The sequence below is a fragment of the Physella acuta genome, unplaced genomic scaffold (assembly GCF_028476545.2).
Source record: "Physella acuta isolate Inbredline_101_S28 unplaced genomic scaffold, ASM2847654v3 ptg000118l, whole genome shotgun sequence".
NCBI classification, from domain to species: Eukaryota; Metazoa; Mollusca; class Gastropoda; family Physidae; genus Physella; species Physella acuta.
In genome coordinates, this window is record NW_026731638.1 from 3,244 (window position 1) to 75,332 (window position 72,089).

At 37.7% G+C, this 72,089-nt stretch overlaps 2 protein-coding genes across 5 annotated transcripts; one reads left to right on the forward strand and one right to left on the reverse strand.

The window, feature by feature from the left end:
- Window positions 1-11,053: 11,053 nt before the first annotated feature.
- Window positions 11,054-31,687, reverse strand: LOC131934808 (protein mono-ADP-ribosyltransferase PARP14). Its single transcript, XM_059290935.1, has 26 exons — window positions 31,610-31,687; window positions 29,804-29,999; window positions 28,142-29,326; window positions 27,648-27,896; window positions 26,859-27,095; window positions 24,849-25,830; window positions 23,775-24,103; window positions 23,411-23,635; window positions 21,305-21,508; window positions 20,321-20,478; window positions 19,379-19,491; window positions 19,121-19,232; window positions 18,927-19,029; window positions 18,535-18,647; window positions 18,246-18,294; window positions 17,798-17,860; window positions 16,198-16,320; window positions 15,997-16,062; window positions 15,718-15,897; window positions 14,793-14,954; window positions 14,455-14,642; window positions 13,873-14,108; window positions 13,583-13,758; window positions 12,780-12,913; window positions 12,458-12,635; window positions 11,054-12,214 (listed from the first exon to the last, which is right to left on the reverse strand). The coding sequence occupies exons 2-26, from the start codon at window positions 29,973-29,975 to the stop codon at window positions 11,946-11,948; spliced, it is 6,006 nt and encodes a 2,001-aa protein (XP_059146918.1). The 5' UTR covers window positions 29,976-29,999; window positions 31,610-31,687; the 3' UTR covers window positions 11,054-11,945.
- A 76-nt stretch (window positions 31,688-31,763) lies between these two features.
- LOC131934838 (uncharacterized) lies at window positions 31,764-40,832 on the forward strand. 4 transcript variants are annotated; one of them, XM_059290973.1, is made up of 7 exons: window positions 31,764-31,820; window positions 32,989-33,034; window positions 33,499-33,625; window positions 34,041-34,280; window positions 34,908-38,291; window positions 39,872-39,985; window positions 40,327-40,832. In XM_059290973.1, the coding sequence occupies exons 2-7, from the start codon at window positions 33,011-33,013 to the stop codon at window positions 40,518-40,520; spliced, it is 4,083 nt and encodes a 1,360-aa protein (XP_059146956.1). In that variant the 5' UTR covers window positions 31,764-31,820; window positions 32,989-33,010; the 3' UTR covers window positions 40,521-40,832. The 4 variants fall into 4 exon arrangements, with proteins under 4 accessions (XP_059146956.1, XP_059146953.1, XP_059146954.1 ...); XM_059290970.1 differs by having other exon boundaries at window positions 34,806-38,291; window positions 40,327-40,831; XM_059290971.1 differs by having other exon boundaries at window positions 31,791-31,816; window positions 34,806-38,291; window positions 40,327-40,831.
- Window positions 40,833-72,089: the final 31,257 nt, after the last annotated feature.

Genomic DNA, 72,089 nt, shown 5'->3' on the forward strand with positions numbered 1-72,089 from the left:
TCAGGCCAAAGATATAAACTAGTATAAATCCTTCAGGAAACTAAGAAAGTACTAGATCTTTTTGGCACATTCAATTAAAAGAGACGAAAAATGACTTTTTTGAAAAGCTCTTCTACAGAATATAAAAAAATATATCTCAAACCACCTTACGTGGAAGAATCATGAATATTTACAGGATATTTAAATACTAGCGCCATATCGCGTTGACTAACATAAGCTAATTTAGTCTTGCGCCCTTAGGTGCAAGTGTGTTTAAAATTGTTTTTAATAAAAATAAATTTATCAGTATTAAGTTCCGAAACATACAGGAGAATAATATTCAGTTACTACTTCTATTACATGAGGAGTTTAAATACAGGATAAATGTGTTAAACTCTGATATTACAACTACAGTACTTATAAAATCGTGCTTGATTATAGCTTATCTTTTAAAAATCATAACTATGCGAAATTTGATTCACATAACAAAATTTGAAAACATCTCTCCATACCTTTTTAATAGGCCTACTGTTGTAAACATGTTAAATTTATAGTGCTGTTTGTCTAGATCCAATGTAAGACACAATATGATTATAAAAAAAGATATATCACTTTATATTATTTTAGTGTGTGTGTGTGTGATCAGTCCACTATACATTCGCAGATCTGAAAAATAAGCTAGCCTGATTTAAAATATACTTAGTGGTCGTATTTTATAGGCTAAGCAAGATCAATCAGAAATACATTTATTATTTTAAGGAGAGTTCACGTTAAATAAAAACATTGTTTGACATGAAATATATAATAATTTAGGGAACATCGCATTATGTCAGTGGTTCCCAAACTTTTTCGAGTGGCGACTACCTTTTATAAAAATTAAGTGACCCGCGACCCCCATAGAACTAAAAAGTCGAAATTAGTAAGGAAATTAATGAGTACTTAAATAAGATTTTCTAGTAGACTTTCAATATGAATTATTCTTGATGACTGTTTTAATACGATGAGTACAACTGCATGCTATCAACTAGCCTCAACATTCATGAAGTTTTGTCATTCTGAGCATTTAATTTATTTCTTTGTTTTACTTTTAATTAGAGAAGTGTTGAAAATCTGTTCTCGCAAAGATATGTAGACACAAAAAGAACTAAAACTCAATCAATTTCACGTTTGGTTATGAATGGTGCATAGGCCTACTACACCAAAATTGTGTGAGCAGTTTTTCATCTGACGCGGAATCATTCCGCAGATTTAAGATTCCATCTTGTAATTCACTGAGAATGCTCTCAAAATCAAGGTAAGCAAAGAAGGGGTAACGTGTCAATGCAGATTCTTCTTTCAGCTCAGGGATAACGCCGCATTTCGATGCCAAGAGATTCAAGATGCCAAGAAAACTCCTATTTCCAATTTTTATTTACCTCACAATCATACTCATCAAGCATGGCAATATTTCCTAGATTTATTGTTCTTCGCCAATTTTGCAGCTTTGATAATCATGAAAAGAGATAATATTCGTTCATTTTCCCCGAAGCTTCAGGCTAAGCTTATGTTGATGTTCGAATATATCTGCTCGGTATGATACTCTCTCAAAACCACTCTTTGTCGTTAAAGTATACCAAAAGGTCTTGTTTCCCTTGCACTTCCTTCTTCTTCTTCTTCTTCGTTCTTAATTATTATCCAACACAATTAAGCGTTACGTGTCAACTGGTTATACGCCATTGAGGCCATTGACTCCGATTTCAGCCTTTCTTTTTTGGATTTGCTTCCATAGCCTTTTGTCCAACCAAGAACAAACTACAAGGCAGTTGTTTAATTTTGGAGTTGTCTCTCCTAGAAGAGTGGCTGTCCCCAGCTAACGAGCCTCATCTGCCCGAGGGTTCGAACTCGAGACTTTTCGGTTTAGCAACCATGAGCTTTACCGACTCGACCACGCCTCCAACACAATTAAGCGTTACGTGTCAACTGGTTATACGCCATTGAGGCCATTGACTCCGATTTCAGCCTGCTTTTCTTTTTTGGATTTGCTTCCATAGCCTTTTGTCCAACCAAGAACAAACTACAAGGCAGTTGTTTAATTTTGGAGTTGTCTCTCCTAGAAGAGTGGCTGTCCCCAGCTAACGAGCCTCATCTGCCCGAGGGTTCGAACTCGAGACTTTTCGGTTTAGCAACCATGAGCTTTACCGACTCGACCACGCCGACCCCTCCGTGCACTTCCAAGACCGACTTGATTTCATCTTTCAATTGAAAAACACGAAAAACACCTTTTCATTTGACAGCCAGAGTACTGTACTGTAGAAAAGCAGACACTCGTGATCTTTATTCATATCTTTGCACAGTTATTTAATCAGACGGGTGTTTAGGGCTCCAGATTTAATATAATTTAACACTTTTACTAGCATTAGCAATGGATTCGGAAGAGTCTTGCTGGCAAGGACATACCGGTAAAGCATGCAGTAGATTCCCCTTGGTTAGGGACCTAAATCGTTTACTGTTTCCTGAAAGCCCGATCTTGACCCAAACATAGATGGCGCACCATCCGTATAAAAAACCCACATCCGTTTTCCCATTTTTAATCATCCAGTTTTTTAAAAAAAAACGTATTTATTTTCTCCGTGATATCTTCACATAATAGCAACTCTTCTTTGCTATCATCTGAATGAATATATTTCACAAAGACAAGCAACTGCGAACACGAAATAATGTCTGTTAATTCATCACTTGAAAAGCAAACAATGGTGAAAGCTTGATTTCATTTAAAATGTGTCCTTTAACATCTACGGACATGTCTGCTATAAGCCGCCGAATAGAATTATTAGACAGAAATATGTGTTGCAGCTTTACTGCACTGAAATCCTCAAAAATTAATTTCACCATCTTCAGCATTGAGGGTTTGATGAGATGTTCTCCTATTGTGTAAGAGGTTTTTTGCATGGCAATTTCTAGAAAGGACGTCACGCTTGTTTGGCCATTTTTTTTACCCCACCCCTACGTCACACATCGTCACAAAAAGTCAGACCCCCCTAAAATGACGTCACACTTCACCCCCCCCCCTAATTTACAATTTATCCTATGTTTTACATTTGCTGTGTTTTTATCCCTTTAAAATTACCCCTCGTTGACACAGCATTAACAATAAGCGTTCAGGTCCCATTCGTGGCACCAGCAGGTAAACAGTAATACAGTGAGGTGATGTTAAAGCTGATAAGATTAATTTTTTTAAAATACTTAATGTAAATGTAGGTATTTCTTGCAGACATGACGACACACGTGAGAATAACAATATATTCAGTATAATATGCAAACTATTAAACTGTTAGCAGTATGCCCAGACCTTTAATTTTCCTAGTATATTTCATTGCAGCCTATATGATGGATTTAAAGGATGTCATCTCTCACAAAGCAATATAAATGTCATAGATTTTTAATAGTAAAGACTCACCACTAGAGTATTAAATTTTGCTGTTGGCGAAGAGGATGTTGAAATAGGACAAGAAATACTCTCACACTGACTTAAATCTAAGCAAATTTTATAGAAATTTTAATAATAACGATTAAATAATAATATCAGTAACAAGTTATACTTATAACTTAACCGACCATATCTATATACATTCAAATTTCTAAATCTTAGCAAGATCATTAACCGAAGTATTAAAAAAAACTACTTACAACAGTATTAACTTGGCAACCCTCGATTAAAAGTTGTGATTTTTAAGCTTATTCATTCTCCCATGGAGAATTAAAATGTTCCTTCATTGAATACACAGGGACGGAATTGATTTTTCCCCCGTATGGAATGGAAATTCCCTTTACATCAAGGTCTTCTTCTTTTATCCAATCTACACTCTCACTATTAATTTCATTGGCAATTATCACCATCAGTTCACGTTGGCGACGTGCAGCAACTCTCAGATGCCTGATGCGCTGTAATGGCACAATTGATGATTCCTGTTTGTGAGTTAAGGAATGACGCAGCATAACCAAATGAAGAGAAGTATGAATGACACTTCTGACAAACCCTGTCGCTGATCACGGATTGAACAGACGGACAATACAAATCATAAGGGATTGTGCGATAAGGATTTGAAGAGCGGGAGAGGATTTCATCCACTTTTATACATTGAGCAGCAAAAAGAGATGGAAATTTATGTGAAGAGCCATCTGTTGAACGCTCAGGTATTGTTAGTCCACAGCTTGTTTAGGCGACTGGTAAAGGTGAAGGAAGAAATCTATCAGTTATTAAGCTGAAATACGAGCTTCTTGACTTTGAGCAACATTTACCATCCATGCATTTAAAGATCTGAGTCAAATACTGGCTAGCTCTCACATGAATATCGTGCCAACGCTGATCATTTGAGAGCAGAAAAGTTTCAAGGAGTTCAGACTCTTCTGGATCTATGTATGCTGCCACTGTAGGAAATGTATCCACTGTTAAGTGTGACCATATTTCTGCCAAAGTGTTTCCGGCAAATTGAAAATTCTTCTTCTCTAAATCTGTGTCTATTGTGACTCCTCTTTCATCCAAATGACTGCCGTAGTGGTCATGGGGTAAAACTAATCATGTGAGCTCATTGCTAAGTGGCGCAATTTTCCTTTCAACCCTATTAAATGCATTTCTTCCTGGTGCATTGGTAGAAATGAACAAACCATCATAGTTCTGATTGAGAAAGTGGTGCACCGCAACTTTGATCACCTTTTGATACCTAGCGTTTTCGTCTGTGCCACCATCAACCGTCAACACTAATATTGGTTTAACAATTTGATCCTCACCACTCTTTGTGATATCATCAAATTCATGTAAAGTAAGTAATTTTTCAAAATGAAGTCCACGACTAAGTGCTGTGGATGAGGAATGTTTACCAGATCTGATTGATATGTATGATGGGCCGGAGTATCCAACAGCTTCTCGATTTCCCAAGGCGTTGGGTTGATTTTATATTCCGGCATAAACTGAAGGGATCAGCTTATGTCCAGCAGCCACAACCCAGTCATGGTCAGACAAGCTCACCCTGTATTCCATGTGCATGAGCGGAACGCGGGCCTTGTCGTCTTGACTTATAAAGCATACCTCATTCGGTCCAAGCATTGAAGCTAACTCTTCTAGGTGATGCAGTGTTGCCGCTGTAAACAAGCGATCAATGTGATTTGCATGGCAATCGTTTTGCGCTCTTATCAGTTTTACTGGGACTGTCGATACATGTCGTTGCCCTTCATGAGAAGAAGTACGTCTTGACAACAGTCGAAGGTACAGCCCACTTCTACTAATTATAAACCCGTCCTGCTTTAACTGATCAGTTAGCTGATCTAATGTTTTAATAGTCCTGTATACTTCGTTCTGCCTCCTCTCGTGTGATGCTGATCCATACATAGCAATGTTAATGATAGTTTCCAATAAAGAAGATTGATCTGCTTCAATCCTTGGCCTGCCAGAGTTAGATCTAACATTCAAAGTGGCGCGTAGCCCCGGATTCTTTTCAAACAAAGCATTCAGTTTTCTTTTCAATTCGAGCTTTCTGAGATCTTATTTGATCAGATATCTTCCTCTTTAGCTTTTTTTCCAAATCACTCTTTTTCTGTTTCTTTTCTTTAAGCTCCATGTTCTGTTTTTGCGTTAACATTTTAACATTCCGCGAGTTTGTCACTCATACAAGCCGAATAGATCAGAATTCAGAATCTCAATCTCTGATTGTAAGTTTATCTGGACTGTAGCCTGCTTAGATGTTGATAGTTTGCTGGTAGAGGGTTTGAAATCACTGACTTCATGAGCATCGTTCACTTTTTCATCTGACTGCAGCCAGACCTCCGCTTTCAAGTGCAGATCTGCATCGCTTTTTAGTTGAATCCACTTTTCGACAACTTCTTCTTGGGAAATCTTTTTACTCTTTTTAGGATATGCCAGCACGTAGGCATAAAAAATACACGGAAACATTTTATTTCTATCCATGATTAACAGTCGATTTTTAAGCAAAATTTATCAGATTATTAGATCTACCTTTCAATTGAAAAGCCTCACACAGACAAAGTTGATTCAGCAAGACACGTGTAGGCCTATTGGGGTTGATCGAATAAACACGCATCACAAGCTGACCCTACACACATCCGCTTCTTTTTTAACCACATCTACAAAAATCACGTGATCTCGACCTTGAACCTGATTGTACAAGTTATTTTTCCTCTAGATCGTTCAACAAGCATGAGCTACCGGCACGAACACCACGATGTAAGGAAGACAAGGCGTGTCATCAAGGGCAAGAGTCGCAGCCCTAAGTGTGAACATAAGTTCTGTAAATAGTTTTTAATTGAAATATTCGGGAAACGGGGTTTAAAGTTTTATTATGGCTGCCCTACCTGTAAACTTCAAAGAATAGCAAGCATTACACTGATACCCCGCCTTACTCTCACTAGTTGACATGCTTCCGACCTTTAGTCAAATAGCACCATTTACAAATTTGCAAATACGACAGTCTACTACACAATATACATCGTCAAATTATAGGGCAATTTAATTAGAACAACGATATATTTCACAATCTTTTGACAACCCACCCCTACATGGTCTGGTGAGCTGTGGTTCACGCTAAATGTTTACATAGAGCGGGTTTAGTGACGGCTATTAGGGGCAGATAATTTAGTTTGAAACTATTTTAAACTTAGGGGAGGTAACTAAGAGGAGGCTGCTTTCACGGGGGGTGGGGGTGGGGTGTAGGGTAGGGGTTGGGGGAAAGGAGGGTGGTGGTAGGATCGTTCTTAACGACCTACTGATAGTGTTTTAAAGCAAATATTTTCAGTGGCAGCATTGGTACTGTCGAATTCACAAATTATGAATTACTGAAAAGTAGAAAATAAAACAACTAAATAGCGGCGTATGATATGCCGCTGGTCGGCTCGTAGTATATATTTTGTTAGAAGTATCGCAACCAATGTAAAAAATTATTTAGTATTTAGTAAGTTTATTTTTCTAAAAACTAAACAAAAATGCACGTCATGATTGTTAATCAATTCGTGGAATTAAGACAACGTGACGTCACACTGTCTCTACCTCCCCCTCGTCACACATCGTCACAAAGGTCTGAATCCCCCCCCCCTAGGCGTGTGACGTCATTTATGGAGGACCCATAAGCGATATCTGGTCCGGACTATGTTATTTTTAGTGAGCGTCGGCTTTATATAAACAATGTCTGGGTAGGAGGTGATGACATGTGGTATTTATACTTAAGTGTGTGCACGTGTTAGATATTTTGAAAACGAAATTGAAGCCTGTGATGCAAACATAGGCTTAAAACGTAAGTTTTTATAGTGAAAACCAACAATTAAGCATTAAATTTGGAAACCCTAAAAATCGGGAGCCCCGACTGCACCCCCCCCCCCGCTACTGCTCACAGACACACACTCATACTCACACTCATACAAACACACTTTCATACTTACACACACACACTCATACACACACGCACTTAAAAGTGTGCTTTCACTTAGACTAGTAAATGTTCATGATGAGATAAGTTTATTTTACAATTTGAGGTATAGTATAGAATAACCAGAATTACAATTTTCATCACTTTTATGTAATTTTATTGAGCGCCTGGATTCTTACATCATAAATTATTAACAGAGTGGTAAAGTCGAAGACAACTTTTTATCGGTATTTTTTGTGGAAAGGGGGGGGGGGAGGGACTGGGTTGGTATGTCTTATATTGGTGATTGATCTTTAAAAAGTGATATAATGTATATGTGGTTCGGGGTTGGGTAAATGATTACATATTTTCTTGAATAATTTGTCAATAAATTTCATTCTTTGCTGCAATGTTAGTTGACATTTGTTTAACTGTAATGAATCCTAGCATGAGAATAAAATGTTAATAAATATTGGTCTCTCTGCCGCTTGGTCTGGCGGTTCTTTTGGTCCGTCATATTTTATATAGAATGTTATGCAGACACGAGCCAAGCAGTGTTACTCACAAAGAAATCAACCGAGTAATTAAAACCCTATCACTCCGTAGCCTACATCGAGCATTGGCCAGGAAATCACAGCCAATCCGCGCATTGGCTTGAAATACGCTGTCACTTTTAAGCTTTTCGAACATTGGCCAAGACATCTTTGGCCGGCAAAATCGCACACTGGCCGGAATGTCAAAGCAGTGTCTGAAGAATTTTAAAATGGACAACGTAATTTCGTACATTGGCTGGCCAATGCATGATGAGTGTGCGTGTGTTTTGTGAGTGTGTCTGTGTGTTATACACACATGCACGTAACACACACCATATTCATCTTCTGTGTTACACGCATACGCACGCTCGCACACACACACACAAACCTATATAAGCATAAGCAACCCTATTTCCTGACCTCTTATATGAGCAACGCCCTCCCTTTGTCATGTTTACATACAAACCAATGAGGTAAAAAATCATCATCTGTTGTTTTTTTCAGGAAAGTAAAGGTATAGGCCTATTTAAATTGCTACTTTGAAAAATGAAACTCTTATCCATTAAAAATGAAAATGTTTAATACAGATATAACAACACAGAGAAGAAATGATTTTAGAGGTTTTCTAATTATTTGTTACTTTGTTAACCTTGATAGATCAAGACATCTTGACGGCTTGACGCCCACACTACTATCCCCTGCAGTAATGTAACTGATGCGCCCGAGACGGCACTGGTACCTTGGCGATCACCGAGGTGTGTTGTACCGCACAATTGCTGAGGGTGATCAACAGACACTCGGGCATTGTTTCTTCCAGGGGGGGGGGGTTGGCACTTGAAGTTTTCCGAAGAGATGCCTGGAAGAAACTCTGCTGCAATTGAGGTTTTCATACAGCACACCTTGAGGCGTCTCGGTCGCGTTACAACAATAATGATCCAGTGCCGAGTGCCAACATTGTTTAAATTTACATAACCTAGTTCAAAAAGATGTACGATTAATATAACACTCATAAAATGTTGAATTAGTTTTGCTTATAGGTCTACTAGTTTGTACATTTATCATTTTCCTCCCTAAAGGCCTTTTATTTCGCGCGTGGCGAGGCGCGACTTCGATTCTATAATGCTATTAATTATATTTTCGAATATTAAAAGTAGGCTATACCACAAATCTAGCTGCTTTTTTAAAATATAATTTAGCATATTTCTTCACGACAAATGTTTTTAAAATATTTGAACTGTTAAAATACGTACCATTTCATTTTGGCCATGCTACACAAGAAAATACGTCAGGTAAGCCTGATATCCACAGCATATTTTATTTTTAGTGTATTGCGCTACACTTCACTGGGTTTTTCTCTTTCTGGGAATTTGTTATATTTTAAGTGGTAACCAATCGGATATTTCCTATCTTTACAAATAACAGAATAATAATTTTTTTTAAATACTGAAAAAAATAATGTATGATTCATTGTCACGTTTATAAAATTACGGCTGTACAGTAGGCTTAATAATAGGTGTTTACTAGGCCTATCTCATAGTTGTATTGTAGTAGTAAAACACCAAAATTGAAACTGAAACTAATCGAGCACATCTTGTTTCAATTTTGGTTTTTAGGTCTTAAAATAATTATGAAAAAAGTATACACAGGGTAGGCCTATACTGTAGTATAGTTCTACGCTTCTTTTACTTTTCTTCTTTGGGGTCGTCCATAAATGACGTCACACTCGTAGGAGGGAGTGGGTCTGTAATTTGTGATGAGGAGCAGAGTTTCTTCCAGGCATCTCTTCGGGGGGGCGAAGCCACCCCGAAAAATTTTTACCGCCCCCCCGAACGGAATGAAATTTATATAATTTATATAGAAAATATATACTTTTAACAGTGTCCGCCCCCCCCCCCCCGAAGAAAGTTTACCGCCCCCCCGAAAATTTCAAGTGCCCCCCCGGAGAAAAAAGTCTGGAAGAAACACTGATGAGGAGGGGGGGGGGAAATCAAGATGGCGTGACGACCTGTGACGTCACACAGTTCAATTATAAAAAAGCAATGTTATAAAACGAATTTTAGCCGTTATTTCTCGTTTTAGCAAAATGTTTAAATACATTGTAATATAAATTGATTAAAATACTCTATAGGCCTATTGACAGAGTTGGAAAAATATCGATGTTGTTTTTAGGAAAATTCAACTGCAAATTTGAGGGGGGCGGGGTTGTAGGCTGAGGTGTGACGTCATTTTAGTCAACAACATGAGAGTTGAAAATAAAATATAGATCTGACAACTGCAACTAGCAGGGAATGTAATGATCAAAGCACGTAGGCCTTCGTTCCAGTCTTATACGACGAATAGACCTGCGTAACCAAATATTGGCCAGGCACACTACTTATCAAATAAGCCTACATAAAAATTCATCTCTGCATACTCGAACACGTCTTGCAAGTAACAGCAGCGCAACGACACGTTTTCTTTCCACCGCAACCAACTCCCTGTAACATAATATGAAACGCATCAGTGTTTGGGTTATCAGGGTCTTGCCTTAGAATTCCTACTACTATTCCATACAAATTGACTACATTACCAGTACGTCTTACTCGCTATTAAGTTTTCAAATCATGCTGAGCCTGAAAATAAATTAACTTTTTTTCTTTTTCTCGGTTACTGTTCATTATGAACCTACTGACAAAATATGTGGAGGAAAATCTAAACTACATCGTCAACTAAATCTACTTTCTATTTAATACATGGGACTATAGACTTTGTAGAATACACAAGAGACCTGATAAAACATGCATTGAATAAGAAATAGGAACTTGACAATAACAGTTAATAACGCTTCCATTTATTTCTTTAAACGGTTAGGAATTAGATGTAATATAGATAATTAGCTTAATTAAATTTGTTAAAACTTAATCTAGCTAGGTGAAATATAAAATTTATAAAACAAGTTGTATTGGTCTAAATCAGTTTATTTTCTCACAGCACTTTTGAAACAGTAATGAAACATGTGATTCATCAAATAATTCCACAATACATTTAGTAAAAGACAAAAAAAAACATACATTCACAGTTTCTTTAATAACAACTACCAAATTCAATGTAATCAATATTATTTAAGTTTCAGGAGAGAAATTTTTTATGATCCAAATAAGTTTTTTTTCTTTTTACTGTAAATAAAATTTCCAGAAAGGATAATAAATAACAATAAAATCAAACATCAGAGTTCAAATAGAAGATCTCTATTCCTGATGGAAAATGAAAGAAATTTTTAACCTAATGTCTATCTACAGAAAATAAATAACAAAACACTGATTAACATAAGCCCAAGAAATATATGTTATTGTAGAGTATGTTATTGCATTTAAGTTTCAACAAAACACTGATAAACATAAGCCCAAGATACATATGTTATTGTAGAGTATGTTATTGCATTTAAGTTTCAATACAAACCAGTATAGCCACCATTAAACAACAAGGAGTATAATACTTTCTGATCAAAAATATATTGCAAATTTTCTGTTTCAAACATAAATAAATGAAACACACAATTTAAAGCAAGTAAAATTAATGTTTATGGTTTTACAAAATGATTGGGAATACTAAGAAATTAATTGTAGTGGTAATTACAATTTAATTTACATTTATCATCCCTAAAATTTAACATTACTGCTTCATTCAGTGCCAGGTCATTGTAAATGTTTGAGCACATAGTTTAACACTTCAAATGGTGTTGTTGCACAGTAACTAACAACAATAATACTGCCTTTGTCATCTTTTTTTTTTAAAAAGCATTATATACATTGTTTTAATATTTGTAAGATACTAAAAGTAAAACAAGCTCACATACTCTTTTTTTAAAATTAAAAATAACAAGTACATTTAAAAATACATACAATTAACAGGCAGTATTATTGTTATTTCAGCAAAAATCAATAACAAGTATTAATCATTAAAAACTTAATTGTTTTATTTAAAGTAACATACCAAACACCATAGCCATTTTAATGTAATTATCAAATTAAAAAATTTAAAAGTTGAAAGTATTTAGAACCATCTAGGAAAATGTGATCATGTACTCAGGATAAGCTTGAGCATCATGAAAAATGATGTACATCACACCATTACCATCAGTGCCTGAATCGTAAGTGTAGATTTTTCCAGGTTTGTTTGGGGGATGTCGATCCCCCCGCTTGGTCACAGCTGATTCTCCTACAAGAACCCTGGCCTGGTACATTTTCTTAATACCATTACTGTCCGCGCCTGCATAATTCACTGAGTAGGTTGGGTCTGTAGCAAAATATACACCTTCACCGTAGACAGTTGCTGAAATAGAGTGAAAAATTTAGCTACATTTTTATAGTTTAGAGTTTAGTATAGTACTGGTAAATTATTAATCACAACAGCTGATTTAAAAAAAAAAAAAATATATATATATATATATATATATAGGCCTATATTATTACTACATTTGGTCATCATGAATAGAATTTTAGAAATATTTCATAAAAATATAAACAAAAAAGGGGGAGTGCAGAAGTTCCCAACATGCATGTAATACATAATTACCATTAGCTCCACTGTAGTTCCGACTGAAACCAGTTAGGTTTATTTGATCAACATTATTGTAATTGGTTCCATGATAAAGTCTTTTTTCATTTTCGTGTCCTTCTGGATTTCTGCCAGCAATTTCTCGTCTTTTTGCAGCATATTGTTGGTACAGTGTTTTATTTTGGACACGGTCAATCTGCGAAAATTATAGTTAGCCACAATATGGTTTGTGTTTGTTCATATAAAGTTTTGTTGATGTTTTGATTAATGTATATCATTTCCACTAAATCATTCATAAACTCTAATTGTATAATGTTTAAAAAAAAATAAAACAACTAACCTGAATAATTTTTTTACTTGTCTTTTTGAAACCATCCTCTACTTTTTTATATTCAGGACTTCCAGGTTTTAGAGGCACCAGTTTTAGATTTTCTGAGTCTTCCATTTCAGACCATCGTTTTGGAAGAGGTTCCTCTATCATAAAAAAAGTTCAAAATATTTGACCAAACATATTTTAAAATTATTGTTATGGATAATATAAATGATTTCTTCTTCTTAAGTAAGCCCTATGTGTCAACTTGTTATGCTCCATTTAGGCCCTTTGTCTACCCATCTCTGGAGGGTACCTGACTCACATTACAAGACATTACGAGAGTAAAGGAGACTGGGCATAGTGCTGACCATCTTATCCCTTAATATGCAAAGGTCAAAGAAACAAGTGAATTATATTTCCCCTGCCCCATGAACCTTCAGTTTTGAAAAGATACTTTAATTTTTACATGACATGTAGGCAAAATAAATAAAACATTTGATACAAAATTGATTGGCTAACATATTTATTTGTAGAATTTCAAAACTATTATTTAAAATTAATACCTTAGATTAATATATTTATTAATCTAGTGCATATACAACACATGTCTTAGTTTTGATTTTTGTGTGTGCATGATTTTCAAATTCTAAAGCATATTAGTCTATGGGCAGTGTGATAATTTTTTTTTTAACTTTGTATTATGCATATTGTTATATATTCAGCAATTGTTTTCTTTGGCCTCCTTCAGAATGTATGTATATAATTTAGAATGATAAAACATGTATAATATCAATAGGGTAGACTGTTATGAATTGAAATATAAATGATACCTTTTGTTTGATCTTGGCGTCTGATTTTAAGTTGCTTGTTCTGAGGGTTACCATGAGCATCAACAAGACATTCAGTCATATTTTGAAAATCAATTCTGTACGACCGACCTTTGGAGTCTTTAACATCAAGTGTGGGCTTCTTTTTTTTATATCCACTTTCTATTTCAGCATTTAAACTGTAAATATAATACTAATTTCTTAAACATCAGGTAAAATGTACATTATACATGCAATTGATTTTTTTAAAGTAATTTATTAGTTATATAAGAAATATAATTCTGTATACAAACATGGGCTCAAAATTTCTCCATTTATGACTGTCTTTGAACTGCCACTGAATGGCTACAGCCACAGCTTGATGAATGGTTGTATAGTGATGTTTGACAGCAGCCATTAATGCATCGTTGATCTTATCTTTTACTATTGACACATTTTCTTGTAACCCTTGTAAAAGTACTGAACATTCGCTGGTATCAATGTTTACTTTTACATAATGCTTTAGCCCAAAAGCTTCTAATTCTTTCACCTACAAATTGAAAAGTGGTTGTGAATATTGTATAATAATATTAGTGGTATTAATAATATTACTAAGCAACAGACTAAAAAAAAAGACATGGAGTTTCCCAAGAGAACAAATTAACAAATTTAAAGCTAATATAGGAATGTTTGTTAAAGAAGTGTGAATTTCATTTAAAGCTTCAACAGGACATGACCCCTTTCCTCCTTTCAAATTAATAAAATCTTTTTGTTTTCAAAAGTAGCCAATAGCTGTTTATTTTGTTTTAGATTAGCATTAAGAAACATGTTACTCCTGTCTATTAGCTACCCCACTCAAAACAATGGATTGTGGGAGTTATTTTAAAATTTAATACCTGTGAGCTGTCCAATTTCTTTAGATCTTCCTTTTTAACTGTGTCACTGATAAATTTCCTACTGCATTCACTGTTCAGTTTTTTAATAATTTCCTTAACATCTTTTGAACTTTCATAAAATATTGTTGATTCAGCATATTCTGACACTCCAGCTGAGGAACTAGCTTGATTTCTTGGTGCATAAGCTCCTACATAGTTAATGGAATACAAAAATATTGTTAATTTTGTATAAATCTGAAAAATAAAAATAAATCTGAAAATTATAGAAAATTCCCACAATCATTCCGCACTACCAAGAATAAAAAGTAAAGTGTACAATAAACTATGGTACAAATTACCTTTGTGAGTTGCCTGGTTTTGAGGTAAAAATGTATCCAGCAGTTCCTTATTAAAAATAACCAACCGCAAGTCTGTTAATGTACGTTTGCCATGAGTACCAAACTGCTCAATTGCACGGAAAAGTAGTTTTTTTATTTGGTGAACATCTGCTCTTCTCCCCGCTTAAAAAAACAATATTATAAAAATTGATAATTCTTGATAAACTTTATTTAGAAAGTTTTCCCTAGAGACAAATGTAAAGACTTTACATTCACTCTAATGCCAATAATTGTTGTCTACTCTTGTAATGAAGCATCTCATGTACTTAGTATAAAACTTGAATGGGCATTCTTCTAACAATTGCAGGACTTTGCTTGTCCAGAACAGAGTGTGAAGTGACTAATCTGCATACTCTAATGTCTGGCTGCTACCATTTTATATCTTAGACAAAACAGTAAAGACTTGCAATTTATTAAGTCAGAATATACCATTTTTAATGATTTTTTAAACTAAAATGAGTTTAATTAATTAATTTTAAAAAATTGAAAGCCAATTTTTTATTTTTATTCTAATATACACGAAAATGCCAAATTCTCACTGTAACAAGTGATTTCACAAGGATTTTTAAATGAAGCGACCACAAAAATATTGGAAAGATCAACAGCAGTGCTGCCCTTGGTACAAAATACCATAACTATGCCACAAAATGCGGGTCTTCTTATGGCAAACCCCTCACTTTCATCAACTCAGTTTATGTGCAGTACCCAACTTCTCTTCTCCATCACTCAATCTGCTTTGTGAAATCTATTTTTAAAGTTAACCACCTGAAATTTTCTCTGGTTGTGTTTACATAATAAGTTGTTTTAGCAGCTTATATTATGAGGTAGATTTTTACAAAGATGTGCAAGAAATTGGTGATCAAAGGATTAAAACAAAGCAACTTACAGCAGCCAAGGGCAGGAAAAGCTAAAGATTTAACTCCCTGTCTCTCAGCTTCTTCCAACACCAGCTTCAGGCCACTGTCCCAGTGTTGTCCAAACTTTTTCATGCTCAGATGGAAAATTTTATCACATGGTAAACTCCCTGATGATGTCACAGCTAAACCACTTTCTCGGATATCACTGACTACAGGGGAAAAATAATAGAATTTAAAAAAACACATTTCATTGTTGGATTTGTGATATTTAACACTAGAACCAAAGCAAGTGGACTTTATAGACCTACCTTTGCTTTCACATTCCTTTTGGAATTCATCCCCACACTTTTGAAGAATTGATTTACACACAGCTCCTGTCAGAGTTTCAAAAAAAAAATTATGTAAAAATTAAAAAAAAATGTTTCACACGCAAAGTTAAAAAAATTCTTGTTAAAATAGTTTAGATAGCATTGACTTTGTTTTTACAAATGAGTTTAAGGTTCTGTTACCTGAAGCTTGTAGATCCATAGCATTATTGATACCATTAACAATAGCATCACATTTTTCTTCTGTGATGTCACCACTTTTAATTTTTAATGTCACTGAACCAAAAGTTTGATTGTAGCCTGATCCTAACATTAAAAAAATAGTTTAAAACAAGGATATTGATTATTAGATAACAAGTAACAGTAATATTATATTATCATGTAAGTTATTTAAGTGATTAAGTCAGTGTCATTTCAATATTTCAACAAAAAAATGCATTTAATTTAAGTAAACATTTTTTTTTCATGGAGGAATTTCGTTATTTTATAGGCCTATATCAAATTAGCATATGAACACATAACATTTCTGTCTTGCTTGTTTTTTTTTTACATTAATCTATAAAGTCCTGTATTAAAGTTAATCTAAATAGGCTAAGACAAACAAAAACTAAAAAATGCCATGTTCAACCCTTTTTTGTCAAAAGTTATAATCAACTATAGGCTCAATAATTTATTCACAAAATGAATTAAGTATGATATGTTAAAATATATAATAACAACCAACTTGGTCTTATGTGCTTAAAAAACAATGAAAATACCCTCCTAACAAAATGATTTAAAAATTAAACTTTCTAAACTAGAAGCACTCCTGAAACAACTGCTAGCAATTCTTAATGGCACTTAAGTCTCAATGCAAAAGTGAAATGCTTTACATTTAGACCATTTGTAAAGTGAATTCAGCTGAAAAAAATGAGCACATTAGGGAAATAAAAGGATTGTCATTAGGTGAATATGTTTATGAACATGTATATATCTATAATATTGATAACAGAATTTAGATATACACTTTTTAACTGTCTATAATTTTGCTAACACATGTTAGTGAACACATACTTAAAACCCAAGTTTGTCATTTATATATTACACAAGTATATCTTCACTGAGACATATTTTAAGGTTAGTTGTAAAAGAATATTTAGAATTTACTAATGTTCAATTTTCAACTAAAAAACCATCTTCAATAAAAAATCTGCTAGTTTGGTAGGCTTATAATAATAAGCTTTTAAATATGTTGAGATTTTCAAAAATAAAAAAAAATGCATTCGCTTGAGGGAAAGCACTAGTTGCTAAATTTTTAAAGAGATTTAATGAGTTCTTATTGCATTTACTAAAGAAACCAAGTTTTTTGTTATATTTTTTTATATTTTCAGTGCATTTTAAAACTTTTTTTTACACCAAATACAATTACAAATATTACAAAATTTGGCTTCCATTCTATTAAAGACAATTATCTGCACTTTCTTAACATCCATACTTAACTTTCGGGTGTGAAAACAGTTCACAATTCACCTGGCTCATTGAGTGATTGCTTACTCATGTATCTCCCCTCTTTTTATTGCTTTGAGTGGTCTTAAATTAATTTTAATGGCTAACTTAGTGTCTGATTAGATTAAAAAATTAGACAAACTTGCGAAATCTTTATAGACAAATATTTTGGAAGGTTTGAAAAAAAAACTGGTTAAAATTAAGTTACAAGATTTGCCATAAACAAAAATGAATGATATATAGAAGGCCAGACATTGTAAACTAAATAAAAGCAACAGAAATGGTAAAACTGGCTTACCCAAAACATTTTTTAATGAATCATATGCACTTTTGGCACACCCTTTAACACTACTCCATATACCTAATTTTTTTTTTTTTAAATCAATCAAAAAGAAATATATTTAGATCAAATGTCTTTTATTTTTAGAATTACAATGAGACTGAATAATTCATTTAATGTAAAAGGTTCATAGTAACTATAGACTGAAATAAAAAAAATATATAGAGGAATAATAAAAATTACAAAAAGCACTACAAAATATTAACTAAATAATCCTCTAAGAATACAAATGAAAGGAAGAAAAAAATGTGTATCTGTTAAATATTCTATGAATCTTATTCATATCAACCAAAATTTAATTGAAAATAAAAATTATAGAGCAACAAAAAGAAACAAAGTGGTTTCCGTTACATATTTATCTACAGTAAAAATGTAGGTCTAATAACAACAAAAGGTTACTATTTACCTGATTCAGCTTCATCATTTTTGGAAGAGGAAAATACATCCTTGAAAACCTATTGCAATATTAAAAAAGTTTTTAGACTTTTATTTAGTTCTAACAAATGTAAAAGGATTGAAGAATATCCACTAAACTTTCAAAGATGACTGGGGAATTTAGTTTTATAAAAAAGTTTTATACTAATAAAAACAATTCTACAAAAGTTATCAACCAAAAAAGTAAATATATTTGAAATTTCAAATTTGTATAACATACTAGACTTTATTTAATTCTGTATTGAAAGAAAACTTCTTACCTGTTCAGATTCTGAGTCTTTGAAATAAATAATGATGTCAATTTTTCTCAAGGATTTTATTTTATCTTTAGCAAATAGCCCAATCGCTTTTGCTATTCCTTTTGCACTTTCTCCTGTAAAGATAATTTTGAGGAAAAGTAAATCAAATCCTTTTTTTGTAGAAATTTAATTGCAGAATTTTCCTAACATCAACTTAATATGAATTTTATACATTTTTTTTGAGCTGAGAGAAAAGATACACAATTATTATTAATGACAGTGAAATAGTATTTTTTTTTACTATTTGCCTTTTTAAATTGTGAAAAACAAATAAATAAAATATCTATAGTTATCGAAATATATTTATAGTCTGTTTTGATAAAGAAACTAGAAATAAACAGAATGATACTAACTTGCAGGGTATTTTAACCCCCCTGTCCCAAGGGTAGGGAATGCTATAGAAGTCATATTTTTTTTCTCAGCTGTCTCCAGAATTGTTTTCACTACCTCAGTCAACTACAGGAAATTATAAGAAAAATTCGGTACATTTAGCAGGCTATATTAATAATTTATATGAAGGTCATCATCGAAAGCATTGAGCACTAACCTGTTTATTGTTGCCTTTGTAGCTTTGAAGGTATGCGTACATAATGTGTTTGCACTTAAGATTCCCTCCACTAGATTCAGCAAATTCTCCAGGCTTTATTCCTGAGGGATAGCTGTAACCAATCAAAACATTGCAAATTTGAGCTAAGAATAAAATAAATTGTTAAATATTTGGCTACTTTATTACTGTATCCTCATTATTTATGAGTAATAGAAGTTGAGAAATAGAAAAAAAAAGAATGAACAGGAAATGATTTACTTGTTACGGAGTTCTTGTTGGATGTCGCTCCCACCATAGCGAAGGACATCTTTTGATATCATTCCATTATTTAAGTCCAGATTACCTCCAATGGTTGTTACAATAGCATCAGTCTAAGAAGGTTAACAAATAAATTACAATGAGATGTTTTAATGTTAATGTAAAAATATTATATTGTATATATATATATATATATATATATATATATATATATATATATATATATATATATATATATATATATATATATATATATATATATACATATATATATATATATATATATATATATACCGTAACATATATATATATATATATTTAATTTTATAATTATAAAGCATTATTTTGACAATACATAAGACAAGTTTCTGATTTCTTTGGTATCAACTAGATATGGTTCTTAACCTTTATGGTGGTATTAAACCCCACCAGCTTCATATGCACATTCACAGAACCCTTCTTAAAAACAAATATGATTGTTTTTTAAATTCAAAACATAGGTATATATCTTACTGGTGCACTAAATGAACATAATAAGTGTGACTTCTGCTGCTGCCTTTCAGACACCAGTTCAGAAATGTTCTACTTCACCTTAAATTCAGTGAACATTGTGTTCTTGTATTTTCTATGTCAAGTAGCTTAAGGAAATGTTTTCTTAGTTTTGCCAGTTCTAGGCTAAAATTTCTCAAATCGGCATTGTAAATCATGCAGTAAGGATGCTGAGTCCCTTCAAGTTTTGTTACACATGTGAATCCATACTGTACTAATTCGTCTGACCACTTTCTTTTTTTGCTCGACATAAAAGGATTAAAATATCCAGGTTTAGAACCACTGAATTAGAAATGCTTATTAATATTTAATTGCTTCTATGTTTATAACAATTTCCACAACTTCTATTTAAACAGAACCATGAGAAAACCTATATTGATAACTACATCGTACCCTAGATTTTGTGATGACACCTTTATGAATCTGGATCTCTATATTCCCAAACCTTGAGCTTTGTTTCTCATGACTCTGTTGGTCTGTGTGTTGATTTCTGTCTGGGTGATGGGACTTAGAGTTTTTGTCTTTGGAATGCTGTGAGCTAATGTCTTTGGCTGAAAGTAAATTTCAGTTATACAAATGAGGCAAGGAATTGAGGAAGAAGAATAACAGCATCATTTTAAATTAATTATAATTAAATATAATTTTAAATAAATTAATCAATTTTAAATAAATAAAGTAAATTAACAGTTTCTACTTTCTTGTATATATGAAGTATAGAGAAAGTCTTGTAATCGTGCAAAAAAAAAAAATCAAGATTTTTACAAATCTCGACGTTTTACACCTCACTGATATGGAAAAACATAATTTTGCAATCTTGTCTGTGTGTGTGTGTGTGTCTGTCTGTGTGTAAACATGATAACTTGAGTACCGTTACAGCTAGGTTGATGAAATTTCATATATAAGTATTTTATCAAAATCGTAGATCCGTATCAACTTTTGAGTGATTTCCGATAACCGGAAGTGGTACTTTTTCTCCTTTGAATTTTTCAAAAGCCTAAAACTTGAGTACTATTTCAGTTCGATAAATGAAATTTCACATGTAAGTAAAAGATCTATATCTCTACCTTCGGTCAAATTTTGAGTAATTTCTGTTGACCGGAAGTACTAATTTACGCTATTTCTATGAGATTCTATTCTATTTTTAAAAGTTTAAGTAATTAAAAATCATGTCTATACTCCAAGTTATTCAAGAATATTCAAGAAAGTTTAGGGGAGATCACTCCCGGTTTATTTAACAGAATAATGGTCAGCCCTACGTTTAATAGATGCAATAAATGTATAATTGGAACAATCAAATAATTTTATAAAGGTAACATGGTAAAATTAAGCAAGCAAAAAAAAATTAATATAAAGTTATTATTAAACAGCATAGCTTACATTTACTGGCATCTTCATTAATGTCATTAACATTTATGGGATCTTCACCCAATTCTGGGCTGCATCTGTCTATCAGATCCTCAATAATTTCACCACTGGCGTCACAGATTATTATTTGCTGAAGGTGTGGACTATGCTGCACATGTTCTTTAATGGTTCGCAAAATGGAATTACAGATTTTCAGTTTTGGAAAGGATACATTTTCTGAAAAAAGAAAAGAAAAAAAAAGTTTTAATACATGATACATTTTCTGAAATTTTTTTTTTTAATGTTTTAATAACCAGCTTTAAAATAATTATGCACTACAAAGTAGAAAATAAATTATTTTCTTATAACATATAGTAATGCACCACTGTTTAAATAACTATAAAGAACAGTGTGGGTAGCTTCTTAGTATTCAATACATAATGTAGTGACACACACTTTTCTTGATTATTATTTAAATTACGATGCATTTTTATATATTAAAAGAATATAATTTATTTTCTACTTTGTTGTACATAATTATATGATTTAAAAGCTAGTTATCAAAACTTTAATACAAATTTACACAACAAATGAGCACAATGTGCGTATAATAGAGGGGTAAATAGTGCTTTATATAGGAAACTATAATTAATTCTTAAAAATTAATTTAAGCAACCAGTTAAAGTCAAATTCGATGTCACATTGCATTGTCATCAGATCTTGATCCATGTGCCAAGTTTGAAAGACATTGGTCTGTTAGAAGTGATCAAAATATTGCTCTCCCTTTTCAACCCATGATAAAAAAGACAAACACAAGCATGACAGACAGAGAAAGCAAGTTAAACAAAAGCTTGTAAAAATGTAAGAAATAGAAAACAATCTTACAGATTTTTCAAAAACGATAATCATATGTGTATTCTGACATGAAAATACCTTCTGTGCAGGTTTTTTAAATAAATACAAAAGCCACTAATTAAAGTTACCGTCTGTAATAGTGTATTCTAAATCAGTTTTACAGAGGTTAGTTTTTCATAGAAATCAGCCATGCCTGATTTACATTTAATCTATTGTAGGATATAAATGTTAAATGAGAAGGATTGAGCATATAAAAACTGAGATTCAACAAGTAATTTTAAAGAGCAGATCAATCCAAATATAAATGGCATTTTCAGAAATGAGTAGCACAACAAAAAATATCGTTTTAAAAAGTATGAAGGTATTTTATAATAGAAAAATAAACCGGGAGTGATCTCCCCTAAACTTTCTCAAATATTTTTATATAAAATTGCAGGGGATGGGAACTCGGGCTAAAGACATGATTTTTAATCCATTTTAATTTTAAATACTTAAAGTTTTAAAAATAGAATAAAATTTCGTAGACAAAAGAATTGCACACCAAGTGAACGCTAAATAAAAAAGTGCATAATAGTGCGAAATATTATTAGTACTTTAAAAATTTACATTAGTTTTTTGAGAAATCGGAAGTAGCGTAAATTACTACTTCCGTTCAACGGAAATTACTCAAAATTTGACAGAAGGTAGAGAATTAGATCTTTTACTTACATGTGAAATTTCGTTTATCTATCTGAAATAGTACTCAAGTTATAGGCTTTTGAAAATTTCAAAGTAGGAAAAGTACCACTTCCGGTTATCGGAAATCGCTCAAAAGTTGAAACGGATCTACGATTTTGATAAAATACTTATATATGAAATTTCATCAACCTAGCTGTAACGGTACTCAAGTTATCGTGTTTACACACACACAGACAGACAGACAGACAGACAGACACACAGACATACGGACAAGATTGCAAAATTATGTTTTTCCGTATCAGTGAGATGTAAAACGTCGAGATTTGTAAAAATCTCGATTTTTTTTTTTTGCACGATTACAATACTTTCTCTATACTTCGTATATACGAGAAAGTAAAAATGAGTCTATCTACAAATTCTAAAACCTAAGTAATAAATGTAAAGCTTAAAAAAAAGTGTATTTGGACCTGTTTTTATAAACATATTTACTTTATGACTATGTGATGAAAATTTTTATTTCTACAGAATAAAATAATGCAGAATTAAAAACTGAGCTATTAAATAAAAATTATTTTTAAAAAGTACAAAAGAAACAGCCAAACTTACTGCCAATGCCCAAAACTGGCATAACAACAGATTTAATTCCTTGTTCTGCAATTTGTTTCAAGCATTCTTTCAGTAAAGCTGCTACTTCATCAAAATCAAAGCCCGGTTTCGGCCAGACTATATGGAAAACTGTTTGCACATTTTTTAGGTTACCAGCAGATGTTTTAACTACATCAGATGAGCTACTCATTTTATTTTCTAGGTCACTTTTGATCTGCATTCCTCCTAAAAATTACAAAAAAAAAAAACAATTTAAATTATAATAACAAATTTTTTAGTGCTAAATTAAAAAATATTTTTTCTATTTCACCTAATTCTGATCATAAAACTAATAAAAGAGACATATTTCAAAACTACTAATTACCTTTACTGATAACAGTCTTCCCTAGTGCACCTAAACATTTGCCAGTGGAATCAACTCGACTGATAAGTGCATCAGCCTGGATTGAGAAAATATCCCCTTGCATAAACTCTATTTTGCAGTCATTAACAGGTAAATAGGCTATTTTTATGGCCAAGCTTATACTGTGTTGTTGAGATCTGTCTGAAGAATTATCATGAGTAGACTTTTTCTTAATCAAACACTTGTTCCCTTTTTCTATTTCTTTCAGAAATTGTTTTCCTTCTTCAGTACACAAAAATTCCCTGATGCCAAAATATTTTAGACGCGTGTTCTCTTGCTTGATACTTAAACTGTGGAATATTAAACAAAAAAAAAAAAACAATAGTTAAATAATGAATTGTACAACACTTGGAAATTAACTAATTTCTATTGATTTTGTAAGATCGTGAACCATTTTTAGTTCAAAATGGTAATGTAGAACAAGTGGGACCACAGACCTTCTAATGTAGAACAAGTGGGACCACAGTCCTATTAATGTAGAACAAGTGGGACCACAAATCTATACCATATAGTACAAGTGGGATGACAGACCTATAAAATGTAGTACAAGTGGGACCATAGGCCTGGTAATGTAGTAAAAAGGGACCATAGACCTACATTATGTAATAAACGTCCCCCCAAACACTAGCCAGAAAGTCTGAAGTTCAGATCTCGGTCAGGACTTGTGACTGTATAGCTCTGATGGATAGGCCTACTCACATTGTTGAAAGTAAAGACGGCTGGGCATAGTGTTGACCACACCATCAATTCATATGCCTAAGTCAAGAAACATGTGAACTCTACTTCATCTACCCTATAGATCCTTTGGTCTGAAAGGGGAACTTTTATGTTGTATAAGTGGGTCCATAAACCTTTATACAATTAGTGCAAACAATGCATTTTATGTGGACATAGTTTTTCTCTAAAATTTATTAAACTTTATAGTTTATAGATAAACTGCAGTATATCAAAACAAAAGATATTAGATTTAAAAAATTGTTAAAATTTGAACAAATCATAAAGCATATTTTGATATTTACAAAGACAAACAATGACCTTATTTGTGAAAGCAATTTTTCTCCTTTACTGACATCATCTTCAGCACCTTTCAAGACAAACTTTGTTGGTTCTTCTACCAGTGAAACACCTAATTCACCAATTTTGTTCTTTACATCATTCATCTTGTCTGACAAAAACCTCTTTATGAATTCCTGTTTTTCTTTAGAGCAAAGTATTTCAGCTTTGTGAACTTTATTTTCCCTGATAAATCTTTTGACAGCTTCAAGTTTGTTGTTGAATTGTTCTTGGACAGAAACAACAGTAATGCACTTCTTCTGTTTTGGAATAATGACCAGTGATGTTTCATCATTTAGTGTATCAAAGAATTCCTCAGCTTGTTTGGTTTGGATAAATATCAGAGTGTCTTCATCTATGTTTATTTCATTTTCAAGGATCTCCCCATTGATAAAATCAATGCACGCATATTGTTTGTTTACAGATTGAAAATAGTACAGGAAAACATTTTCTCTACCATCAATGAAACAGATGTGCCCTTTGTCCTTACATTTTTCATTGATGTAGTTTTGAACTTTGCTGCGTTTTAAGAACTCCACTTTTGACATGCTAATGTTGGTGTCATTCAGATTTTGCTTTTTTATATCCACACATTTTTGCAAGATTTCTACTTTTACTTTCTGTCGAAGACTTTTGTCACCACTTATAATTATTTGTTTTGTTTCTTTATCTGGAAACACCACAATGGGACTGTGTTTTTTATTTATTTCATCAAAGTAAGAAATTTGTTCCAGTAAATATATGTCCGCGTCCTTAGAGTCCAATTTATCTTCCATGTCACTGTTTCTCTTTCTTTGGATTTCACTTGTGTTTGAGAATTCTGTCAGTGTATCCGCTGTTGGCTCAAAAGTAGGATCAAAACATTTATTGTAAACCTCTTCAGTCAGACTAGGAAAGTAATGTTGTACTGTAAGAGTTTTATTCTCCAAGGAATGTCCTTGTTTGTCAACAATCTTGCAGGCAGCTAAAAATGATAGGTGAAACGGTTGTGAAAATTATGTGTGCACTTATTATCTATATATAACTATATAAAATTGAATGTATGCTTGTTTGTTTGTCTGTCTTGTATGCTTTATTACATCATTAATTGCCATGAAACTTTGGGAAGTTGTTGAGTAAAATGTTTAAATTTAAATATCCTCCAGGGCCCATAATGTTCCCCAAGGACCCTAATAATGTTTTGAATAAGGAAATAAAGTAAATAACTTTTTTATGAAATTGTATCACAGTTCATAGGGTGGAAGGGGGCAGGAGGGTATGGGGAAAAAGTGTGACATCATTTTAACTAGATTTGATGCATTCAACTTTTATTGTGATTTTCTTATAAATTACAGAATTGCATAGCTTTTAGTGCCTATACTGTAATGTCTATGGGATTATTATAATAAATTTCAAGTCTATAATTATTTGGACTGGGCACACATTTTGTAAAACAGCTGATTTTAAAAATCTATATCATAAATTTTAATTTATTTCTTATCACTGTCCTCTTTAGACCTAGTGATCCACTGGGCAAATGAAGTAGAGTTCATGTTTCTTGACCTCGGCTTATGAAGGGAAGGTGTGGTCAGCATTTTGCCCAGGAGCTTTTACTTTCCCTAACATGAATTAGGTACCCATCAGAGCTAACTGGACTCGAGGACATTCTACTGAACTTGAATCAGGATTCAAAATTGAGATTTTTGGGTTAGCAGCCCAGCGATCTACTGCTTAGGCCATGCCATCCCCTATACATTGGCATCTGTATATTAGATCCTCAATATTTTCACCTATGACATCACAGATTATTATTTGCTTGGGATGCAAACTAAACCGCTCATGCTCTTTATAAGTTTCCAAAATAAAATTTGAATAACATTTCCTTGTACTGATTTAATAAGTAGATTGATATAGACACACATACTTTACATTCCATCAGTTCTTTAAAAAACAACCTATATTTCTAAAATGTTTAATATAAAATTACAATCAATAAATATTGTAAAATATTACCTTCAAAAGATTTTAAAGTTATGATTGAAGAGTTTGGATTTTTTCTTTCCAAGTTTTCAATAATTCCAGAGCGTCCTCCACTACGACTGTTGTTAAAGTACCTTTTAAGTGAATCATCTGAAATCTTCTCATCAATTCCTTCAACTAAGATCATCCTGCTCTTCTGTACTGGAGCACAGATGAGGTACTGATCCATAAAGTCACCAGCACATTTCCATGTCATTGCTGGGATGTTTTCTGTTAAAAATAACAACAAAGCAATATATAATTAATAATAGCAGTTTTCATAATAATAAAAAAGTGAGCGTATAAATAATACATTAAGTAATGACACTAAAGTGAATGTCTACTTTTGGTAATTATTAAATAACACATCTAAGTCAAGCTCATTAATTTAATAAATCCATTATAGTTTATTAAAAATTTGTATGCAAAATCATGTAGCAAAGGACTTAAGAAAAAAAAAAGAATTTACTCATTCATCTATATATGCCAGATGTTGAAGACCTACAAAATTCTATTATGCAGCTAAATATAAAAAATTGTGCTGATAGCATCACTGGAGATACAAATTTCTGGACAATTTTATTTCAGAGTAGATTGATTGTATGAAGCAGTAGCAAAACTTTATGAGCTACAGCTGATGAAGTATTAGCACGGTTTACTTTATTTCACATATTATCTTTAAGTAAATTTGGCCTAAATAATGAAAGTAAAAAATTTATTGCTGAAGAAAAAGATAATATAAACTAAATGTTAAGTGATAAAAAAATAAACTCAGAAAATCACCTCGGGGACAGCTGTCTGCAGAAAATTTTATAATAATTGATCTTTCTTCACTATACTGGAATGTGTTAACCACTTTAAGGCCAGTTTGTTTCCTGATGCGATGCTTTAGTTCACCCATGTCTGTAATAGGCTGTCTGCTATGGACTGAAATAAGGTTGCTGTAGATGTCTAAATCCTCTAGTGTGGCAATTGTAATGCCACTAAAATTGCTACTTCCATCATGTTGAATTTTTGTGAATTCTTTAGCATCTGAAATTTTGAAATAAGATTTTATAATCAAATTTTTTAGAAGAAAATAGTTGCATAATTTTAAAATTGGTTTACATGTTTAAAAAAACAGCAAGACTTTTGAAAAAGTTCCTTTTTTCTAAAGTGATTAACTAGCCTACATAATGTTATTAATGGCTTATCATTTACTATAATGGCTTGATGGCAATAACCATTTGTTTTGGTTATGCATGATTTGTGCACACTTTTAAAATTTGTTAATTTACCTTTACTGTTCTTGAATGTAACAAATAAAACTTTTCTCAACCCATCCAGCATCATAAGTCTGTTATAGTAAGGCCCAGCACCAGTTTCTTCATCTTCTAACAAAAGTTCATAAAAATCTTTAGATTTAGTTACATCTATGATTGAAATTTTCACAGTTCTTCTGACCATTTTAGTCAGATCTCCAGTCTCAGAAAACAGCTGTTTCTCTAGATCAGCTTCACTTCCTGGGTTACTAGTATCAGATATATCTTTGGTTAGTTTCTTGTCTCTCTTTGACTTGTTCTTAGAACCTTCTGCAGAGACTGGACTTTCTGTATCTGTTTTTTTCTGTTTAACTGCAGAAGATGGTGGCTGCTGTTTGGTGCGATTTCTTTTTTTATCTTTATCCTGGTCAATATCAGATGTTGAAGTATCTCGTGCAGAAGATGAATCACAGCTTTTTTTAACCTTGTTTTGTGGTGTATTGCCTGTATGTATCTGGCCAGAGCCTTTATCTTTGTTTTTTGGTGATTTAGAGAGTTCTGGATCTGTGGTTTTTGCTGTTTTTGAACGGTGCTGTTTGTTTGTTTTTGTTTCATCAGTACTCTGAACACTCTCTCCATCTGACGAACTGAAATCACTTTCAACATTTCTTTCATCAAAGTTTTTATCTAAAGTTGGTTTATGTCCAGAAACTTTTGCTTTGCTTTTCTCTAGTTTGGGGTTACTAGGGCTTACAGTTGTAGCTAGTTTTGATAAAGGCGGATGTTTTGCCTTGGTAGTTTCACCTCCATCCTCATCAGACAAAGATGATTCACTGCTTGTTGCCAAATTGATTTTGTCAGAACTATTCTTTGGTTTATCTGATTTCTTTGATAGGTTCCCTACACTGGCGCTGGTTTTATTTCCTTGTTCTTCCTTGATTCTTGGTTTGGACAAGGTTGACGTCTGCTTCTTCTGTGCCTGATGCTCATTAGTTTTACCTTGACCTTGACCACTATCACCACCAGAATCTGTGTCAGATGAGTCACTGCTGGTCTCTGATTCATCATTCTCTTCTACAGTTGATTTTTGGTCATTTTTTGCTGTTTGCAAATCTTGAGTCCCGGCTGCAGCTGTTTTTCTATTTTCATAATAAGGTTCAACCTGAACAACAACTTCGTCAATCTTGACTGTGCTTCCTCGTTGTAGAATTATTTTTACAGCTGTTGATCAGAAAAAAATATTTTAAATGTATTAAAAATCTTTTAACATCTATATTTCCTTTGACTAACATTTTTTTTACTCTTGTGGTTTCTTACAATATTGACAATTGTGTTCAAATATAGATTGGCTAACTTACAAAAACTTTAGTTTTGAAATAAACAATACTATATCACTAAATAAAAAGATCATTTCTTTATAATATTTAAAATATTAATAACTATTGTATTTTGGTAAATAACTATAACATTTTTAAATTTAAAAAAAAATCTCTTACATAATGATTATGCCTGTAATTAATGTTAAGTGACAATAACAGTTTTTTAGAACTTACAAATTACCAAAACAAGTCTTTATTCTATCAATTCAGGGAATGAACACATAATAAAGCATTTTATTTGTGATCTATGTAAAACAAAAAAAAATAATTTGATGTTGTGTATTTTTTTTGTGCATAAAAAAAATATTACAATATATACCTTCACTGTCTTGAAATATAATTTTAGCAGAAGAGTTTGAACTATCCAACTGAACATCATCAACAGGCCCACCTCCCTGGCCGCGCTTGTTCTTAAATAAAATCTTGAGTTTATCTGTTGTTATATCTGGTGGTAGCCTAGTGACTTTAAGAACTTTTGTATCATCAGCCATCTTACATTTGTCATATAATTAATTCTGAAATAAAATTTGAATCATCAGTAAATAGAATGCAGGATTTAAGCATAATGTGGTCTGTGGTGTGGCATATTAGCCAGCAATTAATGAGGGTGTTGTAGTAGAGGTTATAAAACAAACATTCAAATGCACTACATCACTTTTTGCATTGCATGATTATGACATTACTTTTGGATGCATGTAGGGGTGAGCTGTGAGATAAAAATAATTATTTTAAAATAAAATTTCTTGAGAATGCTCTTATCAATTTGTAAAATAAAAAAGTTTAAAATCCCATGGCATGGCATGCAACACAATACAATAGTCACATAATTACATTTAAAAATAAGTAATACATAGATTCTAGTAATACATAGATATAGATCTAGAGATCTACTAGTAATAGTTGACAACACACAACTAAAAGTAAAACTAAAAGTAATACTTATAAGGGTCAGTGGCGTAACGAGGTCGGGTGTCACCCGGTGCAGCACTTAATGGTGTGTCCCCCCAGAGGCGTAGCGACTATTCCCGAGGACAAACTTTCAATTTTCAATTTGCACCCCCCCCTTGAACTTTCTATTTGCAACCCCCCCCTCTAATTTTTCTCTATAATGTCTATATATTTTACTATTTTTTGCCTTAGTGTCACCCCCCTAAATGGTGTCACCTGGTGGGGTCCGCACCCCCCGCCCCCTCTCTACGCCTCTGCTTAGGGTATTTATTAGATCTAGTAAATCTAGACGTCTAGGCCTAAATAAATATTGTAAATATTATAATTAATAATTATAGTTCTATATCTAGGCCTATTATAGGCCTTAGATCTACATCTAGATCTTGTCTAGATCTAGTCAATTCTAGTCTAACTAAAGTTACACTAAAGTACTAATAATACTTAAGTCTAACAAAATGAAAATACTAGATCTAGAATCTAGATCTAGAATCTAGATCTAGATCTAGATTCTAGATCTACTGGTCCACTACTACTGGATTCTAATTAAATGGTGTAGGCCCTAATTGATAATTCTAGACCTAGAATCTAGATCTAGAAAGAATCTAGGCCTACTAGTCTAGATTCTAGATCTAGATTCTAGACTCTAGAGATCTAGAATCGTATAGATTCTAGTTAGTAAGTATAGTATAGATAGTTACGTATATATAGTAGTAGTATAATAATAATCATAATGAAGTATAATTTAGTATAATATTTTAATGTGCATATTTAATTATTATTTAATGTGCATCTTTATTCTAAAGTTAATTAATACTAGACTACTAACTACTACAGTACTAGTACTAGACTTAGGACTAGATCTAGAATCTAAGTAAGTATTTTAAAAAAGAGTTTTAGAGTAGGCTAGCCTGCAGTGCAGATTCTTAGAATAGTGACTGTTGTGTATTGCAGAGTGTAGATCCAGGATTGTGGAAATGATAAGTCAAAGTGTCAAGTGAGATTATTTTATTTTTAGACTTTTCGGAAATGAAACAAAAATTTAGGCCTAATATTTTTAATTCATGATAAGTTCCAAATGAAGATCTGTGGTCGTCACTGCATTAGATTTATATCTAGACTCTAGATCTAGATCTAGCATCCACATCTAGCCTAGAATCTGGATTCTAGAATAACTTACCTTAAGTTACAGACAGTGTCTTACAGTCCCCCTACTAAACTAGCCTATGCAGTCCTGATCAATTTGCGGTTGTTCTCAGCTACCAAAATAGTTCAACAAAATCCCGGTAAGTATAAATAGCTAATGTGAAATTCCCAATTTATTTCTTGGAAAACAAAACTAGCACCCCGTAAAACACACTGGGAAAATTTTTCATGAAATTAAGAAGTAGGTAGGTAGACTATGTCTCTCTAAACTCTAATAATGAGGTTTTTCAGTTAAAAATTTAATTACCTACTTCATAATTGACAAATAAATATTAAAAAGAATTAGATCTAGATCTAGACCTAGTTAAAGTAGTTAAGTAGGCCTAGTCTATATTTATATTGTATAATTTTGAAAGTAGATGAGTGGTAGAGTATAACTATAAACTAAAGTTTATACTCTACTTTCACATAAACAGTGTAAAAGTAAGTAGATTTCTAGCTAGATTAAGATCTTTCTTCTTTATTTATGTTATCATGTTAAAGTAGATCTAGTGTTAAAGACTTTAAGACATTAAACTATGTGTATGATGATGTTTTTAGTAGTAAGTAGTTACTAAGTAGTAAGTATATTATATAGATCAAGATCTAGAATGTACTAAAGGTACTGTCTAAGTACTACTATATTATAATACTATTATAAGCCTAGGATTCATAAATTCATACAACTTTCATAGATACTTTCCTTTGATCTGTAATTATCCTTTATTGTTTAATATTATTAGGTACTTGTCTGTCTATATGTATATATATATGTGTGTCTATCAAGCAATTATAAACAGTCTCTCGCTAGATCTATATATAATAAGCCTGGGGCCATCCATAAATGACGTCACGCTTTTTTTGACGATTTTTACCTTACCCCCCCCCCCCTCCCCTCCGTCACACGTCGTCACAAAAAGCCATATCCCCCTAAAATGACGTCACACCTCAACCTACAACCCCCCTCAAAATTGCAGTTGAATTTTTTTAAAACATTGATATTTTTCTAAAATCTTGTCTAAACTATTACAATTTATTAAAACAGTTATCTAAAATGCGAAATAACGTCTAAAATTCGTTTTCTAACATTGCTTTTTTATAATGCAAAAATGTGACGTCGCAACATCTGAACCCCCTCCCCCTACCCCTCATCAAACATCATCACAAAATTACGGACCCCCCTCCCCCCTACGAGTGTGACGTCATTTATGGATGACCCCTATGTAAGGCAAGGCCAAGGTACCAAAAATGGAGCCCATAGACCTATCTAAATAAATATTTAGTTCATAGGAATATAACCTATAACATACCTAATTCTTAATATAATGTAGGCATTGTCTAATAAAGCCTATGTTTTTTTTTGTGAATATGAAGACTGAAGACAAGGATCTAAAGGATGAAGGAGTACATTGTGTTGCAGGTAAATTAATTGCACTAGTAGTTAGGCCCTAAATGCATTAGTAAATAATTAGTAATTAGTGATTGTCCTTAAATGACATTCATTACATCCAGCATTCGCTACCACAAATTATCTTGCCCCTTGCTTTTTTGTTACTGGTTTTATGGACAAAAGTTTACTTAAGGAGCCAATATTTGTTCTAGATCTAGTGCAGTTTAAAAATTTTAATACTTTTAAGCCTATATTAGGTGAATTTTTTACAATGTTTGATTACATAGATTATCATTCTTAATTTTTAACTTTTCCTCCACTTATCATTGATTAATCAGTATAAGCAACTCGATAAATGCCTACTTTTAAAAAAATACAATATAGACTAAGAATTTGAAAGTTATAAATGATTTTATTTTTTTTTTAAATAATCTACCTATGCTATAAGAACCTAAACATTGGTATAGGTAAAAATATTAGGCCTTTATTTTCAGAATATTCCAAGTGGATACTCAGATCAGTTGGTTAAAGATTATGTAGAAGCAAATCTGGACATAGATGTAGATACAGTCTCTGTCATATCAGACTTAGCATGGGTCATGTTGAAAAGAAAAATCAAAGGTGAAGTACAAGTATCATATAGGAGTGTTAAATGCTCTGACTTGATGATTTATGCTTAAATTATGCTAATAAATCAGAAGAAGCACTGTGTATATGTGTGTGTGTGTGTGTGTGTGCTTTAGAAGGTGTCATCTTTTGCTTAAAAGATGAAGGCTATGTAAATTTAAAGCTATATTCTTTTAAAATTAGGATCCTTGAGACTGTAAGAGTGCAATTAATTCTATTACCATTAAATGATGCTAAATGATTAGTTAACATTAGCTAAATGTATCTTGAGAATGTTGCAGATTAGTGAAAGAAAGATCTTAATTTTCTATTAAAAATAAGTGCTTTGATCATTTATGTTTAGAATGCTAGGGATTATCTGAAAAGGCTGGGAAGAAAAATGTAGTATTCATTTATTTCTTTTCTCTAGACCATCAAGAAGCACAGCGTGTTGTGTCTACAGAGCCCATAGAGTCTCATCAGATAAGGCTGCATTTTTCTCAGGTTGTGACAACAGCCATTGTTGTATCCAACACAGACAAAGAGAAAGCTTCACAAGAACAGATTAAGAAGTTTTTGGAAAACAAGTTTAATGTAGAAGTCTTGAAAATCCAAATCTGGCGAGATAAAAAGATTGCATTTGTCCATTTTGAAGAGGGATCAGAAAAAGGTGAACATTAAGTATTTCTCTCTTCATTTAGAAATTATATAGGCTATATATATATATATATATATATATATATATATATATATATATATATATATATATATATATATATATATATACACACACACATATATATATATATATATATATATATATATATATATATATATATATATATATATATATATATATTTATATATGCATGTGTTTTTCTGAGTAAATTAAAATGATCTAAATATTATTGCTGATGTGAATTGTATGTAATTCTATTCCGCAAAATAGATATTACTAAAGAGGAAATGTGTTCAAAATTAAATTAAATTAAGCATCTCAATGTTCTTTGTTTTTTTCCATAACTTATTAACTAATGTACATCTCTCTGTCTTTCGCCTGTAATTAAGTCTTTGTTGTATCTTTAATATATTTAAAAGAGACTCATAATCAAAATATGTATATATTTGTTTTTATTAGAACAAATTTTTCACTGTTTACTTTAACTAAATGTTAACTTTTTATATCTATTTACAGCTGTTAAAAAGATGATTAAAAAACATGATCTTGTTATGCTAAAAGAAAAGAACTACCACATTTTTGTAGAACCATACTTTCAACATTTCCATGATGTTTTAGAATCAAAGTTTAAGATGGATTCTGGGACTAAAGTGACACTGAAAGCTAATCAGAAGGATCAGGATGAAAGCAGTGAATCCTCAAGTGAAGATACGGATGAAACTGATACATCTTCAGATGATGCTAGTGAGAACTACTCTTCCAATGAAAAGAAAAGTGTTAAGAAAAAAGAAAGTAAACCAGCATTGCAGAACTCAGATGATGAGTCAGACTCTGATGATGAACAAGTCAACAGTTTCAAGTTAAGAAAATCAGAAAATTTAAGCCAGAAAGAAAAGATTAAAAGAAAAGTAGAGAGTAGTGATGATAGTGACGATGAAGATAAACATTTAGATTTAAATGGAAGAAAATTAAGGAAATCAGAAAATTTAAGCCAGAAAGAAAAGATTAAAAGAAAAGTAGAGAGTAGTGATGATAGTGGCGATGAAAATAAACATTTAGATTTAAATGGAAGAAAGTTAAGAAAATCAGAAAATCTAAGTCATAATAAAAAGATAAAAACCATAGAGTCTAGTGATGATAGTGAAGATGAAGATAAACATTTAGAAGAGGATGATACAGAAAGTGATGACAGTAAATTTTCTGATAGGGATTCTAGTACAGAAAGTGAAACAGATGAGAAGCAAGCCTGTGAACCATTACCTGTTCACAAAGCTAAACGTTCCTATAACCATTATGATAGTTCAAGACAAAGTCAAGACCCAGATAATAAGAAAATTAGAAATCTTAAAAAAGAAAATATGACATTAAAATTAAAAATAAATGAACTAGAAAATACTGTTCAATGTTTATCAAATAAAATAAAAGAGTTAGAAGATTCAAAGCCCTATAAAAAAACACAGGAAATGAAGAAGCATGAATATGAACAGTTAGTTGATTTTTTTGGAGTTATTGATGGTGTTTGCGTTAGTTATAACAAGGAAAAGAAACTAGCCACATTAAAAGGCAAAGAAAATGAAGTCAATTTTCATCTATGTAAAATGCTGACGAAATTAACACAATTAGAAATTGAAAAGTTAGAAATTTCTCCAACAATGTTTTCAATTCTTTCTACAGAAAAGGGTGAGAAATTTCTAAAAGATTTTATGGACAGTAACTCCCAAGGAAAAAGAGTAACTTTTACAATAGATGACAAATGTATTTATCTTGCTGCAACAGATGACACATCTCTAAACAGTGTTAAAGATAAACTGCAGAGGAAACTAAATTATAAGGACATTACATTGTCAAATACTCCTGTTTCCGAAGGAAATCTTTACTTGTTAAAACATAATTTAGAAAAGAATTGGCTACTTTGTTTATCCTGGAAAGAAGATTTGAAAGAAATCTATACAGAGGGCATAGAAGATGATGTCATCTATTCCCAGAGAGACATAAATGAATTGATTGGTTCACATTTGATACATGAAAAAGTTTACACAGTGAATGATTTAAGGGCACAATTTATACAAAAACACCTGCAGCCAAAGGTAACATCAATTGTAAGTAAAGTGGAGTGCGAAACAAAAGATTATAAAACCTATACATTTAAAGGAGATAATAATTCAGTCCGTATTGTATATGGTGCTTTCAGGGATATTGTTGAAAATATTGTCACACAGACATGGGATCTCAGAAAGGTTTATTTAAATAGTGATATGGATCTTTGGCTTCTCTTTAATGGTTTGAATGAAGATATGGTCAAAGAAAAAATAGACCAAATTGAAATAAAAGAAAAGTGCCTTATTAGAATAAATCTTCCTGTTACAAATACTTTTACAAGAAATGTGGATAGTGCCAAAGCTAAGGCAAATAGTACCAGCACTAAAGCTATAAAAAAGAGTGGCCAAGTAAACATTAAGATAGGAAACATTGTGGAAGAAAGCTCAGATATCCTAGTATGTGTGTTAGACAACCATATCAAGCTATCAAGAACAGGTATAGGGAAAGCCTTTCTGAAGGCTTGTCCTGCATTGAAGGACAAACTAGAAACTACTAAACAACAAAATCCAAAGTCTACAGTCATTACAACAATGGGACCATTTGCAGCTGGTTTAACATGTAAAGCTGTTTGTAGCATTGTCGTCACTAGATGGGATAAAAGCCACTCAAAACATGAACTTAAAGAATGGGTGAATACAATTATGAAAAAGGCAATGGAAATAGGTGCCAAGTCCATTTCCTTCCCACCCATTGGCTGTGGTAAAGCGTTTAAATTTCCGATCACTAAATTAAGCAAGACAATGCTGGAAACAGTCAATACATTTTTGACATCCAACCCTGGAGCGCTTAAAGTAAATATTGTAGCTGAAAAGAAAGATGATTTTGATGTTTTGAACCAAACTGCTGAGCTCTATGCAAAACCATCAACTGATGTTGTAGAAAATAATGTAGATAACACTAATGATGAAGAGGAGAATAAAGTGCAATTAGTCAGAAGAGTTAAATTTGAGTTATCCATAACAGCTGAAAAAGAAACAGACAAGAATGTCATTTTTACAAAACTGTCTGAATATTTTAACAACCAGTGTTTACATACAGCTGAAGTGAAGGATAATACACTACCTGTCTGGCCAAGTACATTACAAAAGAGAATAGAAGAAAAGGCTGAAAATTCTTCAGTGCATGTTAGTTTTTCATCAGATGAAAATGAAATAAAATGTTGCCTGAAAGGCTTCAAGCAAAATGTTGAAGTTCTAGAAAAGTTTGCAATGAATGAAATTCATGAGGTAGTTAAAAACTTTCCAAGGAAATCAATTAAAGCAAGTAATACACCTGCAAGGGGTACAGTTGAATTTATCAAATACGCTTCTAAAATAAATGAAACCTGCCCAACCTATTGGAAGGTGTACTCAGACAAAAGATATTGGAAGAATGTTGTTGACAGAAATGAAGAAAGACCAGCTAGTGGACAAAGTAAAACATTCCTGATATCAGTGGATGATAAAACAAAGAAGGCTGTAATAGATTTAGTTCAGAAAACTTGGGAACCAGCTTTAGTTGGAGCTGGAGCAGATGCTAGAGGTCTGGTACCCAACACAACTATTGAAGTCTTAGATGTGCAAAGAGTTGAGAATATACATCTGTTTGATCGCTATGCTAATGAACGCAAAATGCTCTTTCAGAAAATGGTTGAAAATGATAAACCTTGTGATGATTTTGGTATTACTTTACCTAGCAAGCAGCTAAAGACAACTGAGTTTTTGGAAAGTTTTATGAAGGAAGAATTGTATTCAGAGATCAATGAACATTATTTATTTCATGGAACTAAATCTAATCTGATTGTACCTTTAACCAAACAAGGCCTTGACCCTAAACTTTGCACAAATGGAATGTTAGGTAAAGGTGTGTATTTGGCTGAAAAATCTACCAAATCTGATCAATACACAGATCCAAAGCCAAAAGGTAAGTAGAACTAAGGCTGATTTTTTTTTCTTCAGAGTATCATAACCTGTGATGATTCCCAACCAATAGTTCATGACTGCACCCCTTCCCCCACATTGGGCATTTAATCAGGTTGCTATTAATAAATTTGATCCTAGTTTAGAAGCGGTTTCCGAGATCACAATGTCAAGCCATTTCTGGTTAAGTACACATTTTAATGTAGTGATTTGTTTCTAATGGTACTAAAAGACAGAGGTGTTGTGAGGGGGGGGGGGGGGGGGCGCAAGGTTGCGGACCACACCAGGTGACACCATTTAGTGGGGTGACACCAAGCCAAAAAAAGCAAAATATATATATAGAAAAATAGTTAAATAAATGATTAATTAGAGTTAAATGTGTTTTTATTAAAAGCTTAATTGACAAATCCCAACAAGGATGGGGGAGGAGGGGCTGACACCATGATGTAAACCTGCTAATGTTATAGAAAACTATACTACATCCAACTGTATTTATAACCCACTATAGATAAACATTGTTAGTATTATCTGTGCACAGTTTAAAGCTATCACTGGCTGGAGGAGGGGGGGGGGGGGGTGTGAAACCCACTAAATGTTGTAAAATTTGCCTGAAGAAAAATGTTTTCTTGACAATTGTAATAACTGACATGTCAATCCAAGTCTGACGTGGGGTGGGAAAGGGGTGTGTAAAAATATGTATATGTATATATACACTCATATATATAGGCCCATACATAGTTTTTTTGCAGGGGGGAGGGGGCACACCATTAGATGCCTCACCTGGTAACACCCGACCTAGCGACGTCACTGCTAAAGGAATAACTAATTTTTAGTTTAATTAGACATTAAATGAATTATCAAAAAGGAATTTAATTATTTCAATATTCTGTAACAACATGAGAGAAAACAGTTCATTTTAAAGCTTGTTGTAAAAAGGTTTTCATATTTAGATTGTGTTTTATGTGATATTATTTTTCTGAAATATAAAATAAATTAAAAAATATAATTGAAGTTGGTAAAATATGAGTAGTTTACTGTAGTCAATTCAAAGTTTGAAAACAACCCCACACATGAAACAACAGCATAATTAATAGCCAGTTTTTTCCACTCCAAAAAAATAGATTTTTTTTCATTGACGAAAAAAACAACAACAGTGACTTTATTTAGTTAAAGCTATGAATATTAAAAAAAAAATCTTTAAGCCTATATGTATGATGAGAGGTTGGGTTCTTTTTCAGACATCTTTAAGAATTTTTTTTTTTTAAAAGTTGATAATAAAAACTTTGAGAAAATAAAATTGTTATCTGTAACTTAGCAACAGTACCTTATCTTTGAATGTATTTAACGGGCGAATTCGTACCTCAGTTTTGATGTACATATCACATGTATGAGTCATATTCTGTGATATTGTTTGTAGGTTTGTCACACCTTATTTCAAGTTAATTTTATAAACATGTTTCAGCATTTACTTTTTGTGAACTACTAAATATAGTCATGAACTACAAAGATGGCTGGTTTTAAAGTTCATATTCTACCTTAGCTATAAGAGATTGTTGTTAAAATATGATAATTCTTCATTTGCAGAAGCAGATCAGAAACGTAGTGCTCCAGGGACAAAGCTTTATCTGTTCCTCTTAAGATCATTGCTAGGCAACACTTATGTAGTTCAAAGAGACCACCCAAAAGTTGGTGGTAAGGGTAAGTTTAATTTCTTCTTCACTCCAGAAGGGGAATGGTTGACTGGAGGTGTCATTGTTGATTGGAGGTGACAAATAAGTTATGCATTGGAACCTGATGGTCAATATGGTAGATGAAGTAATTCACCTGCTTCTAAGACCATAGCATTTAAAGGAATTTTTTGGTTGATTCTATGCCCAGATGCTTTTACTTTCCCTAAAGTGAGTCAGGTACCATCAGAGCCTGGTGGATTTAGAACTTCCTGTGAACTTAAGTCCAGTATCCGAGCTTGAGTCGTTTTTAGGTTCATCATTTAATTCCGAAGAATTAAAAATTTTGAAATTCACTTTTTTATTTTGCAGAAGCAAGATTTGTTCGCCCTCCATGTTTGAATTGTAAGGATGATAAATGCAGTAAAGGTCATGAGTCTTATGATTCCATCACACTGGATGGTGGAAACTCCCCAAATTCACTATACAGAGAGTTTGTTGTATACTCTGATAGGTGCTGCTATCCCGAATATTTAATTACATACAAAAGAGTGCCACCTAAGTGAGGACTCATTTGAAAACCATTCACAAGTGGATGGAAAATGTTTGAAACTTTTGTTTTATTTACATAAATTCTAATGTTAAAACCAAAGATTTCACATATTAATGTAGATCTAGTTTCTTTCTAATAAATCAATTACTATTGAAAATTTCTTTTCATCCTACCAATTGCTCAATGTTATTTAAACAGGAAGATAAATCATATTTATTCTAAGCTCTGTATATTAATTAAAATTAAGTATAATGTTATTTATCCTTCTCAATGAATTTTTATTTCAAATGGCAAAGATGAAAAGTTTTTGTGATGAGGTTGTTTATTTTTAAAAAATATTTTGTGAACTTTACTAATACAACTATGTAAACAACACAAAATATGTTGTAATAGTAACAATAACTATGTGCAATAAAACATTATCATATATATATATTTATTTTATGTTTCTTTCTTCTTCACAATTAGTTGAGAAATATTTATGATTGTGTAGTCTTTCATTACTGTTAATAATTAGACTCTAAACATACATATCAGTCCATCTAAAAATATGCATTGATAATAAACACCCCATTTCCTTTTGCAATAAAGAGTGTTCATACATTTTGCATTGATCTTAGTTGATGTGTAAAATGTTTAGTATGTTTCACACAGCCGCAGAGAAATAGAACAAGTTAAAGAATACATAGACGTTTAAAAGCGCTTTCGTGAGTTTTTAGAGTTGTTTGTTTACATTTGTTTATATAATTTAACTTGAAGATAAACAGGCTAAAACTCATATAAAGGCAATTTTAAGAAAACTCTTCGAAAAAAATAGGCTTTATTAGTTGTAAAAAACGCGTTGATAAATCTTGAGTTTCGTTATTTTCTAATTCTGACCATTGGTGTGTACTATTTTGCCCAATCATCCAACGAAGGCCACACTCACACAACTCTGGATTGAGCAAAATGTAGATCATAATTAGGCCTGTAAGTATAAGTTGATGCTGAAATATGTACGTCTTAACTTCATTCATTGGCGAAAAAACTTAAAACACTCCCTTTTTTAAGTGAACACATTACCAATAGTAAAAAAGTTGATACTTTAAAAACTAAGCTGTATGCGAAATTTCAATATTCAGACTATATGTGACTATGTAAGGGGAGGGAACCGAATTGATGGTTGTCGTTATTGTTATGTGTTTTTCGCTTCATCTGTGCATAGCTACTCGTTGAAATAAAACCTGAGCAAACCAAAAAAATAACTAAAAATAAAACTTGTTCACAATCAGTTCAATACAGTAATTTGACGCCACAATTTTTTACATGTTTAAAAAGTAGGCTGACCTTAATTGGAGCTTAAGCGAAAATAACAAAATTAAGAAATTAGACATTGTCCAACCAATTCTTTGAAATTATACTACAGACCGAAAGACAAACAAATAAAACATTTCGACTGAGATATTCATTAAGACATATCACATTTAGGGGTCGTCCATAAATGACGTCACACTCGTAGGGGTGAGGGGGGTCCTGTGTGTGATGAGGGGAGGGGGGGTTCAGATGGTGTGACTCAGAGGCGTAGCGACCCTTCCCGGCGCCCGGAGACTAACTTTTCGATTTGCATCCCCCCTCATGATTTTGATTTGCAACCCTCCCCCTCAAACTTTCGATTTGCACCCCCCCCCCCCCTCAAGATTTCGATTTGCACCCCCCTCGACCATTCAATTTATTTTTCCAACCCATTATGGCGCCCCCTAAGGTCGACGCCCGGGGACATATGTTCCCCCGCCCGCCCCCCCCCCCTTGCTACGCTACTATAAAAAAAGCAATGTTAGAAAACAAGTTTTAGCCGTTATTTCGCGTTTTAGAAAACGGTTTTTAATAAATTGTAATAGGAATTGATCAAAATACTCTATGTTGACAGAGCTTTCACAAGATTTCAACAACAATTTTGAGGGGGGGGGGGAATAAGATTTCAGACCAACATGAGGAACAAGAAGTCAGGCCACCGGAATAAGACGTCAGACCAACATGAGGAACTAGAAATCAGGCCACAGGAATAAGACGTCAGACCAACATGAGGAACTAGAAGTCAGGCCACAGGAATAAGACGTCAGACCAACATGAGGAACTAGAAGTCAGGCCACAGGAATAAGACGTCAGACCAACATGAGGAACTAGAAGTCAGGCCACAGGAATAAGACGTCAGACCAACATGAGGAACTAGAAGTCAGGCCACAGGAATAAGACGTCAGACCAACATGAGGAACTAGAAGTCAGGCCACAGGAATAAGACGTCAGACCAACATGAGGAACTAGAAGTCAGGCCACAGGAATAAGACGTCAGACCAACATGAGAAACTAGAAGTCAGTCCACAGGAATAAGACGTCAGACCAACATGAGGAACTAGAAGTCAGGCCACAGGAATAAGACGTCAGACCAACATGAGGAACTAGAAGTCAGGCCACAGGAATAAGACGTCAGACCAACATGAGGAACTAGAAGTCAGGCCACAGGAATAAGACGTTAGACCAACATGAGGAACTAGAAGTCAGGCCACAGGAATAAGACGTCAAACCAACATGAGGAACTGTGGCCACAGGAATAAGACGTCATACCAACATGAGGAACTAGAAGTCAGGCCACAGGAATAAGACGTCAGACCAACATGAGGAACTAGAAGTCAGGCCACAGGAATAAGACGTCAGACCAACATGAGGAACTGTGGCCACAGGAATAAGACGTCATACCAACATGAGGAACTAGAAGTCAGGCCACAGGAATAAGACGTCAGACCAACATGAGGAACTAGAAGTCAGGCCACAGGAATAAGACGTCAAACCAACATGAGGAACTAGAAGTCAGACCACAGGAATAAGACGTCAGACCAACATGAGAAACTAGAAGTCAGGCCACAGGAATAAGACGTCAAACCAACATGAGGAACTAGAAGTCAGACCACAGGAATAAGACGTCAGATCAACATGAGGAACTAGAAGTCAGGCCACAGGAATAAGATGTTAGACCAACATGAGGAACTAGAAGTCAGGCCACAGGAATAAGACGTCAGACCAACATGAGGAACTAGAAGTCAGGCCACAGGAATAAGACGTCAGACCAAGATGATGAACTAGAAGCCAGGCCACAGGAATAAGACGTCAGACCAACATGAGGAACTAGAAGTCAGGCCACAGGAATAAGACGTCAAACCAACATGAGGAACTAGAAGTCAGACCACAGGAATAAGACGTCAGACCAACATGAGGAACTAGAAGTCAGGCCACAGGAATAAGACGTCAAACCAACATGAGGAACTAGAAGTCAGACCACAGGAATAAGACGTCAGATCAACATGAGGAACTAGAAGTCAGGCCACAGGAATAAGACGTTAGACCAACATGAGGAACTAGAAGTCAGGCCACAGGAATAAGACGTCAGACCAACATGAGGAACTAGAAGTCAGGCCACAGGAATAAGACGTCAGACCAAGATGATGAACTAGAAGCCAGGCCACAGGAATAAGACGTCAGACCAACATGAGGAACTAGAAGTCAGGCCACAGGAATAAGACGTCAGACTAACATGAGGAACTAGAAGTCAGGCCACAGGAATAAGACGTCAGACCAACATGAGGAACTAGAAGTCAGGCCACAGGAATAAGACGTCAGACCAACATGAGAAACTAGAAGTCAGTCCACAGGAATAAGACGTCAGACCAACATGAGGAACTAGAAGTCAGGCCACAGGAATAAGACGTCAGACCAACATGAGGAACTAGAAGTCAGGCCACAGGAATAAGACGTCAGACCAACATGAGGAACTAGAAGTCAGGCCACAGGAATAAGACGTTAGACCAACATGAGGAACTAGAAGTCAGGCCACAGGAATAAGACGTCAAACCAACATGAGGAACTGTGGCCACAGGAATAAGACGTCATACCAACATGAGGAACTAGAAGTCAGGCCACAGGAATAAGACGTCAGACCAACATGAGGAACTAGAAGTCAGGCCACAGGAATAAGACGTCACACCAACATGAGGAACTGTGGCCACAGGAATAAGACGTCATACCAACATGAGGAACTAGAAGTCAGGCCACAGGAATAAGACGTCAGACCAACATGAGGAACTAGAAGTCAGGCCACAGGAATAAGACGTCAAACCAACATGAGGAACTAGAAGTCAGACCACAGGAATAAGACGTCAGACCAACATGAGAAACTAGAAGTCAGGCCACAGGAATAAGACGTCAAACCAACATGAGGAACTAGAAGTCAGACCACAGGAATAAGACGTCAGATCAACATGAGGAACTAGAAGTCAGGCCACAGGAATAAGACGTTAGACCAACATGAGGAACTAGAAGTCAGGCCACAGGAATAAGACGTCAGACCAACATGAGGAACTAGAAGTCAGGCCACAGGAATAAGACGTCAGACCAAGATGATGAACTAGAAGCCAGGCCACAGGAATAAGACGTCAGACCAACATGAGGAACTAGAAGTCAGGCCACAGGAATAAGACGTCAGACCAACATGAGGAACTAGAAGTCAGGCCACAGGAATAAGACGTCAGACCAACATGAGGAACTAGAAGTCAGGCCACAGGAATAAGACGTCAGACCAACATGAGGAACTAGAAGTCAGGCCACAGGAATAAGACGTCAGACCAACATGAGGAACTAGAAGTCAGGCCACAGGAATAAGACGTCAGACCAACATGAGGAACTAGAAGTCAGGCCACAGGAATAAGACGTCAGACCAACATTTGGAACTAGAAGTCAGGCCACAGGAATAAGACGTCAGACCAACATGAGGAACTAGAAGTCAGGCCACAGGAATAAGACGTCAGACCAACATGAGGAACTGTGGCCACAGGAATAAGACGTCAGACCAACATGAGGAACTAGAAGTCAGGCCACAGGAATAAGACGTCAGACCAACATGAGGAACTAGAAGTCAGGCCACAGGAATAAGACGTTAGACCAACATGAGGAACTAGAAGTCAGGCCACAGGAATAAGACGTCAGACCAACATGAGGAACTAGAAGTCAGGCCACAGGAATAAAACGTCAGACCAACATGAGGAACTAGAAGTCAGGCCACAGGAATAAGACGTCAGACCAACATGAGGAACTAGAAGTCAGGCCACAGGAATAAGACGTCAGACCAACATGAGGAACTAGAAGTCAGGCCACAGGAATAAGACGTCAGACCAACATGAGGAACTAGAAGTCAGGCCACAGGAATAAGACGTCAGACCAACATGAGGAACTAGAAGTCAGGCCACAGGAATAAGACGTTAGACCAACATGAGGAACTAGAAGTCAGGCCACAGGAATAAGACGTCAAACCAACATGAGGAACTGTGGCCACAGGAATAAGACGTCATACCAACATGAGGAACTAGAAGTCAGGCCACAGGAATAAGACGTCAGACCAACATGAGGAACTAGAAGTCAGGCCACAGGAATACGACGTCAGACCAACATGAGGAACTGTGGCCACAGGAATAAGACGTCATACCAACATGAGGAACTAGAAGTCAGGCCACAGGAATAAGACGTCAGACCAACATGAGGAACTAGAAGTCAGGCCACAGGAATAAGACGTCAAACCAACATGAGGAACTAGAAGTCAGACCACAGGAATAAGACGTCAGACCAACATGAGGAACTAGAAGTCAGGCCACAGGAATAAGACGTCAAACCAACATGAGGAACTAGAAGTCAGACCACAGGAATAAGACGTCAGATCAACATGAGGAACTAGAAGTCAGGCCACAGGAATAAGACGTTAGACCAACATGAGGAACTAGAAGTCAGGCCACAGGAATAAGACGTCAGACCAACATGAGGAACTAGAAGTCAGGCCACAGGAATAAGACGTCAGACCAAGATGATGAACTAGAAGCCAGGCCACAGGAATAAGACGTCAGACCAACATGAGGAACTAGAAGTCAGGCCACAGGAATAAGACGTCAGACCAACATGAGGAACTAGAAGTCAGGCCACAGGAATAAGACGTCAGACCAACATGAGGAACTAGAAGTCAGGCCACAGGAATAAGACGTCAGACCAACATGAGGAACTAGAAGTCAGGCCACAGGAATAAGACGTCAGACCAACATGAGGAACTAGAAGTCAGGCCACAGGAATAAGACGTCAGACCAACATGAGGAACTAGAAGTCAGGCCACAGGAATAAGACGTCAGACCAAGATGATGAACTAGAAGCCAGGCCACAGGAATAAGACGTCAGACCAACATGAGGAACTAGAAGTCAGGCCACAGGAATAAGACGTCAGACCAACATGAGGAACTAGAAGTCAGGCCACAGGAATAAGACGTCAGACCAACATGAGGAACTAGAAGTCAGGCCACAGGAAGAAGACGTCAGACCAACATGAGGAACTAGAAGTCAGGCCACAGGAATAAGACGTCAGACCAACATGAGAAACTAGAAGTCAGGCCACAGGAATAAGACGTCAGACCAACATGAGGAACTAGAAGTCAGGCCACAGGAATAAGACGTCAGACCAACATTTGGAACTAGAAGTCAGGCCACAGGAATAAGACGTCAGACCAACATGAGGAACTAGAAGTCAGGCCACAGGAATAAGACGTCAGACCAACATGAGGAACTAGAAGTCAGGCCACAGGAATAAGACGTTAGACCAACATGAGGAACTAGAAGTCAGGCCACAGGAATAAGACGTCAGACCAACATGAGGAACTAGAAGTCAGTCCACAGGAATAAGACGTCAGACCAACATGAGGAACTAGAAGTCAGGCCACAGGAATAAGACGTCAGACCAACATGAGGAACTAGAAGTCAGGCCACAGGAATAAGACGTCAGACCAACATGAGAAACTAGAAGTCAGTCCACAGGGATAAGACGTCAGACCAACATGAGGAACTAGAAGTCAGGCCACAGGAATAAGACGTCAGACCAACATGAGGAACTAGAAGTCAGGCCACAGGAATAAGACGTCAGACCAACATGAGGAACTAGAAGTCAGGCCACAGGAATAAGACGTTAGACCAACATGAGGAACTAGAAGTCAGGCCACAGGAATAAGACGTCAAACCAACATGAGGAACTGTGGCCACAGGAATAAGACGTCATACCAACATGAGGAACTAGAAGTCAGGCCACAGGAATAAGAAGTCAGACCAACATGAGGAACTAGAAGTCAGGCCACAGGAATAAGACGTCAGACCAACATGAGGAACTGTGGCCACAGGAATAAGACGTCATACCAACATGAGGAACTAGAAGTCAGGCCACAGGAATAAGACGTCAGACCAACATGAGGAACTAGAAGTCAGGCCACAGGAATAAGACGTCAAACCAACATGAGGAACTAGAAGTCAGACCACAGGAATAAGACGTCAGACCAACATGAGAAACTAGAAGTCAGGCCACAGGAATAAGACGTCAAACCAACATGAGGAACTAGAAGTCAGACCACAGGAATAAGACGTCAGATCAACATGAGGAACTAGAAGTCAGGCCACAGGAATAAGATGTTAGACCAACATGAGGAACTAGAAGTCAGGCCACAGGAATAAGACGTCAGACCAACATGAGGAACTAGAAGTCAGGCCACAGGAATAAGACGTCAGACCAAGATGATGAACTAGAAGCCAGGCCACAGGAATAAGACGTCAGACCAACATGAGGAACTAGAAGTCAGGCAACAGGAATAAGACGTCAGACTAACATGAGGAACTAGAAGTCAGGCCACAGGAATAAGACGTCAGACCAACATGAGGAACTAGAAGTCAGGCCACAGGAATAAGACGTCAGACCAACATGAGAAACTAGAAGTCAGTCCACAGGAATAAGACGTCAGACCAACATGAGGAACTAGAAGTCAGGCCACAGGAATAAGACGTCAGACCAACATGAGGAACTAGAAGTCAGGCCACAGGAATAAGACGTCAGACCAACATGAGGAACTAGAAGTCAGGCCACAGGAATAAGACGTTAGACCAACATGAGGAACTAGAAGTCAGGCCACAGGAATAAGACGTCAAACCAACATGAGGAACTGTGGCCACAGGAATAAGACGTCATACCAACATGAGGAACTAGAAGTCAGGCCACAGGAATAAGACGTCAGACCAACATGAGGAACTAGAAGTCAGGCCACAGGAATAAGACGTCACACCAACATGAGGAACTGTGGCCACAGGAATAAGACGTCATACCAACATGAGGAACTAGAAGTCAGGCCACAGGAATAAGACGTCAGACCAACATGAGGAACTAGAAGTCAGGCCACAGGAATAAGACGTCAAACCAACATGAGGAACTAGAAGTCAGACCACAGGAATAAGACGTCAGACCAACATGAGAAACTAGAAGTCAGGCCACAGGAATAAGACGTCAAACCAACATGAGGAACTAGAAGTCAGACCACAGGAATAAGACGTCAGATCAACATGAGGAACTAGAAGTCAGGCCACAGGAATAAGACGTTAGACCAACATGAGGAACTAGAAGTCAGGCCACAGGAATAAGACGTCAGACCAACATGAGGAACTAGAAGTCAGGCCACAGGAATAAGACGTCAGACCAAGATGATGAACTAGAAGCCAGGCCACAGGAATAAGACGTCAGACCAACATGAGGAACTAGAAGTCAGGCCACAGGAATAAGACGTCAGACCAACATGAGGAACTAGAAGTCAGGCCACAGGAATAAGACGTCAGACCAACATGAGGAACTAGAAGTCAGGCCACAGGAATAAGACGTCAGACCAACATGAGGAACTAGAAGTCAGGCCACAGGAATAAGACGTCAGACCAACATGAGAAACTAGAAGTCAGGCCACAGGAATAAGACGTCAGACCAACATGAGGAACTAGAAGTCAGGCCACAGGAATAAGACGTCAGACCAACATTTGGAACTAGAAGTCAGGCCACAGGAATAAGACGTCAGACCAACATGAGGAACTAGAAGTCAGGCCACAGGAATAAGACGTCAGACCAACATGAGGAACTGTGGCCACAGGAATAAGACGTCAGACCAAGATGATGAACTAGAAGTCAGGCCACAGGAATAAGACGTCAGACCAACATGAGGAACTAGAAGTCAGGCCACAGGAATAAGACGTTAGACCAACATGAGGAACTAGAAGTCAGGCCACAGGAATAAGACGTCAGACCAACATGAGGAACTAGAAGTCAGGCCACAGGAATAAAACGTCAGACCAACATGAGGAACTAGAAGTCAGGCCACAGGAATAAGACGTCAGACCAACATGAGGAACTAGAAGTCAGGCCACAGGAATAAGACGTCAGACCAACATGAGGAACTAGAAGTCAGGCCACAGGAATAAGACGTCAGACCAACATGAGGAACTAGAAGTCAGGCCACAGGAATAAGACGTCAGACCAACATGAGGAACTAGAAGTCAGGCCACAGGAATAAGACGTTAGACCAACATGAGTAACTAGAAGTCAGGCCACAGGAATAAGACGTCAAACCAACATGAGGAACTGTGGCCACAGGAATAAGACGTCATACCAACATGAGGAACTAGAAGTCAGGCCACAGGAATAAGACGTCAGACCAACATGAGGAACTAGAAGTCAGGCCACAGGAATAAGACGTCAGACCAACATGAGGAACTGTGGCCACAGGAATAAGACGTCATACCAACATGAGGAACTAGAAGTCAGGCCACAGGAATAAGACGTCAGACCAACATGAGGAACTAGAAGTCAGACCACAGGAATAAGACGTCAAACCAACATGAGGAACTAGAAGTCAGACCACAGGAATAAGACGTCAGACCAACATGAGGAACTAGAAGTCAGGCCACAGGAATAAGACGTCAAACCAACATGAGGAACTAGAAGTCAGACCACAGGAATAAGACGTCAGATCAACATGAGGAACTAGAAGTCAGGCCACAGGAATAAGACGTTAGACCAACATGAGGAACTAGAAGTCAGGCCACAGGAATAAGACGTCAGACCAACATGAGGAACTAGAAGTCAGGCCACAGGAATAAGACGTCAGACCAAGATGATGAACTAGAAGCCAGGCCACAGGAATAAGACGTCAGACCAACATGAGGAACTAGAAGTCAGGCCACAGGAATAAGACGTCAGACCAACATGAGGAGCTAGAAGTCAGGCCACAGGAATAAGACGTCAGACCAACATGAGGAACTAGAAGTCAGGCCACAGGAAGAAGACGTCAGACCAACATGAGGAACTAGAAGTCAGGCCACAGGAATAAGACGTCAGACCAACATAGAAACTAGAAGTCAGGCCACAGGAATAAGACGTCAGACCAACATGAGGAACTAGAAGTCAGGCCACAGGAATAAGACGTCAGACCAACATTTGGAACTAGAAGTCAGGCCACAGGAATAAGACGTCAGACCAACATGAGGAACTAGAAGTCAGGCCACAGGAATAAGACGTCAGACCAACATGAGGAACTGTGGCCACAGGAATAAGACGTCAGACCAACATGAGGAACTAGAAGTCAGGCCACAGGAATAAGACGTCAGACCAACATGAGGAACTAGAAGTCAGGCCACAGGAATAAGACGTTAGACCAACATGAGGAACTAGAAGTCAGGCCACAGGAATAAGACGTCAGACCAACATGAGGAACTAGAAGTCAGGCCACAGGAATAAAACGTCAGACCAACATGAGGAACTAGAAGTCAGGCCACAGGAATAAGACGTCAGACCAACATGAGGAACTAGAAGTCAGGCCACAGGAATAAGACGTCAGACCAACATGAGGAACTAGAAGTCAGGCCACAGGAATAAGACGTCAGACCAACATGAGGAACTAGAAGTCAGGCCACAGGAATAAGACGTCAGACCAACATGAGGAACTAGAAGTCAGGCCACAGGAATAGGACGTCAGACCAACATGAGGAACTAGAAGTCAGGCCACAGGAATAAGACGTCAGACCAACATTAGGAACTAGAAGTCAGGCCACAGGAATAAGACGTCAGACCAACATGAGAAACTAGAAGTCAGGCCACAGGAATAAGACGTCAGACCAAGATGATGAACTAGAAGTCAGGCCACAGGAATAAGACATTAGACCAACATGAGGAACTAGAAGTCAGGCCACAGGAATAAGACGTCAGACCAACATGAGAAACTAGAAGTCAGGCCACAGGAATAAGACGTCAGACCAACATGAGGAACTAGAAGTCAGGCCACAGGAATAAGACATTAGACCAACACGAGGAACTAGAAGTCAGGCCACAGGAATAAGACGTCAGACCAACATGAGAAACTAGAAGTCAGGCCACAGGAATAAGACGTCAGACCAACATGAGGAACTAGAAGTCAGGCCACAGGAATAAGACGTCAGACCAACATGAGGAACTAGAAGTCAGGCCACAGGAATAAGACGTTAGACCAACATGAGGAACTAGAAGTCAGGCCACAGGAATAAGACGTCAGACCAACATGAGGAACTAGAAGTCAGGCCACAGGAATAAAACGTCAGACCAACATGAGGAACTAGAAGTCAGGCCACAGGAATAAGACGTTAGACCAACATGAGGAACTAGAAGTCAGGCCACAGGAATAAGACGTCAGACCAACATGAGGAACTAGAAGTCAGGCCACAGGAATAAAACGTCAGACCAACATGAGGAACTAGAAGTCAGGCCACAGGAATAAGACGTCAGACCAACATGAGGAACTAGAAGTCAGGCCACAGGAATAAGACGTCAGACCAACATGAGGAACTAGAAGTCAGGCCACAGGAATAAGACATTAGACCAACATGAGGAACTAGAAGTCAGGCCACAGGAATAAGACGTCAGACCAACATGAGAAACTAGAAGTCAGGCCACAGGAATAAGACGTCAGACCAACATGAGGAACTAGAAGTCAGGCCACAGGAATAAGACGTCAGACCAACATGAGGAACTAGAAGTCAGGCCACAGGAATAAGACGTTAGACCAACATGAGGAACTAGAAGTCAGGCCACAGGAATAAGACGTCAGACCAACATGAGGAACTAGAAGTCAGGCCACAGGAATAAGACGTCAGACCAACATGAGGAACTAGAAGTCAGGCCACAGGAATAAGACGTTAGAATAACATGAGGAACTAGAAGTCAGGCCACAGGAATAAGACGTCAGACCAACATGAGGAACTAGAAGTCAGGCCACAGGAATAAAACGTCAGACCAACATGAGGAACTAGAAGTCAGGCCACAGGAATAAGACGTCAGACCAACATGAGGAACTAGAAGTCAGGCCACAGGAATAAGACGTCAGACCAACATGAGGAACTAGAAGTCAGGCCACAGGAATAAGACGTCAGACCAACATGAGGAACTAGAAGTCAGGCCACAGGAATAAGACGTCAGACCAACATGAGGAACTAGAAGTCAGGCCACAGGAATAAGACGTCAGACCAACATGAGGAACTAGAAGTCAGGCCACAGGAATAAGACGTCAGACCAACATTAGGAACTAGAAGTCAGGCCACAGGAATAAGACGTCAGACCAACATGAGAAACTAGAAGTCAGGCCACAGGAATAAGACGTCAGACCAAGATGATGAACTAGAAGTCAGGCCACAGGAATAAGACATTAGACCAACATGAGGAACTAGAAGTCAGGCCACAGGAATAAGACGTCAGACCAACATGAGAAACTAGAAGTCAGGCCACAGGAATAAGACGTCAGACCAACATGAGGAACTAGAAGTCAGGCCACAGGAATAAGACATTAGACCAACATGAGGAACTAGAAGTCAGGCCACAGGAATAAGACGTCAGACCAACATGAGAAACTAGAAGTCAGGCCACAGGAATAAGACGTCAGACCAACATGAGGAACTAGAAGTCAGGCCACAGGAATAAGACGTCAGACCAACATGAGGAACTAGAAGTCAGGCCACAGGAATAAGACGTCAGACCAACATGAGGAACTAGAAGTCAGGCCACAGGAATAAGACGTCAGACCAACATGAGGAACTAGAAGTCAGGCCACAGGAATAAGACGTCAGACCAACATGAGGAACTAGAAATCAGGCCACAGGAATAAGACGTCAGACCAACATGAGGAACTAGAAGTCAGGCCACAGGAATAAGACGTCAGACCAACATGAGGAACTAGAAGTCAGGCCACAGGAATAAGACGTCAGACCAACATGAGGAACTAGAAGTCAGGCCACAGGAATAAGACGTCAGACCAACATGAGGAACTAGAAGTCAGGCCACAGGAATAAGACGTCAGACCAAGATGATGAACTAGAAGCCAGGCCACAGGAATAAGACGTCAGACCAACATGAGGAACTAGAAGTCAGGCCACAGGAATAAGACGTCAGACCAACATGAGGAACTAGAAGTCAGGCCACAGGAATAAGACGTCAGACCAACATGAGGAACTAGAAGTCAGGCCACAGGAAGAAGACGTCAGACCAACATGAGGAACTAGAAGTCAGGCCACAGGAATAAGACGTCAGACCAACATGAGAAACTAGAAGTCAGGCCACAGGAATAAGACGTCAGACCAACATGAGGAACTAGAAGTCAGGCCACAGGAATATGACGTCAGACCAACATTTGGAACTAGAAGTCAGGCCACAGGAATAAGACGTCAGACCAACATGAGGAACTAGAAGTCAGGCCACAGGAATAAGACGTCAGACCAACATGAGGAACTAGAAGTCAGGCCACAGGAATAAGACGTTAGACCAACATGAGGAACTAGAAGTCAGGCCACAGGAATAAGACGTCAGACCAACATGAGGAACTAGAAGTCAGTCCACAGGAATAAGACGTCAGACCAACATGAGGAACTAGAAGTCAGGCCACAGGAATAAGACGTCAGACCAACATGAGGAACTAGAAGTCAGGCCACAGGAATAAGACGTCAGACCAACATGAGAAACTAGAAGTCAGTCCACAGGGATAAGACGTCAGACCAACATGAGGAACTAGAAGTCAGGCCACAGGAATAAGACGTCAGACCAACATGAGGAACTAGAAGTCAGGCCACAGGAATAAGACGTCAGACCAACATGAGGAACTAGAAGTCAGGCCACAGGAATAAGACGTTAGACCAACATGAGGAACTAGAAGTCAGGCCACAGGAATAAGACGTCAAACCAACATGAGGAACTGTGGCCACAGGAATAAGACGTCATACCAACATGAGGAACTAGAAGTCAGGCCACAGGAATAAGACGTCAGACCAACATGAGGAACTAGAAGTCAGGCCACAGGAATAAGACGTCAGACCAACATGAGGAACTGTGGCCACAGGAATAAGACGTCATACCAACATGAGGAACTAGAAGTCAGGCCACAGGAATAAGACGTCAGACCAACATGAGGAACTAGAAGTCAGGCCACAGGAATAAGACGTCAAACCAACATGAGGAACTAGAAGTCAGACCACAGGAATAAGACGTCAGACCAACATGAGAAACTAGAAGTCAGGCCACAGGAATAAGACGTCAAACCAACATGAGGAACTAGAAGTCAGACCACAGGAATAAGACGTCAGATCAACATGAGGAACTAGAAGTCAGGCCACAGGAATAAGATGTTAGACCAACATGAGGAACTAGAAGTCAGGCCACAGGAATAAGACGTCAGACCAACATGAGGAACTAGAAGTCAGGCCACAGGAATAAGACGTCAGACCAAGATGATGAACTAGAAGCCAGGCCACAGGAATAAGACGTCAGACCAACATGAGGAACTAGAAGTCAGGCAACAGGAATAAGACGTCAGACTAACATGAGGAACTAGAAGTCAGGCCACAGGAATAAGACGTCAGACCAACATGAGGAACTAGAAGTCAGGCCACAGGAATAAGACGTCAGACCAACATGAGAAACTAGAAGTCAGTCCACAGGAATAAGACGTCAGACCAACATGAGGAACTAGAAGTCAGGCCACAGGAATAAGACGTCAGACCAACATGAGGAACTAGAAGTCAGGCCACAGGAATAAGACGTCAGACCAACATGAGGAACTAGAAGTCAGGCCACAGGAATAAGACGTTAGACCAACATGAGGAACTAGAAGTCAGGCCACAGGAATAAGACGTCAAACCAACATGAGGAACTGTGGCCACAGGAATAAGACGTCATACCAACATGAGGAACTAGAAGTCAGGCCACAGGAATAAGACGTCAGACCAACATGAGGAACTAGAAGTCAGGCCACAGGAATAAGACGTCACACCAACATGAGGAACTGTGGCCACAGGAATAAGACGTCATACCAACATGAGGAACTAGAAGTCAGGCCACAGGAATAAGACGTCAGACCAACATGAGGAACTAGAAGTCAGGCCACAGGAATAAGACGTCAAACCAACATGAGGAACTAGAAGTCAGACCACAGGAATAAGACGTCAGACCAACATGAGAAACTAGAAGTCAGGCCACAGGAATAAGACGTCAAACCAACATGAGGAACTAGAAGTCAGACCACAGGAATAAGACGTCAGATCAACATGAGGAACTAGAAGTCAGGCCACAGGAATAAGACGTTAGACCAACATGAGGAACTAGAAGTCAGGCCACAGGAATAAGACGTCAGACCAACATGAGGAACTAGAAGTCAGGCCACAGGAATAAGACGTCAGACCAAGATGATGAACTAGAAGCCAGGCCACAGGAATAAGACGTCAGACCAACATGAGGAACTAGAAGTCAGGCCACAGGAATAAGACGTCAGACCAACATGAGGAACTAGAAGTCAGGCCACAGGAATAAGACGTCAGACCAACATGAGGAACTAGAAGTCAGGCCACAGGAATAAGACGTCAGACCAACATGAGGAACTAGAAGTCAGGCCACAGGAATAAGACGTCAGACCAACATGAGAAACTAGAAGTCAGGCCACAGGAATAAGACGTCAGACCAACATGAGGAACTAGAAGTCAGGCCACAGGAATAAGACGTCAGACCAACATTTGGAACTAGAAGTCAGGCCACAGGAATAAGACGTCAGACCAACATGAGGAACTAGAAGTCAGGCCACAGGAATAAGACGTCAGACCAACATGAGGAATTGTGGCCACAGGAATAAGACGTCAGACCAAGATGATGAACTAGAAGTCAGGCCACAGGAATAAGACGTCAGACCAACATGAGGAACTAGAAGTCAGGCCACAGGAATAAGACGTTAGACCAACATGAGGAACTAGAAGTCAGGCCACAGGAATAAGACGTCAGACCAACATGAGGAACTAGAAGTCAGGCCACAGGAATAAAACGTCAGACCAACATGAGGAACTAGAAGTCAGGCCACAGGAATAAGACGTCAGACCAACATGAGGAACTAGAAGTCAGGCCACAGGAATAAGACGTCAGACCAACATGAGGAACTAGAAGTCAGGCCACAGGAATAAGACGTCAGACCAACATGAGGAACTAGAAGTCAGGCCACAGGAATAAGACGTCAGACCAACATGAGGAACTAGAAGTCAGGCCACAGGAATAAGACGTTAGACCAACATGAGGAACTAGAAGTCAGGCCACAGGAATAAGACGTCAAACCAACATGAGGAACTGTGGCCACAGGAATAAGACGTCATACCAACATGAGGAACTAGAAGTCAGGCCACAGGAATAAGACGTCAGACCAACATGAGGAACTAGAAGTCAGGCCACAGGAATAAGACGTCAGACCAACATGAGGAACTGTGGCCACAGGAATAAGACGTCATACCAACATGAGGAACTAGAAGTCAGGCCACAGGAATAAGACGTCAGACCAACATGAGGAACTAGAAGTCAGGCCACAGGAATAAGACGTCAAACCAACATGAGGAACTAGAAGTCAGACCACAGGAATAAGACGTCAGACCAACATGAGGAACTAGAAGTCAGGCCACAGGAATAAGACGTCAAACCAACATGAGGAACTAGAAGTCAGACCACAGGAATAAGACGTCAGATCAACATGAGGAACTAGAAGTCAGGCCACAGGAATAAGACGTTAGACCAACATGAGGAACTAGAAGTCAGGCCACAGGAATAAGACGTCAGACCAACATGAGGAACTAGAAGTCAGGCCACAGGAATAAGACGTCAGACCAAGATGATGAACTAGAAGCCAGGCCACAGGAATAAGACGTCAGACCAACATGAGGAACTAGAAGTCAGGCCACAGGAATAAGACGTCAGACCAACATGAGGAACTAGAAGTCAGGCCACAGGAATAAGACGTCAGACCAACATGAGGAACTAGAAGTCAGGCCACAGGAAGAAGACGTCAGACCAACATGAGGAACTAGAAGTCAGGCCACAGGAATAAGACGTCAGACCAACATAGAAACTAGAAGTCAGGCCACAGGAATAAGACGTCAGACCAACATGAGGAACTAGAAGTCAGGCCACAGGAATAAGACGTCAGACCAACATTTGGAACTAGAAGTCAGGCCACAGGAATAAGACGTCAGACCAACATGAGGAACTAGAAGTCAGGCCACAGGAATAAGACGTCAGACCAACATGAGGAACTGTGGCCACAGGAATAAGACGTCAGACCAACATGAGGAACTAGAAGTCAGGCCACAGGAATAAGACGTCAGACCAACATGAGGAACTAGAAGTCAGGCCACAGGAATAAGACGTTAGACCAACATGAGGAACTAGAAGTCAGGCCACAGGAATAAGACGTCAGACCAACATGAGGAACTAGAAGTCAGGCCACAGGAATAAAACGTCAGACCAACATGAGGAACTAGAAGTCAGGCCACAGGAATAAGACGTCAGACCAACATGAGGAACTAGAAGTCAGGCCACAGGAATAAGACGTCAGACCAACATGAGGAACTAGAAGTCAGGCCACAGGAATAAGACGTCAGACCAACATGAGGAACTAGAAGTCAGGCCACAGGAATAAGACGTCAGACCAACATGAGGAACTAGAAGTCAGGCCACAGGAATAGGACGTCAGACCAACATGAGGAACTAGAAGTCAGGCCACAGGAATAAGACGTCAGACCAACATTAGGAACTAGAAGTCAGGCCACAGGAATAAGACGTCAGACCAACATGAGAAACTAGAAGTCAGGCCACAGGAATAAGACGTCAGACCAAGATGATGAACTAGAAGTCAGGCCACAGGAATAAGACATTAGACCAACATGAGGAACTAGAAGTCAGGCCACAGGAATAAGACGTCAGACCAACATGAGAAACTAGAAGTCAGGCCACAGGAATAAGACGTCAGACCAACATGAGGAACTAGAAGTCAGGCCACAGGAATAAGACATTAGACCAACATGAGGAACTAGAAGTCAGGCCACAGGAATAAGACGTCAGACCAACATGAGAAACTAGAAGTCAGGCCACAGGAATAAGACGTCAGACCAACATGAGGAACTAGAAGTCAGGCCACAGGAATAAGACGTCAGACCAACATGAGGAACTAGAAGTCAGGCCACAGGAATAAGACGTCAGACCAACATGAGGAACTAGAAGTCAGGCCACAGGAATAAGACGTCAGACCAACATGAGGAACTAGAAGTCAGGCCACAGGAATAAGACGTCAGACCAACATGAGGAACTAGAAATCAGGCCACAGGAATAAGACGTCAGACCAACATGAGGAACTAGAAGTCAGGCCACAGGAATAAGACGTCAGACCAACATGAGGAACTAGAAGTCAGGCCACAGGAATAAGACGTCAGACCAACATGAGGAACTAGAAGTCAGGCCACAGGAATAAGACGTCAGACCAACATGAGGAACTAGAAGTCAGGCCACAGGAATAAGACGTCAGACCAAGATGATGAACTAGAAGCCAGGCCACAGGAATAAGACGTCAGACCAAGATGATGAACTAGAAGCCAGGCCACAGGAATAAGACGTCAGACCAACATGAGGAACTAGAAGTCAGGCCACAGGAATAAGACGTCAGACCAACATGAGGAACTAGAAGTCAGGCCACAGGAATAAGACGTCAGACCAACATGAGGAACTAGAAGTCAGGCCACAGGAAGAAGACGTCAGACCAACATGAGGAACTAGAAGTCAGGCCACAGGAATAAGACGTCAGACCAACATGAGAAACTAGAAGTCAGGCCACAGGAATAAGACGTCAGACCAACATGAGGAACTAGAAGTCAGGCCACAGGAATAAGACGTCAGACCAACATTTGGAACTAGAAGTCAGGCCACAGGAATAAGACGTCAGACCAACATGAGGAACTAGAAGTCAGGCCACAGGAATAAGACGTCAGACCAACATGAGGAACTGTGGCCACAGGAATAAGACGTCAGACCAACATGAGGAACTAGAAGTCAGGCCACAGGAATAAGACGTCAGACCAACATGAGGAACTAGAAGTCAGGCCACAGGAATAAGACGTTAGACCAACATGAGGAACTAGAAGTCAGGCCACAGGAATAAGACGTCAGACCAACATGAGGAACTAGAAGTCAGGCCACAGGAATAAAACGTCAGACCAACATGAGGAACTAGAAGTCAGGCCACAGGAATAAGACGTCAGACCAACATGAGGAACTAGAAGTCAGGCCACAGGAATAAGACGTCAGACCAACATGAGGAACTAGAAGTCAGGCCACAGGAATAAGACGTCAGACCAACATGAGGAACTAGAAGTCAGGCCACAGGAATAAGACGTCAGACCAACATGAGGAACTAGAAGTCAGGCCACAGGAATAAGACGTCAGACCAACATGAGGAACTAGAAGTCAGGCCACAGGAATAAGACGTCAGACCAACATTAGGAACTAGAAGTCAGGCCACAGGAATAAGACGTCAGACCAACATGAGAAACTAGAAGTCAGGCCACAGGAATAAGACGTCAGACCAAGATGATGAACTAGAAGTCAGGCCACAGGAATAAGACATTAGACCAACATGAGGAACTAGAAGTCAGGCCACAGGAATAAGACGTCAGACCAACATGAGAAACTAGAAGTCAGGCCACAGGAATAAGACGTCAGACCAACATGAGGAACTAGAAGTCAGGCCACAGGAATAAGACATTAGACCAACATGAGGAACTAGAAGTCAGGCCACAGGAATAAGACGTCAGACCAACATGAGAAACTAGAAGTCAGGCCACAGGAATAAGACGTCAGACCAACATGAGGAACTAGAAGTCAGGCCACAGGAATAAGACGTCAGACCAACATGAGGAACTAGAAGTCAGGCCACAGGAATAAGACGTCAGACCAACATGAGGAACTAGAAGTCAGGCCACAGGAATAAGACGTCAGACCAACATGAGGAACTAGAAGTCAGGCCACAGGAATAAGACGTCAGACCAACATGAGGAACTAGAAATCATGCCACAGGAATAAGACGTCAGACCAACATGAGGAACTAGAAGTCAGGCCACAGGAATAAGACGTCAGACCAACATGAGGAACTAGAAGTCAGGCCACAGGAATAAGACGTCAGACCAACATGATGAACTAGAAGTCAGGCCACAGGAATAAGACGTCAGACCAACATGAGGAACTAGAAGTCAGGCCACAGGAATAAGAACAGCTTGGTCAGTAACATCATTGCCCCCCCCGCCCCACCTTTCAGTCAGCCTTAAACTTAAACCATTAAACACGTTAACCCCATGGGGTACATTTTTGCGATAATATATTACGACGGAAGTTGGCCCAGTTAAAAGTCAATTCTTGAACACTACGAGCATCATAAAAGATGTTGCGTTTTTTAACTCGAAGGTGAAGCCAATCATGTATGGATCAGATGCATGAATAATCTCCTGGACTAGATAAACAAGATACAGACTTCTAAACACCTCACCAAAAAGCATAGAAAAATAAGTCGGTCAATTAATTCAATAAGGATGTCCTTTTTATTCTTCGGATTGCGGAGATGTGTATGTGTAACTTCACGCCTGCTTCATTGTCTTGACGTTACCTCAAACGTCTAACACTTATTCAACGACTGCAAAATTCTTTTAGCTGCCAAAGCAAAACATCCTAATCAAATGCCTTTGTCCGTTTGAAATAGACTGAAGCAACGCCTCTTAACGCCTGATTCCCCAGCTGATATAAAATCACTTGAAGCAACGCCTCTATTAATAATATGTTTCCATTGTCTACTTAAAATGGGCCGAAGTAACGCCTCTGTTACCAAGATTCCATTGCCCACATAAAATTTTAACAAATGACGCACCTGTTACCAAGATTCCATTGCCCACATAAAATTTTAACAAATGACGCCTCTGTTATCAAGATTCCATTGCCCACATAACATTTTAACAAGTGACGCCTCTGTTATCGAGATTCCATAGCCTACAAAACATTTTAACAAGCGACGCCCCTGTTATCAAGATTTTATTGCCCACATAACATTTTAACAAGCGACGCCTCTCTTATCAAGATTCCATTGCCCACAAAACATTTTAACAAGTGACGCCTCTGTTATCAAGATTCCATTACCCACATAACATATTAAAAAGCGACACCTCTGTTATCAAGATTCCATTGCCAACATAACATTTTAACAAGTGACGCCTCTGTTATCGAGATTCCATTGTCCACATAACATTTTAACAAGTGACGCCTCTCTTTTCAAGATTACATTGCCCACATAACGTTTTAACAAGTGACGCCTCTGTTATCAAGATTCCATTGCCCACATAACATTTTAACAAGTGACGCCTCTGTTATCAAGATTCCATAGTCCACATAACATTTTAACAAGTGACGCCTCTGTTATCAAGATTCCATTGCCCACATAACATTTTAACAAGTGACGCCTCTGTTATCAAGATTCCATTGCCCACATAACATTTTAACAAGTGACGCCTCCGTTATCAAGATTCCATAGCCCACATAACATTTTAACAAGTGACGCCTCTGTTATCAAGATTCCATTGCCCACATAACGTTTTAACAAGTGACGCCTCTGTTACCAAGATTCCATTGCCAACGTAAAGTTGGCCGAAGCGACGCCGCTGCTCCTCACAAAAAGTTGGCCACCGTGAAAACTGTTCAGGTGTTTGTTTACAGGTTAGTTAAAAACTCCCGCCAGCCTCATTATTTACGTGACCAGACGATGGGGCAGACGTCTGCTTGTTGCGATAAGTATTTATTCTGTTTCATTGTGACAGAGGTTTTATTATTATTGACTTAAAATACTAGCAATGTGTAGGTATAATTATTGTAACAGTTAAAGCTATTAATTGTTTTGTTAACACAATAAAACTATCAAATATTACTCGTGGTTATCTTATTAATGATATTAGTTATGTGTAGTGTTTAGATAACAGTTGCCCCCCCCCCATCTACTCTTATTTAATAACAATATAAAGAACGCCCGCAGAGTGATGTCGAAATGTAAATAGTAGTTTCGCTGCGGGTTAGACACAGTTGTAGAGCTGTTGAGTATTGGATTTCAATCCGGGTTTGTTCCAGGGCTTTCGCTTATAGCACGGCCCTGATTTCTGTCGTTGGCTAAAGGCCGCTGGGAATAATCTCAGAAATTCCTGAAGGTGTTGGTTCATAATTTACCTCAGGCTATTTTTTTTTCATTTAACCTCCACACCACTATCACATTTCTTCACATAACCCCGGACCGCCGGGGGGGGGGGGGGGGTGGGGTTATCGTCCTTAACGAGCTACTGATAGTGTTTTAAAGCAAATATTTTCAGTGGCAGCGTTGGTATTGTCGAATTCACAAATTATGAATTACTGAAAAGTAGAAAATAAAACAACTAAATAGCGGCGTATGATACGCCGCGGGTCGGCTCGTACCTCATAATCCCTGGGTCGCTCAAAAATTCATCAGAAATTAATAGGTATACGTGTAGGCCATTTACTGAAAAAAAGTCGCAATGAAGACTTTTTACATTTTATATTTGCTGATAAATCATTAAATTGATATTACAAGTTGAAAATGTTTACTTACTACTCAGTACTCAATACACATTTTAAGTTATGTCACTTGAACATTCTGGTAGTCAACATTCAAAGTTTGGATTCGCATACTGTGTTTAGTAAAGATCTGCAGGTAGCTATTGCTATGGATGTTTTTTTTTTCTCAATATGATCAGGTGACTTTACTGGTTTCAACGTTGATGCATATGGCCAAGTCACAAAACACGAACGTCAGCACTTTGTTGTCTAGACGAGAGAATAGAAAACACTTTGTATGGGAATGTCAGAACTTTTTAGTGTGATGAGGACATCGGCACAATGTAAAGGATTTCTTCACTTTATTGACTTTATGTGTAAACAGCAATATTCCAAGACAACTGATGGAAGAAAATCAGAAGGTAGGTAACTAGGGTCTATAGAGATTTCCTTATAGTTAGTTTACATTTTAAATGTAAACTCAATTTGCTATGCCAATGACATGATAGACAATTCTTTGTTCAGATTTCATAGTATCATTTTAAGCGTCAAGGTGTTGTTTAAAATTTGATGATAGGTTCAAATATTAATTTAGTAGACCTTCCTGTTAAGTTTAACAAGGAACATGTATTGAAATTATTAAAGGGATGATCTGTTCATCATCCCCTCTACGTTGGTACCGTATGTTATTTAGGCTACATCTATAAATAATATATACAGCTAATTGTGAATAAATAAGCAAGTGCTTCCCTTTCAACTATTAAAAATAGTTTTGGTGTATATCCGGGTTGTACAGTTTACTTTCAGGCCTCACTTCTACCACCCCCCCCCTAAGGAAATAGATAATATAGAAAATCTAATATACTATCAACTCCCCCCCCCCCCTCATTGAAGTATTAAATGCCACCCCCCAAAAAAGAATCCCCTCGGAGGTAAAAGGTTAAAACATTCGATGAACAAACCTCTATTAGCTGATGATTCACGAAGTCTTGACACCCAATTAATTTGAGGAAAATATAATTAACGAGCCGGCCCGCGGCATAACATACGCCGCTATTTAGTTGTTTCTAATTTTCATTAATTCATAATTTGTGAATTCGACAGTACCAACGCTGACACTGAAAATATTTCTTTAACACTGAAAATATTTCTTTAAAACACTATAAGTAGCTCGTTAAGGACCATAACCCCCCCCCCTTTCCTTCCCTCCCCCCCTCCTCCCCCCCTACGTTTAAAATCGTTAGCTCTGCTTGTAAACATTTAGAGTGAACACAGCTCACTAAAACCATGTAGGGGTGGGGAGGTAGGGAGAGCGTTTGCAGCTTGTTTTCTAACAGCTCGAAGAAGAGAATTATATATATAGATTGTTGAAGAGTATAGATTAAAGTCGGTGATATTAAATTAACACACTTTTCTAGTATATAGCCACTTGTACATTACACATTTTTGTACACAAATTTAAGTCGGTAGCTTAGAGGTTCACCATTTAATTTGAGGTTTATATACACATTAAATCAAGTATGACAACTGTCATATCATCAGAAGATTGTCACCTGCCACATGTCATCAGAAGATTGTCAACTGCCACATGTCATCAGAAGATTGCCACCTGCCACATGTCATCACTGCCACATGTCATCAGAAGATTGTCACCTGCCACATGCCATCAGAAGATTGTCTCCTGCCACATGTCATCAGATTGTCACCTGCCACATGACATCAGAAGATTGTCAGCTGCCACATGTCATCAGAAGATTGCCACCTGCCACATGACATCAGAAGATTGTCACCTGCCACATGTCATCAGATTGTCACCTGCCACATGACATCAGAAGATTGTCACCTGCCACATGCCATCAGAAGATTGTCACCTGCCACATGTCATCAGAAGATTGCCACCTGCCACATGACATCAGAAGATTGCCACCTGCCACATGACATCAGAAGATTGCCACCTGCCACATGACATCAGAAGATTGTCACCAGCCACATGTCATCAGAAGATTGTCACCTGCCACATGTCATCAGAAGATTGTCACCTGCCACATGTCATCAGAAGATTGCCACCTGCCACATGTCATCAGAAGATTGCCACCTGCCACATGTCATCAGAAGATTGCCACCTGCCACATGTCATCAGAAGATTGTCACCTGCCACATGTCATCAGAAGATTGCCAGCTGCCACATGTCATCAGAAGATTGTCACCTGCCACATGTCATCAGAAGATTGCCACCTGCCACATGTCATCATAAGATTGTCACCTGCCACATGTCATCAGAAGATTGCCAGCTGCCACATGTCATCAGAAGATTGACACATGTCATCAGAAGATTGTCACCAGCCACATGTCACCAGAAGATTGTCACCAGCCACATGTCATCAGAAGATTGTCACCTGCCACATGTCATCAGAAGATTGTCACCTGCCACATGTCATCATAAGATTGTCACCAGCCACATGTCATCAGAAGATTGTCACCTGCCACATGTCATCAGAAGATTGCCAGCTGCCACATGTCATCAGAAGATTGTCACCAGCCACATGTCATCAGAAGATTGTCACCAGCCACATGTCATCAGAAGATTGTCACCAGCCACATGTCATCAGAAGATTGTCACCTGCCACATGTCATCAGAAGATTGTCACCAGCCACATGTCATCAGAAGATTGTCACCTGCCACATGTCATCAGAAGTCTGTCATCTACCACGTCATCTCTAGTCTGTAGTCTCCCACATGTCATCTCTAGTCTGTCGTCTCCCACATGTCATCTCTAGTCTGTCGTCTCCCACATGTCATCTCTAGTCTGTCGTCTCCCACATGTCATCTCTAGTCTGTCGTCTCCCACATGTCATCTCTAGTCTGTCGTCTCCCACATGTCATCTCTAGTCTGTCGTCTCCCACATGTCATCTCTAGTCTGTCGTCTCCCACATGTCATCTCTAGTCTGTCGTCTCCCACATGTCATCTCTAGTCTGTCGTCTCCCACATGTCATCTCAAGTCTGTCGTCTCCCACATGTCATCTCTAGTCTGTCGTCTCCCACGTGTCATCTCTAGTCTGTCGTCTCCCACATGTCATCTCTAGTCTGTCGTCTCCCACATGTCTTCTCTAGTCTGTCACTTAATGTCATCTCTAGTCTGTCACCTAATGTCATCTCTAGTCTGTCGTCTCTCACATGTCATCTCTAGTCTGTCATCTAATGTCATCTCTAGTCTGTCGTCTCTCACATGTCATCTCTAGTCTGTCGTCTCTCACATGTCATCTCTAGTCTGTCGTCTCTCACATGTCATCTCTAGTCTGTCGTCTCTCACATGTCATCTCTAGTCTGTCGTCTCTCACATGTCATCTCTAGTCTGTCGTCTCTCACATGTCATCTCTAGTCTGTCACCTAATGTCATCTCTAGTCTGTCATCTCTCACATGTCATCTCTAGTCTGTCGTCTCTCACATGTCATCTCTAGTCTGTCGTCTCTCACATGTCATCTCTAGACTGTCACCTAATGTCATCTCTAGTCTGTCGTCTCTCACATGTCATCTCTAGTCTGTCGTCTCTCACATGTCATCTCTAGTCTGTCGTCTCTCACATGTCATCTCTAGTCTGTCGTCTCTCACATGTCATCTCTAGTCTGTCACCTAATGTCATCTCTAGTCTGTCGTCTCTCACATGTCATCTCTAGTCTGTCGTCTCTCACATGTCATCTCTAGTCTGTCGTCTCTCACATGTCATCTCTAGTCTGTCACCTAATGTCATCTCTAGTCTGTCGTCTCTCACATGTCATCTCTAGTCTGTCGTCTCCCACGTGTCATCTCTAGACTGTCGTCTCCCACGTGTCATCTCTAGACTGTCGTCTCCCACGTGTCATCTCTAGACTGTCGTCTCCCACGTGTCATCTCTAAACTGTCGTCTCCCACGTGTCATCTCTAGACTGTCGTCTCCCACGTGTCATCTCTCTGTCATCGCCCCTATGTCATCTCTAGTTCATCACCTACTGTCATCTCTAGTCTGTCACCTAATGTCATCTCTAGTCTGTCACCACATGTCATCTCTTAGTCTATCGTCTCCAACATGTCATCTCTAGACTGTCGTCTCCCACGTGTCATCTTTCTGTCATCGCCCCTATGTCATCTCTAGTTCATTACCTAATGTCATCTCTAGTCTGTCACCTAATGTCATCTCTAGTCTGTCACCTAATGTCATCTCTAGTCTGTCACCACATGTCATCTCTTAGTCTGTCGTCTCCCACATGTCATCTCTCTGTCATCGCCCCTATGTCATCTCTAGTTCATCACCTAATGTCATCTCTAGTTCATCACCTAATGTCATCTCTAGTCTGTCACCTAATGTCATCTTTAGTCTGTCACCTAATGTCATCTCTAGTTTATCACCTAATGTCATCTCTAGTCTGTCATCTAATGTCATCTCTAGTCTGTCACCACATGTCATCTTTAGTCTGTCGTCTCCCACATGTCATCTCTAGTCTGTCATCTCCCACGTAATCTCTAGTCTGTCGTCTCTCACATGTCATCTCTAGTCTGTCACATAATGTCATCTCTAGTCTGTCGTCTCTCACATGTCATCTCTAGTCTGTCGTCTCCCACATGTCATCTCTAGTCTGTCGTCTCCCACATGTCTTCTCTAGTCTGTCACTTAATGTCATCTCTAGTCTGTCACCTAATGTCATCTCTAGTCTGTCGTCTCTCACATGTCATCTCTAGTCTGTCACCTAATGTCATCTCTAGTCTGTCGTCTCTCACATGTCATCTCTAGTCTGTCGTCTCTCACATGTCATCTCTAGTCTGTCGTCTCTCACATGTCATCTCTAGTCTGTCACCTAATGTCATCTCTAGTCTGTCGTCTCTCACATGTCATCTCTAGTCTGTCGTCTCTCACATGTCATCTCTAGTCTGTCGTCTCTCACATGTCATCTCTAGTCTGTCACCTAATGTCATCTCTAGTCTGTCGTCTCTCACATGTCATCTCTAGTCTGTCGTCTCTCACATGTCATCTCTAGTCTGTCGTCTCTCACATGTCATCTCTAGTCTGTCGTCTCTCACATGTCATCTCTAGTCTGTCACCTAATGTCATCTCTAGTCTGTCGTCTCTCACATGTCATCTCTAGTCTGTCGTCTCTCACATGTCATCTCTAGTCTGTCGTCTCTCACATGTCATCTCTAGTCTGTCACCTAATGTCATCTCTAGTCTGTCACCTAATGTCATCTCTAGTCTGTCGTCTCTCACATGTCATCTCTAGTCTGTCGTCTCTCACATGTAATCTCTAGTCTGTCGTCTCTCACATGTCATCTCTAGTCTGTCACCTAATGTCATCTCTAGTCTGTCGTCTCTCACATGTCATCTCTAGTCTGTCGTCTTCCACGTGTCATCTCTAGACTGTCGTCTCCCACGTGTCATCTCTAGACTGTCGTCTCCCACGTGTCATCTCTAGACTGTCGTCTCCCACGTGTCATCTCTAGACTGTCGTCTCCCACGTGTCATCTCTAGACTGTCGTCTCCCACGTGTCATCTCTCTGTCATCGCCCCTATGTCATCTCTAGTTCATCACCTACTGTCATCTCTAGTCTGTCACCTAATGTCATCTCTAGTCTGTCACCACATGTCATCTCTTAGTCTATCGTCTCCAACATGTCATCTCTAGACTGTCGTCTCCCACGTGTCATCTTTCTGTCATCGCCCCTATGTCATCTCTAGTTCATCACCTAATGTCATCTCTAGTCTGTCACCTAATGTCATCTCTAGTCTGTCACCACATGTCATCTCTTAGTCTGTCGTCTCCCACATGTCATCTCTCTGTCATCGCCCCTATGTCATCTCTAGTTCATCACCTAATGTCATCTCTAGTTCATCACCTAATGTCATCTTTAGTCTGTCACCTAATGTCATCTCTAGTTTATCACCTAATGTCATCTCTAGTCTGTCATCTAATGTCATCTCTAGTCTGTCACCACATGTCATCTTTAGTCTGTCGTCTCCCACATGTCATCTCTAGTCTGTCATCTCCCACATGTCATCTCTAGTCTGTCGTCTCTCACATGTCATCTCTAGTCTGTCACATAATGTCATCTCTAGTCTGTCGTCTCTCACATGTCATCTCTAGTTTGTCGTCTCTCACGTGTCATCTCTAGACTGTCGTCTCTCACATGTCATCTCTAGTCTGTCACCTAATGTCATCTCTAGTCTGTCGTCTCTCACATGTCATCTCTAGTCTGTCGTCTCTCACATGTCATCTCTAGTCTGTCGTCTCTCACATGTCATCTCTAGTCTGTCGTCTCCCACGTGTCATCTCTAGTCTGTCGTCTCTCACATGTCATCTCTAGTCTGTCACATAATGTCATCTCTAGTCTGTCACATAATGTCATCTCTAGTCTGTCGTCCCCCACATGTCATCTCTAGTTTGTCGTCTCTCACGTGTCATCTCTAATCTGTAGTCTCCAACATGTCTTCTCTAGTCTGTCACTGTCATCTCTAGTCTGTCACCACATGTCATCTCTTAGTCTGTCGTCTCCCACATGTCATCTCTTAGTCTGTTGTCTCCCACATGTCATCTCTAGTCTGTCGTCTCCCACATGTCATCTCTAGTCTGTAGTCTCCCACATGTCATCTCTAGTCTGTAGTCTCCCACGTGTCATCTCTCTGTCAGCGCCACTATGTCATCTCTAGTTCATCACCTAATGTCATCTCTAGTTCATCACCTAATGTCATCTCTAGTTTATCACCTAATGTCATCTCTAGTCTGTCACCTAAATTCATCTCTAGTCTGTCACCTAATGTCATCTCTAGTCTGTCACCACATGTCATTTCTAGTCTGTCACCACATGTCATCTCTAGTCTGTCACCACATGTCATCTCTAGTCTGTCACATGTCATCTCTAGTCTGTCACCACATGTCATCTCTAGTCTGTCACCACATGTCATCTCTAGTCTGTCACCACATGTCATCTCTAGTCTGTCGTCTCCCACATGTCATCTCTAGTCTGTCGTCTCCCACATGTCATCTCTAGTCTGTCGTCTCCCACGTGTCATCTCTAGTCTGTCGTCTCCCACGTGTCATCTCTCTGTCATCGCCACTATGTCATCTCTAGTTCATCACCTAATGTCATCTCTAGTTCATCACCTAATGTCATCTCTAGTTCATCACCTAATGTCATCTCTAGTTCATCACCTAATGTCATCTCTAGTTCATCACCTAATGTCATCTCTAGTTCATCACCTAATGTCATCTCTAGTTCATCACCTAATGTCATCTCTAGTTCATCACCTAATGTCATCTCTAGTTCATCACCTAATGTCATCTCTAGTTCATCACCTAATGTCATCTCTAGTTCATCACCTAATGTCATCTCTAGTTCATCACCTAATGTCATCTCTAGTTCATCACCTAATGTCATCTCTAGTTCATCACCTAATGTCATCTCTAGTTCATCACCTAATGTCATCTCTAGTTCATCACCTAATGTCATCTCTAGTTCATCACCTAATGTCATCTCTAGTTCATCACCTAATGTCATCTCTAGTTCATCACCTAATGTCATCTCTAGTTCATCACCTAATGTCATCTCTAGTTCATCACCTAATGTCATCTCTAGTTCATCACCTAATGTCATCTCTAGTTCATCACCTAATGTCATCTCTAGTTCATCACCTAATGTCATCTCTAGTTCATCACCTAATGTCATCTCTAGTTCATCACCTAATGTCATCTCTAGTTCATCACCTAATGTCATCTCTAGTTCATCACCTAATGTCATCTCTAGTTCATCACCTAATGTCATCTCTAGTTCATCACCTAATGTCATCTCTAGTTCATCACCTAATGTCATCTCTAGTTCATCACCTAATGTCATCTCTAGTTCATCACCTAATGTCATCTCTAGTTCATCACCTAATGTCATCTCTAGTTCATCACCTAATGTCATCTCTAGTTCATCACCTAATGTCATCTCTAGTTCATCACCTAATGTCATCTCTAGTTCATCACCTAATGTCATCTCTAGTTCATCACCTAATGTCATCTCTAGTTCATCACCTAATGTCATCTCTAGTTCATCACCTAATGTCATCTCTAGTTCATCACCTAATGTCATCTCTAGTTCATCACCTAATGTCATCTCTAGTTCATCACCTAATGTCATCTCTAGTTCATCACCTAATGTCATCTCTAGTTCATCACCTAATGTCATCTCTAGTTCATCACCTAATGTCATCTCTAGTTCATCACCTAATGTCATCTCTAGTTCATCACCTAATGTCATCTCTAGTTCATCACCTAATGTCATCTCTAGTTTATCAACTAATGTCATCTCACCTACCACGTGTCATCTGTAGTCAATTGTGGCCAATAACTTTGAACTTGACTATTTTCTGGTTTCAAATAACAAGCATTTTGCAGATGTGAATCTTTAGTTGTAATAAAATTTAAAACACGCATATAATTTTTTATAAATACAAAAACAAAATTGCTTAAAAAAAAAAGCTTAAATTTGGAACCAGAAATACAAATAAATCAGATGAAACTACATGGAAAAGCTGGACATTGTAAGTCAGCTTTTCTACTTGCGTGTTTGGTGTTAATTCTAGTTTTAAGTTTTGATAGCTGGGAGAGTGTGTGTGTAGGGGAGGGAGAAGGTGAGATGCTCCCCCCTCTAAGTGGGAGGGTGGGGGTTGGGATGTGGTGCTCCCCTCCCCTCTGAGTGGGAGGGATGGGGTGCTCCCCCTTCCCCCACTCCGAGTGGGAGGGTGAGGGTTGGGG

Excerpts from the sequence above, each read along its gene's own strand:
- LOC131934838 (XM_059290970.1), top strand. The coding sequence starts at position 33,011 with ATGAAGGAGTACATTGTGTTGCAG. Across the intron at positions 34,281-34,805 it reads TGAAGAGGGATCAGAAAAAG|CTGTTAAAAAGATGATTAAA; the intron begins GTGAACATTAAG and ends ATCTATTTACAG. Across the intron at positions 39,986-40,326 it reads CCCAAAAGTTGGTGGTAAGG|AAGCAAGATTTGTTCGCCCT; the intron begins GTAAGTTTAATT and ends TTTATTTTGCAG.
- LOC131934808 (XM_059290935.1), bottom strand. The coding sequence starts at position 29,975 with ATGGCTGATGATACAAAAGTTCTTAAAGTCACTAGGCTACCACCAGAT. Across the intron at positions 25,831-26,858 it reads AACTTTAAAATCTTTTGAAG|CTGCCTGCAAGATTGTTGAC; the intron begins GTAATATTTTAC and ends TATCATTTTTAG. Across the intron at positions 13,759-13,872 it reads TGGAGAAATTTTGAGCCCAT|TTTAAATGCTGAAATAGAAA; the intron begins GTTTGTATACAG and ends TTATATTTACAG.